Raw genomic sequence first — 72,089 nt, forward strand, 5'->3', positions numbered from 1 at the left:
CTCTTCAGTACACTTACTTATGGCAAACACCGATTCGACCTTCTCGGTCCACCGTTTCAATCCGATCAGTCCTTCGGTTCCATCAAATTCCAAAGGTTTGCAGGCAGTGAATTCTTTGTAGGTGCATCCTACACGATTTCTTGTACTGCTAGATCCAAGGTTATTGTTGGTATGTAGCGCAGCCTGTACTGCGGCTATGTTTGAAGCTAGAAAAGTACAGAATTCCTCTTCATTCATATTCACGGTGTGTCGAGTAGTCGGTGCCATTTCCTTCAAAATAGTCAAATAGAACATGTTAATCATACAGAATATTAAGAGTAGTTAATAGTATTTCGTAGCATAATATGAACTCATTTATAAAAGTTTTTTCTTCATATTAGCATTTTATAAGTTTAAATTCGGGTAGTACCTACCCGTTAAGTTCATACTTAGTAGCAAATATACAATTCAACTACTACAATTCTATATGAAAAACTGATTATAATAATATTTCGCGTTCAAACTTTTACACAATATTTTACAAACTTACAATACCGGTTATTTTACATATAGCATGAAATATAGCACACAATAAATTTGATACAAGATGGTTGTGAAGATAATTCTAGCTAGTACACAAGTTGTTCAGCAAAGGCAATAAAGACACGTAATTCATACGTCCAGAAACAAGTCATGCATTCTGGTTTTACTAGGACTACTTCCCATCCTTGGTCTTGTGGAACATAACCGTTATGGCCGTTGATAAGACAGCGTGTTGTAACGTCGTCAAAAGGATGAAGGTTACATAATGACCAACAGTCTCGTAATAACCTAAAAACCTCATTTCTTACCCCAATTACCGACTCCGTCACTTGTGGGAACGTTTTGTTTAATAGTTGTAGCCCGATGTTCTTGTTCTCAATTTGGTGAGAAGCGAACATTACTAACTCATAAGCATAACATGCTTCTTTATGTTGCATGTTAGCCGCTTTTTCTAAATCACGAAGTCCTATATTCGGATATATTGAGTCAAAATAATTTCTTAACCCGTTGCGTAAAATAGCATTTGGGTTCCCCGCAATATATGTGTCAAAGTAAACACATCGTAACTTATGGATTTCCCAATGTGATATCCCCCATCTTTCGAACGAAAGCCTTTTATAAACCAAGGCATTCTTGGAATGTTCTTCGAATGTCTTACAAACTGATCTCGCCTTAAATAGTTGTGCCGAGGAATTCTGACCGACTCTAGATAAGATTTCATCAATCATGTCTCCGGGTAGGTCTCTTAAAATATTGGGTTGTCTATTCATTTTGCGTTTTTATACTGTAAAATAGACAAGAGTTAGATTCATAAAAAAAAATACTTATTAATACAAGCAATTTTTACATATATCATAAAGCATAAGCACACTATATTACATATATTACACCACACGAATACAACTATCTTATTCCGACTCGCCCGTTTCTTCTTCTTCGGTTTTGGTTCGTTTTGCCAAGTTTCTAGGGATATATGATGTTCCCCTAATACGAGCCGTCGTTTTCCATATTGGTTTAGAAAAACCTGGTGGTTTAGAGGTTCCCGGGTTATTGTCACAACTTAAGAAATACGGGTGTTGACGATACATATAAAGTTCATCGGGTTTGGAATCAAATTTATCTATTTTTATGCCCTCTCCCTTATTGTTATCTTTTGCCTTATTAAATTGTGTTGGGGTAATTTCTATAACATCATCAGAATCCTTGTCGGGATCCGATTCATCGGAGAATTGGTAATCCTCCCAATACTTTGCTTCCTTGGCGGAAACACCATTGACCATAATTAACTTTGGTCAGTTGGTTAAGGATTTTCTTCTACTTAACCGTTTTATTATTTTCCCCACAGGTTCTATTTCTTCTTCCGGTTCTGATTCTTCTTCCGGTTCCGACTCTTCTTCCGGTTCCTCTTCGGGAACTTGTGACTCTTCAATGGGACTTGTTCTAGAGGTAGACATCTATCACATAATATCAAACACGTTAAGAGATTAATATATCACATAATATTCACATGTTAAAAATATATAGTTTCCAACAAAAAAAATTTTTAAGCAATCATTTTTCAAGTAAACACGGTCGAAGTCCAGACTCACTAATGCATCCTAAAAAACTCGATAAGACACACTAATTCAAAATTCTGGTTCTCTAAGACCAACGCTCGGATACCAACTGAAATGTCCCGTTCATATTGATTATAAACGTTCCATATTAATTGATTTCGTTGCGAGGTTTTGACCTCTATATGAGACGTTTTTCAAAGACTGCATTCATTTTTAAAATAACCATAACCTTTATTTTATCAATAAAGGTTTCAAAATCATTACGTAGATTATCAAATAATGATAATCTAAAATATACTGTTTACACACGACCATTACATAATGGTTTACAATAGAAATATATTACATCGACATATGTTTCTTGAATGCAGTTTTTACATAATATCATACAAACATGGACTCCAAATCTTGTCCTTATTTTAGTATGCAACAGCGGAAGCTCTTAATATTCACCTGAGAATAAACATGCTTTAAACGTCAACAAAAATGTTGGTGAGTTATAGGTTTAACCTATATATATCAAATCGTAACAATAGACCACAAGATTTCATATTTCAATATACATCCATACATAGAGATAAAAAATCATTCATATGGTGAACACCTGGTAACCGACATTAACAAGATGCATATATAAGAATATCCCCATCATTCCAGGACACCCTTCGGATATGATATAAATTTCGAAGTACTAAAGCATCCGGTACTTTGGATGGGGTTTATTAGGCCCAATAGATCTATCTTTAGGATTCGCGTCAATTAGAGTGTCTGTTCCCTAATTCTTAGATTACCAGACTTAATAAAAAGGGGCATATTCAATTTCGATAATTCGACCATAGAATGTAGTTTCACGTACTTGTGTCTATTTTGTAAATCATTTATAAAACCTGCATGTATTCTCATCCCAAAAATATTAGATTTTAAAAGTGGGACTATAACTCACTTTCACAGATTTTTACTTCGTCGGGAAGTAAGACTTGGCCACTAGTCGATTCACGAACCTATAACAAATATGTACATATATATCAAAGTATATTCAAAATATATTTACAACACTTTTAATACATTTTGATGTTTTAAGTTTATTAAGTCAGCTGTCCTCGTTAGTAACCTACAACTAGTTGTCCAACGTTAGATGTACAGAAAAAAAATTGATATATATTATCTTGAATCAATCCACGACCCAGTGTATACACATCTCAGGCCTGATCACAACTCAAAGTATATATATTTTTTGAATCAACCTCAACCGTGTATAGCTAACTCCCATATTACTGCATATGGAGTGTCTATGGTTGTTCCAAATAATAAATACACATGGGTCGATATGAAATATCAAAACATTTGCATACGTGTCTATGGAATCCCAAGATTACATAATATATTATAATACATGTATAATACAATATAAGTTAGCTAGGATATGATTAATATAGATTTGTTACCAATTTTCACGTTGCTATAACAAGAAAAATTATCCAATCTTGTTTTATCCATAACTTCTTCATTTTAAATCCGTTTTGAGTGAATCAAATTGCTATGGTTTTATATTGAACTCTATTTTATGAATCTAAACAGAAAAAGTATAGGTTTATAGTCGGAAATATAAGTTACAAGTTATTTTTGTATAGGTAGTCATTTCAGTCGAAAGAACGACGTCTAGATGACCATTTTAGAAAACGTACTTCCACTTTGAGTTTAACCATGATTTTTGGATATAGTTTCATGTTCATAAGAAAAAACATTTTCCCAGAAGAACAACTTTTAAATCAAAGTTTATCATAGTTTTTAATTAACTAACCCAAAACAGCCCGCGATGTTACTACGACGGCGTATGTCCGGTTTTACAGTGTTCTTCGTGTTTCCATGTTTTAAATCATTAAGTTAGCATATCATATAGATATAGAACATGTGTTTAGTTGATTTTAAAAGTCAAGTTAGAAGGATTAACTTTTGTTTGCCAACAAGTTTAGAATTAACTAAACTATGTTCTAGTGATTACAAGTTTAAACCTTCGAATAAGATAGCTTTATATGTATGAATCAAATGATGTTATGGACATCATTACTACCTCAAGTTTTCTGAATAAAGCTACTAGAAATGAGAAAAATGGATCTAGCTTCAAAGGATCCTTGGATGGCTTGAAAGTTCTTGAAGCAGAATCATGACACGAAAACAAGTTCAAGTAAGATTTCCACTCGAAATAAGATTGTTATAGTTATAGAAATTGAATCAAAGTTTGAATATGAGTATTACCTTGTATTAGAAAGATATCTTACTGTAAATAATAAAGATTTCTTGAGGTTGGATGATCACTCTACAAGATTGGAAGTAAGCTAGCAAATTTGGAAGTATTCTTGATTTTATGAAACTAGAACTTGTAGAATTTATGAAGAACACTTAGAACTTGAAGATAGAACTTGAGAGAGATTAATTAGATGAAGAAAATTGAAGAATGAAAGTGTTTGTAGGTATTTTTGGTCATTGGTATATGGATTAGATATAAAGGATGTGTAATTTTGTTTACATCTAAATAAGTCATGAATGATTACTCATATTTTTGTAATTTTATGAGATATTTCATGTTAGTTGCCAAATGATGGTTCCCACATGTGTTAGGTGACTCACATGGGCTGCTAAGAGTTGATCATTGGAGTGTATATACCAATAGTACATACATCTAAAAGCTGTGTATTGTACGAGTACGAATACGGGTGCATACGAGTAGAATTGTTGATGAAACTGAACGAGGATGTAATTGTAAGCATTTTTGTTAAGTAGAAGTATTTTGATAAGTGTCTTGAAGTCTTTCAAAAGTGTATGAATACATATTAAAACACTACGGGCCTGTTTACTTATGGATTAATAGGTCTTAATGATATACAAGGATTATTCGGTCAGATATTCAAGGTGTTTACTTGAGACTTATTTATTAATTCCAACTATATCAAGAGCTGTATAGGTCACCCAAAATATGGGTGTTGTCCCCATATTGCCGTATTATTTCCAACCATACCCCCTCCCTCTTCAATCGAATAAAGGAACTTTTCCTTCTTCAACTACACAAAAGAAATTGGACACATCAACATCTCTTTTTCTAGATGTCTACACCATCACTGTTTACCTTCGTTGTTGAATCTACTCCCGCCGTTTATGTCGGCTTCTTTTTTGCAAGTCTCGCGATAATTAGGTCAAATTAATTATTTGTTTGACTATCAATTTCAGTTATCTCCAGTAAGTTTCAAGCGACAATTTATCACCTTGATCGAAGATTTGTAAATTGATCCAGATGAATTACTCATTTGTTTGTTTTTGATAAATAGTTATGTGTTGACTCATTTGTGCCTAATATCACTTAATTATTTTTATTTTTTATTTTATACTTATGAAAAATGGGAAAGTTTATATCGTTCTGGGATTATTTTTTATTACCCAAAAAAGAGAATAAAGTGTGTTTGTAATTGTTAATGAGTCCGAAGTTAGGATTTGTGCATATTAGAGGTTTAAACGGAATGTAATTTTCACAGTTTATTTGTGATTGTAAATGTAAATATGGTGATAGATTGTTTTCTGAATTTTGTAGTTTGACATTAGTGCTTGATCGATGTGTTTGATTAGGGTAAAATAGTCATTTTTGTTATTAATCAATTTCATTCATCATAAAAAAGAAACAACATTTGTTCATTTAGAACTTACCCCATTTTACCTTCTATACTCATTTTGCCATCTATATCCATATATTGAACTTAATTAAAATAAAGTAAACAGGCCCTACATGTATATACATTTTAACTGAGTCGTTAAGTCATCGTTAATCGTTACATGTAAGTGTTGTTTTGAGACCTTTTGGTTAACGATCCTGTTAAATGTTGTTAACCCAAAGTTTATAATATCAAATGAGATTTTAAATTATTATATTATCATGATATTATGATATCTTAATATATCTTAATATGATATATACATTTAAATGTCGTTACAACGATAATCGTTACATATATGTCTCGTTTCGAAATCCTTAAGTTAGTAGTCTTGTTTTTACTTATGTAGTTCATTGTTAATACACTTAATGATATATTTAATTATCATATTATCATGTTATATATAATATAACAATGTATTAATATGATTCATATATATTTAGTAAGACGTGGTTATAACGATAATCGTTATATGTATCGTTTCGAGTTTCATACGTCAATAGTCTCCTTTTTAAGTATATAACTTATTGTTACTATTTTTAATGAGATACTTGATTATCATTATATCATGTTAAACATATATATTTATTCATTTATGTATCATCATGTCATATACAACTTATAGCGTTCGTGAATCATTGGTCAAACTGGGTAATCAGACGTTTACAAAATTTCCGTTTCAATTAACCAAGTCTTAACAAGTTTGATTGCTTAACATGTTGGAAACATTTAATCATATAAATATAGTTTTCATTAAACATATAATCATAGAAAGGTTCAGAAAAGTTCGGGTCACTACAACAAGCACCTCGGCAATGGTACTTGAAATTTGATGAGTTTATGAAGAAGGTTGATTTTGTAAAATGTGAAGCGGACCATTGTTGTTACTTGAAGAAATTCAAGTCTTCTTACATAATCTTATTGTTATACGTTGATGACATGTTGCTTGCGGGTTCGAACATGTTCAAGATCAATAAGTTGAAAGGTATGCTTTCAAAAGAGTTCGAGATGAAGGATCTTGGTAGTGCCAAGCAAATAATTGGAATGAGTATTGTGCGTGATCGTGCTAAAGGTGTTCTATACTTATCTCAATCTAAGTATATTGAGAAAGTAGTAGAAAAGTTTAATGTTGATAAAGTAAAGGCTCGTATTATGCCTTTGGGTAGTGCGATAAAGTTATCGAAGAATCAATCACCTAAAACGGAAGAAGATAAACCGGAGATGGAAAAGGTCCCGTATAGATCGGCCGTGGGAAGTATTATGTATGCCATGGTTTGTACGAGACCGGATATAGCTCATGCATTGGGAGTTGTAAGCCGTTATATGTCTAATCCGGGGAAGGAGCATTGGGAAGTGGTCAAATGGTTGCTTCGTTATTTGAAAGGTACTTCTAGTATGGGATTGTGTTTCACTAGCAATGTTGTACTTAGAGGTTATACGGATGCAAATTTGGGTGGATTTGGTGATTCGGGTAAAAGTACTACGGGATATGTGTTCATGGTTGGTAAGACGGCGGTTAGTTGGATGTCTAGACTACAAAGGAGTGTTGCTTTGTCAACCACCGAGGCCGAGTATATGGATATTGCGGAAGCTTCTAAGGAGCTTGTTTGGTTGAAGAACTTCTTGTGTGAGTTGGGTAAAAGACAAGACAATTGCGTATTATATTGTGACAACCAAAGTGCAATCAATCTTGCGAAGAATCCGGTGTTTCATAATCATACGAAACACATTGATTTGAGGTATCATTTTATTCGAGAACGTATTGGAGATGGTACTTTAATATTGGAGAAAGTCCTTGGTATGAAGAATTCCGCGGATATGTTTACTAAGGTGGTGTCAATGGACAAGTTGAAGTTTTGCATAGCTTCAACGGGTCTTCTCATGAACTAATGAGAAGGTGGTGACCGATGTAGTGACCCGAACTTTTCCATGTTTATATATATATTAAATGAAATTTTTATTTACATGATTAAGTATATCCAACATGTTAAGCAATCAAACTTGATTAATTGAAATAGGTTTCATATAGACAATTGACCACCCAAGTTGACAGGTGATTCACGAACGTTAAAACTTGTAAAAACTATACGATGACATATATATGGTTATATATATAGTTAACATGATTTTATTATAAGTATGTATCTCATTAGGTATTTTAACAATGAGTTATATACATAAAAAAATGAGACTATTAATTTAAGAAACTCGAAAACGATATATATAATGATTATCGTTATAACAACGTCTTACTAGGTACATATGAATCATATTAAGATATTGATACACTTGGTTAATTATATTAAATGATAAGTAAATATATTATTAAGTGTATTAACAATGAAATACATATGTAAAAATAAGACTACTAACTTAATGATTTCGAAACGAGACATATATGTAACGATTATCGTTGTAACGACATTTAACTGTATATACATCATACTAAGATATATTATATATCATAATATCATGATAATATAACAATTTAACATCTCATTGTTATAATAAACAATGGGTTAACAACATTCAACAAGATCGTTAACCTAAAGGTTTCAAAACAACATTTACATGTAACGACTAACGATGACTTAACGACTCAGTTAAAATGTATATACATGTAGTGTTTTAATATGTATTCATACACTTTTGAAAGACTTCAAGACACTTATCAAAATACTTCTACTTAACAAAAATGCTTACAATTACATCCTCGTTCAGTTTCATCAACAATTCTACTCGTATGCACCCGTATTCGTACTCGTACAATACACAGCTTTTAGATGTATGTACTATTGGTATATATACTCCAATGATCAGCTCTTAGCAGCCCATGTGAGTCACCTAACACATGTGGGAACCATCATTTGGCAACTAGCATGAAATATCTCATAAAATTACAAAAATATGAGTAATCATTCATGACTTATTTACATGAAAACAAAATTACATATCCTTTATATCTAATCCATACACCAACGACCAAAAATACCTACAAACACTTTCATTCTTCAATTTTCTTCATCTAATTGATCTCTCTCAAGTTCTATCTTCAAGTTCTTACGGTCATTACGAGTTTATGGTCATGCCGTTTGGTTTAACTAATGCACCAGCTGTGTTCATGGACCTTATGAACCGAGTGTGTGGACCATACCTTGACAAGTTTGTCATTGTTTTCATTGATGACATACTTATTTACTCAAAGAATGACCAAGAACACGATGAACATTTGAGAAAGGTGTTAGAAGTATTGAGGAAGGAAGAATTGTACGCTAAATTTTCAAAGTGTGCATTTTGGTTGGAAGAAGTTCAATTCCTCGGTCACATAGTGAACAAAAAAGGTATTAAGGTGGATCCGGCAAAGATAGAAACTGTTGAAAAGTGGAAAACCCCGAAAACTACGAAACACATACGCCAGTTTTTAGGACTAGCTGGTTACTACAGAAGGTTCATCCAAGACTTTTTCAGAATAGCAAAACCCTTGACTGCATTAACGCATAAAGGGAAGAAATTTGAATGGAAGGATGAACAAGAGAAAGCGTTTCAGTTATTGAAGAAAAAGCTAACTACGGCACCTATATTGTCATTGCCTGAAGGGAATGATGATTTTGTGATTTATTGTGACGCATCAAAGCAAGGTCTCGGTTGTGTATTAATGCAACGAACGAAGGTGATTGCTTATGCGTCTAGACAATTGAAGATTCACGAGCAAAATTATACGACGCATGATTTGGAATTAGGCGTGGTTGTTTTTGAATTAAAGACTTGGAGGCACTACTTATATGGGGTCAAAAGCATTATATATACCGACCACAAAAGTGTTCAACACATATTTAATCAGAAACAACTGAATATGAGGCAGCGTAGGTGGATTGAGTTGTTAAATGATTACGACTTTGAGATTCGTTACCACCCAGGGAAGGCAAATGTGGTAGCCGACGCCTTGAGCAGGAAGGACATAGAACCCATTCGAGTAAAATCTATGAATATAATGATTCACAATAACCTTACTACTCAAATAAAGGAGGCGCAACAAGGAGTTTTAAAAGAGGGAAATTTAAAGGATGAAATACCCAAAGGATCGGAGAAGCATCTTAATATTCGGGAAGACGGAACCCGGTATAGGGCTGAAAGGATTTGGGTACCAAAATTTGGAGATATGAGAGAAATGGTACTTAGAGAAGCTCATAAAACCAGATACTCAATACATCCTGGAACGGGGAAGATGTACAAGGATCTCAAGAAACATTTTTGGTGGCCGGGTATGAAAGCTGATGTTGCTAAATACATAGGAGAATGTTTGACGTGTTCTAAGGTCAAAGCTGAGCATCAGAAACCATCAGGTCTACTTCAACAACCCGAAATCCCGGAATGGAAATGGGAAAACATTACCATGGATTTCATCACTAAATTGCCAAGGACTGCAAGTGGTTTTGATACTATTTGGGTAATAGTTGATCGTCTCACCAAATCAGCACACTTCCTGCCAATAAGAGAAGATGACAAGATGGAGAAGTTAGCACGACTGTATTTGAAGGAAGTCGTCTCCAGACATGGAATACCAATCTCTGTTATCTCTGATAGGGATGGCAGATTTATTTCAAGATTCTGGCAGACATTACAGCAAGCATTAGGAACTCATCTAGACATAAGTACTGCCTATCATCCACAAACTGATGGGCAGAGCGAAAGGACGATACAAATGCTTGAAGACATGCTACGAGCATGTGTTATTGATTTCGGAAACAGTTGGATCGACATCTACCGTTAGCAGAATTTTCCTACAACAACAGCTACCATTCAAGCATTGAGATGGCGCCGTTTGAAGCACTTTATGGTAGAAAGTGCAGGTCTCCGATTTTTTGGAGTGAAGTGGGGGATAGACAGATTACGGGTTCGGAAATAATACAAGAAACTACCGAGAAGATCATTCAAATTCAACAACGGTTGAAAACCGCCCAAAGTCGACAAAAGAGCTACGCTGCATTAAAAGAAAAGATATAGAATTTGAAATTGGAGAGATGGTCATGCTTAAAGTTGCACCTTGGAAAGGCTTTGTTCGATTTGGTAAACGAAGGAAATTAAATCCAAGGTATATTGGACCATTCAAGATTATTGATCGTGTCGGACCAGTAGATTACCGACTTGAGTTACCTCAACAACTCGTGACTGTACATAACACTTTCCACGTCTCGAATTTGAAGAAATGTTTTGCTAAAGAAGATCTCACTATTCCGTTAGATGAAATCCAAATCAACGAAAAACTTCAATTTATCGAAGAACCCGTCGAAATAATGGATCGTGAGGTTAAAAGACTTAAGCAAAACAAGATACCAATTGTTAAGGTTCGATGGAATGCTCGTAGAGGACCCGAGTTCACCTGGGAACGAGAAGATCAGATGAAGAAGAAATACCCGCATTTATTTCCAGAAGATACGTCAACACCTCCAACTGCTTAAAATTTCGGGACGAAATTTATTTAACGGGTAGGTACTGTAGTGACCCGAACTTTTTCATGTTTATATATATATTAAATGAAATTGTTATTTACATGATTAAGTGTTTCCAACATGTTAAGCAATCAAACTTGTTAAGACTTGATTAATTGAAATAGGTTTCATATAGACAATTGACCACCCAAGTTGACCGGTGATTCACGAACGTTAAAACTTGTAAAAACTATACGATGACATATATATGGTTATATATATAGTTAACATGATTTTATTATAAGTATGTATCTCATTAGGTATTTTAACAATGAGTTATATACATAAAAAATGATACTATTAATTTAAGAAACTCGAAAACGATATATATAACGATTATCGTTATAACAACGTCTTACTAGGTACATATGAATCATATTAAGATATTGATACACTTGGTTAATTATGTTAAATAATAAGTAAATATATTATTAAGTGTATTAACAATGAAATACATATGTAAAAATAAGACTACTAACTTAATGATTTCGAAACGAGACATATATGTAACGATTATCGTTGTAACGACATTTAACTGTATATACATCATACTAAGATATATTATATATCATAATATCATGATAATATAACAATTTAACATCTCATTTGTTATAATAAACAATGGGTTAACAACATTCAACAAGATCGTTAACCTAAAGGTTTCAAAACAACATTTACATGTAACGACTAACGATGACTTAACGACTCAGTTAAAATGTATATACATGTAGTGTTTTAATATGTATTCATACACTTTTGAAAGACTTCAAGACACTTATCAAAATACTTCTACTTAACAAAAATGCTTGCAATTACATCCTCGTTCAGTTTCATCAATAATTCTACTCGTATGCACCCGTATTCGTACTCGTACAATACACAGCTTTTAGATGTATGTACTATTAGTATATACACTCCAATGATCAGCTCTTAGCAGCCCATGTGAGTCACCTAACACATGTGGGAACCATCATATGGCAACTAGCATGAAATGTCTCATAAAATTACAAAAATATGAGTAATCATTCATGACTTATTTACATGAAAACAAAATTACATATCCTTTATATCTAATCCATACACCAACGACCAAAAACACCTACAAACACTTTCATTCTTTAATTTTCTTCATCTGATTGATCTCTCTCAAGTTCTATCTTCAAGTTCTAAGTGTTCTTCATAAATTCCAAAAGTTCTAGTTTCATAAAATCAAGAATACTTCCAAGATTGCAAGTTTACTTCCAAGTTTTCTAAATCCATTCCAATTAATCATCCAAGATCAAGAAACCTTTGTTACTTACAGTAGGTTATCTTTCTAATACAAGGTAATAATCATATTCAAACTTTAATTCAATTTCTATAACTATAACAATCTTATTTCGAGTGGAAATCTTACTTGAAATTGTTTTCGTGTCATGATTCTGCTTCAAGAACTTTCAAGCCATCCAAGGATCCTTTGAAGCTAGATCTATTTTTCTCATTTCCAGTAGGTTTATCCAAGGAACTTGAGGTAGTAATGATGTTCATAACATCATTCGATTCATACATATAAAGCTATCTTATTCGAAGGTTTAAACTTGTAATCACTAGAACATAGTTTAGTTAATTCTAAACTTGTTCGCAAATAAAAGTTAATCCTTCTAACTTGACTTTTAAAATCAACTAAACACATGTTCTATATCTATATGATATTCTAACTTAATGATTTAAAACCTGGAAACACGAAAAACACCGTAAAACCGAATTTACGCCGTCGTAGTAACACCGCGGGCTGTTTTGGGTTAGTTAATTAAAAACTATGATAAACTTTGATTTAAAAGTTGTTATTCTTAAAAAATGATTTTTATTATGAACATGAAACTATATCCAAAAATTATGGTTAAACTCAAAGTGGAAGTATGTTTTCTAAAATGGTCATCTAGACGTCGTTCTTTCGACTGAAATGACTACCTTTACAAAAATGACTTGTAACTTATTTTTCTGACTATAAACCTATACTTTTTCTGTTTAGATTCATAAATAGAGTTCAATATGAAACCATAGCAATTTGATTCACTCAAAACGGATTTAAAATGAAGAAGTTATGGGTAAAACAAGATTGGATAATTTTTCTCATTTTAGCTACGTGAAAATTGGTAACAAATCTATTCCAACCATAACTTAATCAACTTGTATTGTATATTATGTAATCTTGAGATACCATAGACACGTATACAATGTTTCGACCTATCATGTTGACACATCTATATATATTTCGGAACAACCATAGACACTCTATATGTGAATGTTGGAGTTAGCTATACAGGGTTGAGGTTGATTCCAAAATATATATAGTTTGAGTTGTGATCAATACTGAGATACGTATACACTGGGTCGTGGATTGATTCAAGATAATATTTATCGATTTATTTCTGTACATCTAACTGTGGACAACTAGTTGTAGGTTACTAACGAGGACAGCTGACTTAATAAACTTAAAACATCAAAATATATTAAAAGTGTTGTGAATATATTTTGAACATACTTTGATATATATATATATGTATATATTGTTATAGGTTCGTGGATCAACCAGTGGCCAATTCTTACTTTCCGATGAAGTAAAAATCTGTGAAAGTGAGTTATAGTCCCACTTTTAAAATCTAATATTTTTGGGATGAGAATACATGCAGGTTTTATAAATGATTTACAAAATAGACACAAGTACGTGAAACTACATTCTATGGTTGAATTATCGAAATCGAATATGCCCCTTTTTATTAAGTCTGGTAATCTAAGAATTAGGGAACAGACACCCTAATTGACGCGAATCCTAAAGATAGATCTATTGGGCCTAACAAACCCCATCCAAAGTACCGGATGCTTTAGTACTTCGAAATTTATATCATATCCGAAGGGTGTCCCGGAATGATGGGGATATTCTTATATATGCATCTTGTTAATGTCGGTTACCAGGTGTTCACCATATGAATGATTTTTATCTCTATGTATGGGATGTGTATTGAAATATGAAATCTTGTAGTCTATTGTTACGATTTGATATATATAGGTTAAACCTATAACTCACCAACATTTTTGTTGACGTTTAAAGCATGTTTATTCTCAGGTGAATACTAAGAGCTTCCGCTGTTGCATACTAAAATAAGGACAAGATTTGGAGTCCATGTTTGTATGATATTGTGTAAAAACTGCATTCAAGAAACTGATTTCGATGTAACATATTTGTATTGTAAACCATTATGTAATGGTCGTGTGTAAATAGAATATTTTAGATTATCATTTAATCTACGTAAAGCTTTTTAAACCTTTATTTATGAAATAAAGGTTATGGTTTGTTTTAAAAATAAATGCAGTCTTTGAAAAACGTCTCATATCGCAACGAAATCAATTAATATGGAACGTTTTTAATCAATAAGAACGGGACATTTCAGTCGACTAGGGAGATAGAGAGATGATGATTCGATTCTAACAAGAAGTGTTGAAGACCTTGTATCGAAAGTCTGCTTATCCGGCATATGTGATAGGAGTGTGCGTGTCCCAAATGAAGTTTGGCGGTAAAGGGTGCTTTGGCGATCTTGGTTAGTTTGGTATGATGGGTTGACAAAATGTGAGTCATAGTTTTGACTATCTTCAAGTGGGAGATTGTTGGATGTGAAGGATATCAAAACAAAAGGATTCGGACGAACAGGGGAGGCGCGTCGCGGCCTTGGAAGGCGTGACGCGGTCTATTACATGAAACAGAGCATCAGTTTTGTAAAACGACAGTCCGGAGTTTAGCCTTGGAGGCGCGGCGCGGCCTCAAATGGCGCGGTGCGGCTTCATCTGGCGAGAAGTTTCTAAATTTATGTTTTTCTTGTTCTCCAAGGTGTTTTTGGCCTATATAATCATCCTAATGTAACCCTCAGTTTGTATCTACGAATTATATCAATAAAATCTCTCTAGTTGGTCCGTGGATTAAAGTAATCGACATTCGATTACATATAACCACGTTAAATCTCGCGTCTTTAATTCTTTAATTTTTGTTTTTTCGTTTGTCGATTGTGGAAGGGTAATTCTCTGGAATTATTCTATTGTTTGGGTCCTATAATCCTTAAAACTTATACGATGTATGAACAAAGAGTGATGACTCTTACTGTGGAACAAATCAATAATAGTAGCATATTTGGTGAACCGTTGGTACCAAGCCTTTTTTCAATCCATAAAGAGATTGTTTTATGTTCGGCCATTAGTGATCCCGAAAACGATATAATTAGTAACTTTACAATCGCTTACAATCGTTCATATCTTATATTTGGTTGGCCGATTCTCAATGTATATTTTAAGACTAGATATACATTACTGATACATTCTTTTTTTCATCTCGATTGAGTTGGTGTTCAGTGTAACACTCCGTGGGTAGGGTTAAATATAGTCTTTTCTTTTTAAAATAACCAATTTTCATTATTGCTTAACTTCGTTACAAGAGATAATATGCACAAATATAACATGACAATTATTTTATTTCCGTCAGTATTATACAAGTGGATCGAATTACTCGGTATCTTAGAACACGTGAACTTGCATTTTACCACTATGTACAATGTACCACGTAGTATGAACACAAGCCACGATGATCACAATATCGGCTAAAATGATCCGGTGATCATGTGAGGCTTTAGAAGACTTTGTTTTCACACGCTAAGGGTTCCAAAAATTATCCATTTATAATCATTTTACCAAACTAGTGGATCTTTATTGGTCCCTACACAAATTCATACAGATAATAATTACTCCGTATTACTAACTTAAAAACAAAACTGCACAGAATCATTTTATTATTTCAATATAAAACCAGGTGCTTGTTCTCATACAACACCACCAACAATGGCATTCAAAAGCCTTCAACTTTTACCATTTCTAATACTTACTGTTCTATCTGCAACCACCATCTTAGAAGATGAATTAATCGCCTTACAACATTTCAAGAACTCTATCACTGATGACCCAACTGGTGCACTCCTAAACTGGAATTCCAATTCCAGCTCCAGCTCCAGCTCCAGCTCCAGTCCCATCCATCACTGCAACTGGACTGGAATCATATGCGACGACGTTTCAAGTCGCGTGATCTCCATTTCAATTCAACAAACACAACTCAAAGGTGAAATCTCACCGTTCCTAGGTAACCTTTCTAGTCTCCAAGTTCTTGATTTATCATACAACTCATTCACAGGCAACATTCCATTCCAACTCGGACTGTGCACGCAACTTACGACCCTTTCATTTTACACGAATTCCCTATCGGGCCCCATTCCGTTCCAACTAGGAAACCTCCGAAATCTACAACTACTAGACCTAGGAAACAACTCCATTTCCGGACCCATTCCTAGTACTATTTGTAACTGCACTTCATTGCTCGAACTCAGCCTGGATGAAAACAATCTTAACGGTACAATCCCCAATAGAATCGGGGATTTAACCAATCTTCAACTTCTTGGAGCTTTTCTTAATCTTCTAGAAGGTTCCATTCCATCTTCCATTAGTCAATTAACACAACTACAAGCTCTTGATTTCAGCCAAAACCAGCTTTCAGGTATCATTCCTAAATTAGGAAACTTATCAAGTTTACAATTACTTCAGTTGCAAGAAAACTCTATTTCCGGCGAAATACCACCAGATATCGTCCGTTGCGAGAATCTAACTAGTCTTAATTTGTATAGTAACATGATTTCTGGAAGTATTCCTTTAGAAATTGGAAATTTACTCAACTTACAATATTTGAGGTTGTATGATAATCGATTGAATTCGAGTATTCCTAGCTCGTTGTACAAGTTGAAATCATTGGTGAGGTTGGAATTATCGAAGAATGATTTAACGGGAAGTATTTCTTCTGATATCGATTCGTTAAGATCTTTACGGTCGTTGACGCTTCATGAGAACAAGTTGACGGGCGAAATCCCTGAATCGATAACCAGGTTGGTGAACTTAACGTATTTAACGGTTAGTTTGAACTCGTTAACTGGATCGATTCCATCGAGCATTGGGTCGCTTCATAATTTAAGAAATTTGTCTCTTAGTAATAACAATCTTGATGGGCTTATTCCTGTTAGTATCACAAACTGCACGAATCTTCGTTGGCTCGATTTGTCTTATAACTATAAAATGACAGGAGAAGTCCCTCACGGTTTAGGAAAGTTATCGAATCTAACGTTTTTTAGCATTGGAAACAACAAATTTTCGGGAAAGGTCCCGGATGATCTGTTTGATTGTTCGAGTCTCATGATCTTCGATCTAGCACATAACAATTTTACGGGTTTGTTGAAATCGGATATAGGAAGACTTTTTCGAATTCAGATATTGCAGCTTAATTATAACTCCTTTTTCGGGCCAATCCCGGGTGAAATAGGGAACCTAACTAGTTTGATGTTGTTAAACCTTGGTGAAAATCGATTTTCGGGAACTATTCCTGTTGAAATTTCGAACATTTCGTCTCTTCAAAGTCTTTTAATTTATAACAATAATCTTGAAGGCCGAATACCTGAAGAAATCTTTAATCTTAAACAGCTGACTGAACTCTACTTAATGAATAATAAATTTGTGGGCTCTGTTTTGAACTCTGTTTCGAAACTCGAGATGCTTTCAAGTTTAAACCTTAGTGGAAACAGATTTTACGGGTCGATTCCAGACACTATGACGAAACTAAATCGATTGATCATGATAGACTTGTCACATAATCTATTTACGGGCTCGATATCAGGGCCTGTTATTGCAAGTATGAAGAACTTACAAATCTATCTCAATTTCTCGAATAATTTGTTTATCGGGATGGTCCCAAATGAGTTTGGGAAGATGGAAATGGTTGAAGCGATTGATATTTCGAACAATAATCTTTCGGGTGGTCTTCCTTTAACACTCCAAGGTTGCAGAAACCTGCAGAGTCTTGATTTATCAAGAAATCGTCTTTCTGGTAACGTTTTGGAAGAAATTTTTCCTACTCTTGATGTTCTTTCGTACGTAAATTTATCAACAAACCAGTTAAATGGAGAGATCCCAAGAAGTATGGCGAATTTGTCGAGTCTTACATCCGTTGATCTTTCACAGAACGAGTTCATAGGGACCATTCCTGAAAACTTTGGCAACATTTCATCGTTGAAACATCTCAACCTTTCGTTTAATCATCTTGAAGGGCGTGTTCCTGATACGGGTATTTTCAGAAATGTTACCGCAGTTGGATTAGTTGGGAACCCGTCTCTGTGTTTTACAAACGACACCAAATCATGTGTGTCCTCAACTCGCTCGAATAAATCACGCACGTTATCCAAAAGCGCGATACTAATTATTGCGATACTTGGATCTTTAGGTTTGATTTTGGTTTTGTTTATCGTTGTTGTATGTTATCGACGTGTTAGAAAACAAAAAGTGAAGGAAACCGAGAATCCAGAATTACCAGATTACACCCCGGGGTCGTCTGTTAAAAGATTCGAAAGAAAAGAACTTGAAGATGCTACTAACAGTTTCAGTGAAGGAAACATTCTTGGTACAAGTAGTTTAAGCACAGTGTACAAGGGTACATTAGAAGATGGAAGCATGATAGCAGTGAAGAATCTGAATTTGACACAGTTTGCATTGGAATCTGATAAAAGTTTTAATAAAGAAATGAAAACATTAGCAAAATTAAGGCATAGAAATCTAGTTAAAGTTGTTGGTTATGCATGGGAGAGTATGAAATTAAAGGCATTAGTTCTTGAATATATGGAAAATGGTAATTTGGATAGAGTTATACATGATTCGGGGATTAATCGAGCGAGATGGGATTTGTATGAGAGAGTTGAGGTTTTGGTTTCGGTTTCAAGAGGGTTGGTTTATTTGCATTCGGGTTATGATTTTCCAATTGTTCATTGCGATTTGAAGCCTTCGAACATACTTTTGGATGAAAAATGGGATGCTCATGTTAGCGATTTTGGAACGGCTAGGATTCTTGGAGTTCATCTCCAAGATGGAAGCAGCATTTCTACTGGTTCGACGTTTGAAGGCACCATCGGTTACTTGGCTCCAGGTATAATGCACTATATTTATTAATCCAGTAAGAATATCATCAAACAGTTCATTTACAATTAAGATTTTACTACCGACAGTTGTCAACATGCATAAAAGTGTTGTAAAGTTCAATAACTGTCACTTTAAAGTCAATATACAACTGCTATGTGCAACACTTTTATGTTAACGACTGTATTTACAGAAATCCTTACTTCTATTGAAGCGGGGCGGAACACAGTGTATCTCAAATGGGGTATCCGCCCACTTGGATTTCAAAAGAAAAATTTTTACCCTAAAAAATAAAATTTATTAAAAATAAGATTTTTTTTAGTTGTAGTCGGGTTAAAGTTCCGGCACTCATTATAGTTTAAGATTTCATGAATGATGTAGTCAACATAGTCATTTTGTTTTAGTCACCTAAAAGGAGAACTTAGAATGCAACTTGATTGAAAACATGAATAGACAGATAAATGTAGCTTCTTTGACTTCTAAAGTCAAACAAGACCAGAATACCAAAAGGCTGAGATCACTGATGTATTGTTTGATCAAGTCAAAAAAAAGACAGTTACCTAAAACACACGTTACTAATTTGGGAACAGAGTTGGATACATATTCATGAAAGCTTACCACAAACTTATTAATAGATATATGACAACACATGCTTTTATTTGTTGGGAATTTAGATAGTTTGACTTTTGAATTCTGAAAAGTCAACCTGATCAGAAACTAACTTCAAAGTTTTTCATTTTCTATTTCCTTTGTGTTTTGTAAAATAAAAAGTTAGTAACAGATGGTAAACTATGCTAAATATTTTGATTTAATTTTTAACAAAGTGCATATATCAGATTTTGAAGTTTAATCATGTTACCTTTGACTTTAAAAGTCAGACTAAATCCTTTCTGTTTTCCATCAGAGTTCGCATATATGCGAAAAGTGACGACCAAAGTAGACGTGTTTAGCTTTGGAATAGTAGTAATGGAATTCATCACTAGAAAAAGGCCAACTGGACTTATCGAACAGGATGGGGTCCACATGAGTTTGCCACAATTAGTAGATCAAGCTCTTGCAAATGGAACAAATGAGCTGATTAATATTGTGGATCCTGATCTTGCTTCTAGTTTTTCCGACAAGAAAGGCATTATCGAAGAGATTTTAAAATTGGCGTTGTCATGCACCAAAACGGATCCGGAAGATCGACCTGACATGGATGGAGTCTTATCGTCTCTAACAAAGATCAGCAAAAAAATCGAAATAGTGTGAGTTACTAATCGGAATACTTGAATTTGGCAACTTATATTCGTAAATCTGCTTGGTGACAATTGAGGTTCGCACACTTTTATCAACTAGAAAATTTCATTTCAAGATTATGATAGTTTTGTAGCTGTTGTGAAGACTAGTGATGTTAAAACATTTTCATGCTAAAAGCAAGTAGCATGGACAGAGTTTTAAAACACTGTATATGAATCATTATTTATATTTATATTTTGTTACATTTCTGGCTTCTGTTTAAAGAAAAATTATGATAGAAATCTTTATAAAACTTTATTATTAAGATGTCTACGCCTTTGGAAAGGGTGAACAATTAGCTAAGCAGCGCGTGTTGTTGCGAAACATATTGCAACAAAAGAGAAATCGGGCACATTAGAATTACCTTCTAAGGAGGTCTGTTTGATATCCAAAAACTGCTCAGCAACAACCGAACAAGTAGGAAACACAATCATCCGTCTACAATCACCAATAGTACATTTATTATACAGACAACACTAAAACCCAAAAAACAAGAAAAAGTTGGGACCACTTCCTCCTTCGATGAATGCAATCTTAAACTTGCACCTTTCAATACACTTTTATCTCACGTTACAAAGACTTTGCAGTAAGATTAGGCTACTGAAAGTTGTTATAAAAAACTAAATTATAACAATATTCAATAATTGTTGAGCTGTTTGTGTCCTCAAACTCATACATTTGGATTACAGTAAACCTGTTCTTTGTAGTCCATACTCTAGCAACAATTTTTTCAAACTAGAAACAAGTTGAATGCTGTACATATATTTTGGATGTTACAAGTACAACAATAGTGACCTTCCTTAATCCCATTTAAACATAAATTTCAAGTTTTATGTCACAAAAACTTCACCAAGAATGGCGGTTTCCCCTTCTAATCCTTCTCCTGAACGGCTTGCAAGCCTCAATACTCAAATCAACCGCAACCGCTAGAGCCATAAAGATCGCTGCATCTTCTATGCACGTTACGTGCCTCATCGCTAACTGAACCATCGGTTTCCCCCTTTTTCCTTCTCCTTTAACCCTACAGCTCATCACAAATCCACCCGCAGCCGGACTTAATCCCGCAAAATCGCCACTACTTTGCGGGCTCGGTATATTAGAATTAGAATTAGACGTAGCTTGACGATCCGTATCAATAAAAAATTCGCCACCTCTTTCGGCATTTAACAGTATTTCAGACATTAGTAGCTCTCCACCATCTTGCTCGTCCGATAAAAGATGAAAACGGACGAAAATGGAGTCTTTAGAGCCGCTACGTTCACGCCATGCCTCGAGTTTACCCCAAGGAAGCCAGTTTTCGGGACGCAAGGCGTCGGGACGTACAATCAGCCACGAGCCGGGATTAGATCGCGCGACCCAATCACAACCAGATGAAGGTACAAAAGGTGTGGTCATGAATGCTGCTGCCACAGCTGAACCTGATAAATCGTGTATTTTCACTTTCCACCCTTTCCTTTCTCTTCGCTCTGTTTCATGGTCCGAACCGTCACCTGTAGTTGACCAGTATTTGTTAAGTGGGTCCACCTGTGTGACCCTGCAGAGTTCACAACCAAAGTTCAGAACTTGGCTAAAAACAACTAAAGGAGCATTTAGAGTTTGCAAAATATACAGGTCGAATAACTGATAAGACGTATAACTTTTTGTACAGGTTGGGTTGGGTTAGGCTCGGTTGGTTTTTGTTCAAAGTTTTAAGAATAAGATGACATGAGTTTTTTGGGTAACGGGTCAGGGTCAAAATGGGCAACTTTGTACCGAAATAGGTTTATTTAGGTAGGTATAACACTTTTCATTGTCCATGATTTGTTAAGTTTTGTAATAAATCAGTGTCATATATGCTTACAAGAATGACTAAAAGTATACTTTTGTGAAAATATGACCCATTTGAACACATAAACATAAATTGACCCCTTTAAAAATAATTCTAAATTTCCATCTCTAAATTGAGCATTACTTAACCTGTCTTGACTAAACTTGCAACTGAAAATTGGCTGCTTAATGTTTCCTTGAATCTGAACAATCTGAGGACTCAATTTTGCTTCATCTTCAAATCGAAAAACATATCTTGGGTCAGGATCCAATTTAACCCGTATATGAAGCTCAGCTAAAGACTTACCCGTCTCACGTTTTATCTTCCCGATACCTATCCACCCACTGAAAAGAATAACGGGTTTACCTTCGCCCCATTCGTGTCCCACATCCAATTTAAACGTGCCAACTTGTTGTCGTTTAACCCCAACTCCACAGTGGGACCCTTTACGACCCGTGAACACGACAACTTCCAGACATGCTTGGGGAGTATAGAAACAACCAGGCGTAAGTAACGCCTGTAAGTCAGATTTTTCAAGGTAAAAACTTGAGGCAATGTTATGTAAATCGGGTGTAGATTCGGGTGATGACATCAGCGGGATTGGTGCGATTTGAAATGGGAAACCTCGAAGACGAATTTCACATGTACATGGAGAAGAGAAAGCGTGGATTCCTGGTTTTTCGGGATATCGTAATCCGAGTGAACTTATTGATAACCTTATAAAAGCTTGCGGATCCATTGTTGTTACAAATATTTCCCCATTTGAGATCTTGACAGATTAAAAGGTCAAAACCTGCAACATAATGGTGTAAGATTATTACAATCTCTTATCATTTTCTATTATTGATTCTTGCTATTCGAGAATAACTAGGTGTTTACATGTGCGGTTGTGCACTTGAACTGATTGTTATGACTTGAAACAGTTTTAAGGTATGGGGGAGCGTTACGTAGAACTTACGTGCAATAAACACATGAATTAGAATTAGAACTTGGGGGGTGAAGTGTACTTATCTAAAACAACTTACTCTAGACTTAATCTTAATTTAGTGGTTAGGGTCCTGATAACCTTGCTAAAAGTCTCATATTCAAACTTCACTAGCAGTATATATGCTGTGAATGAAAAATGGTCGGAAACGATCACCGGATACAAATATAAGGCTGTGTACATGTAAGTAAAGATACTCCACTATTTCGGGTTGCTAAATAGGTAAAACCTTATCCGTTTACTCTAAACAGATAAAATTTTCGCTACACCCCATTTGTTGTGTATCTAATTAAGGTGTTTAAAGAGACTTTATTATCAAAACAATAGAATGATTACTAAACTTAATAATGACAATAATCTCATCAAGCTAAAACTTTGGAGTATTAAAACTAAAACCTAAAAACAATGATATGATTTGTTATGATATTGCATACTCATATCAAGCATCACAAATCGATCACTTAAAACTCAGGCTACCATTTTAGCATAAAAAGGAACATGAGTTGAACTTTAAACAGTTTTTTTTTTTTTCTTTCTTTGTTAAAAAGCTAATGAATATAAATTCATTAATTATGGATAAAAACTTTTAGGTAACAGAATTATATAATCAGGTTAGAAAATCTACCATCAGTGCATTACTTAAACATCAAGAAACAGTATCTGCATTTGGGCATTGAGTTGCAGTCTCATAAACACTAATTAACACCCATTAAACACTCCTCTGTTTTAAATTTTATTTTTTCTTCTATTTCATAACACTGATAAAGTTATAACTTACTCAGAGATAACACTATGTAAATAGTAACAAAGTCAAACACCCAATAACAAGCAGTTACCTTTTCTGCAAGAATTTGGTCAACTATTGAACACACACACACATACAATACATACACTAATAAATATTGTTGATTTTTGACAATCATGAACTACTCATAACAATTGTAACACAAAATGAGTTTTGATTAAAACTAAAATGAGTATTCACTGAAAATAAAAATAAAAAGAATCAAACTGAAAAGGAGTGCAATTATGTGTGATACATAAAAAAGAGAGCATAATTTACTGAAAAAGACACACCTTTTTTACACTAATTCCACATTTAAAGCACTGCAATTATGTGTGGTACACTAAATCCTCTCTGTCTTCACAAAAGACCCAAAAAGCAAGGAAAAACAACAGCAGCTTTTAAACCTGCAATTTAGACCAACCCTCACTCTTGAAATAACTTCATTCCATATATAATTACATGAAGCATTATTATTGCTATATTAAATAAATACAATCTTTTTCTTAAAAAGATCAAAGTTTTATAATGTAAAAAATCGATCTTGGAAGATGGGTGTGATCAATAATTGAAGTAAACACTAAACCCACCAAGAAAGTCACTTGGACTTTTCACAGATCACAAGATAACCTTATAAAGAAAATTATGGAGTACTATTTATGGGTGTGTAAAATTGAGTATAAGTGCAGATATACATGAATAATATAAATATTTGAATTTGGATACGGATATATGTCTGGATGAATGTATCTGTGAATTTTATATTTTGTAAAGATGGAACATGTGATAAAAGAAAAGAGAAGAGGGTTTTGATGAATTAGTTTGAGACGAAAATAGACGGAGGAACTGAGAAATTAAATTACATTTTAATTTTAAATAAAATTATTTAATCTGTGTTTTCTTTTTATACTAAACGTAGACTCTCTACTTGAGAAAAAGAGAAACGGGAAGAAATAGAAATTTATAAAAATTGTCTTGGACTTTATATCTCATTTTGGTTTAGTCCCTTCGCTAGATCTTTTTATGGTAAGGTTAGCGTAGTTTACGATATATCTCTTATCCATGTGTTTAGTACTTACAGATATATTATAGTTTTTGACCTAGATTGAAGACAAAGATCAATTAAATGTGGTTAATTTGTACAATGTTTGTTGTTGATTAAAGATATACAGTATATAAATATAATGTTGGTGATTTTAGTGTGATTCAACGAATTGTTTTTGTGGAATTGGATTTGCAAAATAGAAAGTGGTCATGATCCGTTGATACTCTAGAATGAATTCGGTGAAGTATGGAGTATACGTTCGTAAAGAGTTAGATGAATTGTGAGAGCTGGAAATGTATTGGTTAATTTATATGCTGTGTTGTGCTTAAAATAATCTACCTGAACTTGAAGCACATCTGCGCGTCGCGCAGATTGGTGGCGCCGCGCCATAGAGCGAGTTTAGGAGATCGAAGTCACTTGTTCAGGAAACTGGATCACCCTGTAGATCTGCGCGTCGCGCAGTATTGCGGGCTGTGCTGAAAGAATGGCAATCTTTGACTGAAAAGATGCAATGGTTCACCAAAAGTTGTACATGTTTCCTGGAAGTTAAGACACAGTTTTAACATGATTTCAAGCATATTTTAACACAATTTCAAGGGAGCTAAATGCCAAGAGTTGCGTCATATCCTTATGGGCATTTTCAAAAGTTGCAACACTTTGGTTGCACCTTTTGACCAATTATAAATAAGAACTTCATAAGAACTCCATGTTCTGGAGAAGGGTTCCAGATATTGAACAATCTAACGCACTTTCTACTATTAACATTCTGATTATACTCTCTATAATACTCTGGATTTATTATCTTTTAACCAAGACGATAAATCATCGTTATTTTATCTCAATCAAGACTTCGTGTAACCCGTTGTTAAGTGTGGTTAAAATACTTGATTAAGAAAGTGTTCACACGATTCAAAGAACAATACGATCATCATATTCTTAGCCCTACACATTTTGTATAACATATAAATGGCTGAATTTTGAGTTGATTTATAATAAATTGGTGATGAATAGTTGTGACATAAAATTGCAGACCTTGAACATAGTACATGCATATATATTTGGGAAGTATAATCGATAATATTGCAAAAATGCTCGATCTTAGTTGCATGAACTTCTTAAGAGTCAGGATGGATTGGTGGTTAATGTGGTGGTTTGTCACCCGTTTTGGTTTTCAATGATGTTAGTCTAGTTATTTCTCACGGAGTCTTTCTTGAGTTGTGTTTGTTGCGTCCTTACCTTGACGGTCATAAATCTATTTCAATCTTAATTTATGTTTTTGTCAAAAGAAGAAGTAAATTAATGAAGCTTGAACTTCTTGAGCATCAACTAAATTAAAGATAGTTTACATGGATAAAAAAAATCAAAAAAAATAATAATAATTAAAAAACGACTTTATTTTTGAAGATTGATTTCGTCAAAGCATATGATAGTGTTTCCTATCAGTTTTTATTAGAAATCCATATAAATTTGGGATTCGGCTCAAAGTTAATCTCGTGGATTAGGACTTGTATCTCCAATGTCAAATTTTTGGTACTTTTGAATGAGTTTCCTTCTAAGGAAGGTCATATGAAGCCGGGTTTATGATAAAGGATCCTCTTTCTTCTTTCTATTGATCCTAGTATGGAAGTATTGTTTAAATTATTATCCATTGATTGGCAAAGTGACGTTCTAAATGGTATACAAATAGGCCCAAATTCTAACATTAATCATTCCCAATTGAAACAACTCAAATCCGTTTATCCGAAAACGATAACATTTTTTTAAATAAAGCTAAATACATCAAAATGCACGATCTGTTTAACACTAGTTTTAACGTGCCCAATATACAATAAACCCACGTTTAACATATGACCAAGTCCAGAACGTTTAATTCGACACCTTTCGACCCGTTACACAACAAGTGGGTAATTACGACCCATTTACACTACAAACCGGGTTAAGACTCAATAACCCAACCCGATACCAAGAGCATAATCTCGGGGATTTACCAAGTCCCCAATTCACGTCCGAATATCCAGAAGCTACTCCGTCATAAGCTCAAGCAACACTAAAGCGTCTAGTCTAACAACTAGAATCCTTCGTCAAGTCAAACGGAACCTATAAAAAGGTAAACAACGAGAAGGGTAAGCATACGCTTAGTGAATGCAACAATTATACATATACATATATAATCTACTTACCTGAAAACACCTACATAATTACCGCATACGAGCTAGCAATCCAATTAGCATACAATCACAATGTATAATGCTAAATACTCACAATTCGCAACAAGCTATCATCACCAATAACATATATCCATCACAATATAACATGCTAATACAAAAAGCACACAACCAAGGTTAACCATAAGCACAAGGGAGTGGTACTCGCGAATGACCATCGGTGTTCCCAACAACCATTAGTGTACATACGCCTTGTATCACCAACCCCTGGGTGGTATCGAGCGCCCGAACTTTAAACCCACCCGTCACGTAAAATATCGTATTGAACGCCCGAAATTTAAACACACACTTCACGCTCACGCACACATGATGATATGGTATCGAACGCCCGAACTTTAAACCCATATCACATGCCAACACATGATGATGAGGTATCGACGCCCGAACTTTAAACCCTCACCGCATGCCAACACGATGTGGTATCGACGCCCGAACTTTAAACCCACATCGCATCCCACACAAGTAAATAAACCATATACATACACGTATATTTATTCCACTCACCTTGAAATGCCCGCACAAATCACGTAATACGATTTCCGTCCACACATCCGAGTAAGTAGTTACCTATATCACAGATGGGCACAATATTCACATAAATATATATTCTCAAAAAGAGAATCCGACACAATTATATCTTAGTCGAGAGATCACACCTTGCTCGCGAAAACCCGCCTATTTAACACTTAATGGACACAATCCAATTACCACTTCGTGTGGTAATTCAAACTCACACTCTAAAGTACAATTTAACCCAAATTATACTTGACACCAAATTAACCAACCTAGATCCCGACACTAGATTATTACTTAGGTAGTGATCATGTTAAAATGTCACTTACACCAAAACTACAACACGTGCAATATTGACGTACCCATTTTGACCAACAAACATGTTCTTATGAACATCACAATCACCAATACACTTGCAATTTAGTGATTAACACTCAAATCCATGACAAATATAACCAAATTCGTCATCAAACCCTAAACCCACAATAATTGGGTTTACTTACACAACACACACATCAAAACCTTCAATTTCATAGGAAATGGGATTTATAACCCAACACTAACACAAACCCTAACTCAAATCAAGAATCAAACACTTAAATTCGGATATAGGGTTTACCTTAGCAACAAAACGAGTCCTAGTAGCTAGAATCATCAAGATGCACCAAGATCTACTCAAATTTGGGCAAGAATCATTATCTTCTTCACCATTTAAAGCCACCTCTCTCTAGAACTCTCCCCCCCCTCTCTCTCTCTCTCTCTCTCTCTCTCTCTAGAGTTTGGTTGGTGAAAATGAGGATAAGGTTGAGATTAGGATCTGATCTCAAGCCATATAGACGTTTATATGTGAAAAGACCATTTTGCCCCTCTTCACAACCCAAAAACAAGTTCCAAAAAGTTGCTGCCAGACACGCGTCGCGACCGCGATGGGTCTGGTCGAGACCGCGATCCACCAAGCCCTAAAAACCTGGTCACCTGCCAATATATCGCGACCGCGATAATGCTGGTCGTGGCTGCGATGACCAGCAGTTTCAGCAATTTCGCCTTTTGATCAATTTTAGGTCAAAAGTGGCCAATTTTATATTCTTAAAGATCGCTTACATACTTCGTAACCCGAACGACGTCCAAAATAACATGTATCTGAAAAACGGGGTGTTAAAACTCTCCCCCACTTAGGCTGGATCACGTCGCCGTGATCCTCGTCATTTATCAAGAGGTAAGTGCTTCCATGCCTTCACACTTGCTTAGATACAACTAGGAACCACGCCTTACGATCCTACGAAACACAACCAAGCCCAACGTCCGTAATACTCTTCATTAATCTGAAGATCTCACCACACACTAGTATTCACAAGCGTGCATCACCGCAACAATACACTCAATGTGCATAATGCTCACTTAGGACATACAGAAAACACAATATATCCCTTCAAGTTCTCTCGAGCTACAACCCGAAACAAGCCACACCCATAACTGAATCACCCAACGCGATCTACTAGTTCCACTACGACATGACCCACGTCATAGCTTAATCCAAATCGAGAAAGGTTCATGTCACGATAATACTCCGTACTTCAACGGCTCATAAACGCACCACTCAACCGATCGCGCATCCGCTTATGCGCAAGCATTGGCTTCCCACCCCATAAAACCGATAATTCTCAATTAGGCAAGTCGATGCCAACAGGGTAGTCGATACACTCCTCTGAGGAGCACTTCTTACGGTGGCGCTCCAACACTTAGTGCAAGGCTATTATTGTAATGAAATTCCACTAATGGAAATAAGCCATACTAACACCGGTCAATCATGAATGTTTTCTAGTTAAAGAACCAACTTACCCCGTCACCACAACCGGATTATTCCTTAAACGAAGAAATTTTGGTATCACCAAATAATCACACTAGGAACACAAACTTTCCCATAAATCAATCCGCACATGACCATCTGTCTCTAGATTAATCTAGGATGACAACAGTACACCACGTGCTAGATAATACATAAGCACTTGCCACAGGGTTTCTCCTCTACCACACAACCACACAACCACACAACCACACAAGATGACTTCCTAGTACTAGCATGGAAACTATTCGTATACTTGAATCCCGTCAACAAAGAATTATCATCACAACAATTTCGCGATCTGCCACACGCCCACAAAAAATATCTACCAACGCCAGGTGAATCCTCTTTCCTAGACCGTCCGTTAAGGATGGCCTCGACATTTCAATGCAACCAACGGGTCGCATCACTAGGTAACACACCCAGTAAACAAACAACATCTGCGTTTCTTGATGTGAGACAATCGGAACCGGCACTCCTCGCCTCTCAATCGTCCGTAGAGTGGAATAATCCACTGACGTTTTCTAGGATCACATTTCTCGACAGGGAAAATATAGTATCCACCACACGATCAAACTCGTACCCACTCAATAGTACTATCCGAGTTTCACATCAACCCTGATTTACATTAGGAGAGCACCCGCAACGACAACTTCATTCTCTCACTCTGGGATCTTAAGTTTCACATATGGTCTCATACCGCAATTTGGTACTACACGACCACTTTACTTAAGAAGACTTACACTTCACTCGATTCCATCATCACAAACTCTACACCTAATATTCTGGAATCGTAACTCATAATCGTAATGCACGATCTAGAGTCGACATCAACAACCCATCACCCTTCCTCGTTAGGAACTCCGAATCCCTATTGAGGCCTAGCACGGTACACTCCGACACTTCACTAGATTAATACCACCGGAGCTTCCTCAGGCGGCAGTAAAAACTACCCCACTTAGGATTTAAACTCCACATTCTCACCGCCAAGATTATAACATCTTGCGGAATTATCATTCCACGACACACATTGTAGTGACCCGAAGTTTTCCATGTTTATATATATATTAAATGAAATTGTTATTTACATGATTAAGTGTTTCCAACATGTTAAGCAATCAAACTTGTTAAGACTTGATTAATTGAAATAGGTTTCATATAGACAATTGACCACCCAAGTTGACCGGTGATTCACGAACGTTAAAACTTGTAAAAACTATACGATGACATATATATGGTTATATATATAGTTAACATGATTTTATTATAATTATGTATCTCATTAGGTATTTTAACAATGACTTATATACATAAAAATGAGACTATTAATTTAAGAAACTCGAAAACGATATATATAACGATTATCGTTATAACAACGTCTTACTAGGTACATATGAATCATATTAAGATATTGATACACTTGGTTAATTATGTTAAATGATAAGTAAATATATTATTAAGTGTATTAACAATGAAATACATATGTAAAAATAAGACTACTAACTTAATGATTTCGAAACGAGACATATATGTAACGATTATCGTTGTAACGACATTTAACTGTATATATATCATACTAAGATATATTATATATCATAATATCATGATAATATAACAATTTAACATCTCATTTGTTATAATAAACAATGGGTTAACAACATTCAACAAGATTGTTAACCTAAAGGTTTCAAAACAACATTTACATGTAATGACTAATGATGACTTAACGACTCAGTTAAAATGTATATACATGTAGTGTTTTAATATGTATTCATACACTTTTGAAAGACTTCAAGACACTTATCAAAATACTTCTACTTAACAAAAATGCTTACAATTACATCCTCGTTCAGTTTCATCAATAATTCTACTCGTATGCACCCGTATTCGTACTCGTACAATACACAGCTTTTAGATGTATGTACTATAGGTATATACACTCCAATGATCAGCTCTTAGCAGCCCATGTGAGTCACCTAACACATGTGGGAACCATCATTTGGCAACTAGCATGAAATATCTCATAAAATTACAAAAATATGAGTAATCATTCATGACTTCTTTACATGAAAACAAAATTACATATCCTTTATATCTAATCCATACACCAACGACCAAAAACACCTACAAACACTTTCATTCTTCAATTTTCTTCATCTAATTGATCTCTCTCAAGTTCTATCTTAAAGTTCTAAGTGTTCTTCATAAATTCCAAAAGTTCTAGTTTCATAAAATCAAGAATACTTCCAAGATTGCAAGTTTACTTCCAAGTTTTCTAAATCCATTCCAAGTAATCATCCAAGATCAAGAAACCTTTGTTACTTACAGTAGGTTATCTTTCTAATACAAGGTAATAATCATATTCAAACTTTAATTCAATTTCTATAACTATAACAATCTTATTTCGAGTGGAAATCTTACTTGAAATTGTTTTCGTGTCATGATTCTGCTTCAAGAACTTTCAAGCCATCCAAGGATCCTTTGAAGCTAGATCTATTTTTCTCATTTCCAGTAGGTTTATCCAAGGAACTTGAGGTAGTAATGATGTTCATAACATCATTCGATTCATACATATAAAGCTATCTTATTCGAAGGTTTAAACTTGTAATCACTAGAACATAGTTTAGTTAATTCTAAACTTGTTCGCAAATAAAAGTTAATCCTTCTAACTTGACTTTTAAAATCAACTAAACACATGTTCTATATCTATATGATATACTAACTTAATGATTTAAAACCTGGAAACATGAAAAACACCGTAAAACCGGATTTACGCCGTCGTAGTAACACCGTGGGCTGTTTTGGGTTAGTTAATTAAAAACTATGATAAACTTTGATTTAAAAGTTGTTATTCTGGGAAAATGATTTTTATTATGAACATGAAACTATATCCAAAAATTATGGTTAAACTCAAAGTGGAAGTATGTTTTCTAAAATGGTCATCTAGACGTCGTTCTTTCGACTGAAATGACTACCTTTACAAAAACGACTTGTAACTTATTTTTCCGACTATATACCTATACTTTTTCTGTTAAGATTCATAAAATAGAGTTCAATATGAAACCATAGCAATTTGATTCACTCAAAACGGATTTAAAATGAAGAAGTTATGGGTAAAACAAGATTGGATAATTTTTCTCATTTTAGCTACGTGAAAATTGGTAACAAATCTATTCCAAACATAACTTAATCAACTTGTATTGTATATTATGTAATCTTGAGATACCATAGACACGTATACAATGTTTCGACCTATCATGTCGACACATCTATATATATTTCGGAACAACCATAGACACTCTATATGTGAATGTTGGAGTTAGCTATACAGGGTTGAGGTTGGTTCCAAAATATATATAGTTTGAGTTGTGATAAATACTGAGATACGTATACACTGGGTCGTGGATTGATTCAAGATAATATTTATCGATTTATTTCTGTACATCTAACTGTGGACAACTAGTTGTAGGTTACTAACGAGGACAGCTGACTTAATAAACTTAAAACATCAAAATATATTAAAAGTGTTGTAAATATATTTTGAACATACTTTGATATATATGTATATATTGTTATAGGTTCGTGAATCAACCAGTGGCCAAGTCTTACTTCCCGACGAAGTAAAAATCTGTGAAAGTGAGTTATAGTCCCACTTTTAAAATCTAATATTTTTGGGATGAGAATACATGCAGGTTTTATAAATGATTTATAAAATAGACACAAGTACGTGAAACTACATTCTATGGTTGAATTATCGAAATCTAATATGCCCCTTTTTATTAAGTCTGGTAATCTAAGAATTAGGGAACAGACACCCTAATTGACGCGAATCCTAAAGATAGATCTATTGGGCCTAACAAACCCCATCCAAAGTACCGGATGCTTTAGTACTTCGAAATTTATATCATATCCGAAGGGTGTCCCGGAATGATGGGGATATTCTTATATATGCATCTTGTTAATGTCGGTTACCAGGTGTTCACCATATGAATGATTTTTATCTCTATGTATGGGATGTGTATTGAAATATGAAATCTTGTGGTCTATTGTTACGATTTGATATATATAGGTTAAACCTATAACTCACCAATATTTTTGTTGACGTTTAAAGCATGTTTATTCTCAGGTGAATACTAAGAGCTTCCGCTGTTGCATACTAAAATAAGGACAAGATTTGGAGTCCATGTTTGTATGATATTGTGTAAAAACTGCATTCAAGAAACTGATTTTGATGTAACATATTTGTATTGTAAACCATTACGTAATGGTCGTGTGTAAACATGATATTTTAGATTATCATTATTTGATAATCTATGTAAAGCTTTTTAAACCTTTATTTATGAAATAAAGGTTATGGTTTGTTTTAAAAATGAATACAGTCTTTGAAAAACGTCTCATATAGAGGTCAAAACCTCGCAACGAAATCAATTAATATGGAACGTTTTTAATCAATAAGAACGGGACATTTCAGTTGGTATCCGAGCGTTGGTCTTAGAGAACCAGAAAATTTGCATTAGTGTGTCTTATCGAGTTTGTTAGGATGCATTAGTGAGTCTGGACTTCGACCGTGTTTTCTTTAAAAATGATTGCTTAACATTTTTGTTGGAAACTATATATTATTAACATGTATATATTATGTGATATATTAATCTCTTAACATGTTTGATATTGTGTGATAGATGTCTACCTCTAGTACAAATCCCATTGACTCACCTAATAATAACGAAGAGTCGAATATATATTGTACTGATTCACAAGTTCCCGAAGAGGAACCGGAAGAAGAATCAAAACCGGAAGAAGAATCAGAACCGGAAGAGGAGGAACCGGAGGAGGAAATAGAACCGGTGGGGGAAATAATAAAACGGTTAAGTAAAAGAAAATCCTCAACTAACCGACCAAGGTTAATTATGGTCAATGGTGTTTCTTCCAAGGAAGAAAAATATTGGGAGGATTACCAATTCTCCGATGAATCGGATTCCGACGAGAATTCCGATGATGTTATAGAAATTACCCCAATTGAATTTAAAAAGGCAAAAGAAAATAATAAGGGAAAGGGCATAAAAATAGAGAAATCTAATTCCAACCCGATGAACTTTATATGTATCGTCAACCCCCGAAGTCCTTAAGTTGTAACAATGACCCGGGAATCTCTAAACCACCAGGTTTTTCTAAACCGTTGTGGAAAACGACAGCTAGTATTAGGGGAACATCATATATCCCTAGAAACTTGGCAAAACGAACCAAAATCGAAGAAGAAAAAACGAGCGAGTCGGAATAAGATAGTTGTATTCGTGTGGTGTAATATATATAATATAGTGTGCTTATGCTTTATGATATATGTAAAAATTGCTTGTATTAATAAGTATTTTTTATGAATCTAACTCTTGTCTATTTTACAGTATAAAAACACAAAATGGATAGACAACCCAATATTTTAAGAGACCTACCCGGAGACATGATTGATGAAATCTTGTCTAGAGTCGGTCAGAATTCTTCGGCACAACTATTTACGGCGAAATCAGTTTGTAAGACATTCGAAGAACGTTCCAAGAATGTCTTGGTTTATAAGAGACTTTCGTTTGAAAGATGGGGGATATCACATTGGGAAACCCATAAGTTACGATGTGTTTACTTTGACGCATATATTGCGGGGAACCCAAATGCTATTTTACGCAACGGGTTAAGAAATTATTTTGACTCAATGTATCCGAATATAGGACTTCATGATTTAGAAAAAGCGGTTAACATGCAACATAAAGAAGCATGCTATGCTTACGGGTTAGTAATGTTCGCTTCTTACCAAAGTGAGAAAAAGAACATCGGGCTACAACTATTAAACAAAACGTTCCCACAAGTGACGGAGTCGGTAATTGGGGTAAGAAATGAGGTTTTTAGGTTATTACGAGACTGTTGGTCATTACGTAACCCTCGTCCCTTTGACGACGTTACAACACGCTGTCTTATCAACGGTCATAACGGTTATGTTCCACAAGACCAAGGATGGGAAGTAGTCCTAGTAAAACCAGAATGCATGACTTGTTTCTGGACGTATGAATTACGTGTCTTTATTGCCTTTGCTGAACGACTTGTGTACTAGCTAGAATTATCTTCACAACTATCTTGTATCAAAGTTATTGTGTGCTATATTTCATGCTTTATGTAAAATAAGCGGTATTGTAAGTTTGTAAAATATTGTATAAAAGTTTGAACGCGAAATATTATTATAATCAGTTTTTCATATAGAATTGTAGTAGTTGAATTGTATATTAGCTACTAAGTATGAACTTAACGGGTAGGTACTACCCAAATTTAAACTTATAAAATGCTAATATGAAGAAAAAGCTTTTATAAATGAGTTCATATTATGCTACGAAATACTATTAACTACTCTTAATATTCTGTATGATTAACTTGTTCCATTTGACTATTTTGAAGGAAATGGCACCGACTACTCGACACACCGTGAATATAAATGAAGAGGAATTCCGTACTTTTCTAGCTTCAAACATAGCCGCAGTACAGGCTGCGCTACATACCAATAATAACCTTGGATCTAGCAGTACAGGAAATCGTGTAGGATGCACCTACAAAGAATTCACTGCCTGCAAACCTTTGGAATTTGATGGAACCGAAGGACCGATCGGATTGAAACGGTGGACCGAGAAGGTCGAATCGGTGTTTGCCATAAGTAAGTGTACTGAAGAGGACAAAGTGAAGTACGCTACGCATACCTTCACAGGTTCTGCGTTAACATGGTGGAATACCTATCTAGAGCAAGTGGGACAAGTTGATGCGTACGCACTACCGTGGTCAGCATTCAAGCACTTGATGAACGAGAAGTACCGTCCCAGAACCGAGGTCAATAAGCTCAAGACAGAACTTACAGGGTTACGAACCCAAGGATTTGATATTACCACGTACGAAAGACGATTTACAGAATTGTGCCTATTGTGTCCGGGAGCGTTCGAAGATGAGGAAGAGAAGATCGACGCGTTTGTGAAAGGATTACCGGAAAGAATCCAAGAAGATATAAGTTCACACGAGCCCGCCTCCATACAACAGGCATGTAGAATGGCTCACAAACTAGTGAACCAGATTGAGGAAAGAATTAAAGAACAGACGGCTGAAGAGGCCAATGTGAAGCAAGTCAAAAGAAAGTGGGAGGAAAACGGTGATAAGAATCACCAATACAACAACAACAGCAATTACAATAATAATCGCAACAATTATCCCAACAATCGCAACATCAATCGCAACTACAACAAACGGCCTAACAACAACAACAACAACAACAACAACAACAACAACAACAACAACAACAACAACAACAACAACAACAACAACAATAACAACAACAACAAAAACAACTACAACAATCATCCCAACAATAATAACAACTGCAACAACAACAACAATCAGAAGCAGCTATGCCAAAGGTGTGAAAAGCATCACTCGGGGTTCTGCACCAAATTTTGCAACAAGTGTAAAAGAAATGGTCATAACGCGGCGAAGTGTGAGGTCTACGGACCAGGGGTTAACAGAATGAAAGGAACAAATGGTGTCGGAACGAGTAATGGCAGAGCAAGTAGTGTCGGAGCAAGTTATGCCAATGTAGTTTGTTATAAATGTGGAAAACCTGGCCACATTATTAGAAATTGCCCGAACCAGGAGAACACGAATGGACAAGGCCGCGGAAGAGTTTTCAATATTAATGCGGTAGAGGCACAGGAAGACCCAGAGCTTGTTACGGGTACGTTTCTTATTGACAATAAATCTGCTTACGTTTTATTTGATTCGGGTGCGGATAGAAGCTATATGAGTAGAGATTTTTGTGCTAAATTAAGTTGTCCATTGACGCTGTTGGATAGTAAATTTTTACTCGAATTAGCAAACGGTAAATTAATTTCAGCAGATAATATATGCCGAAATCGAGAAATTAAACTGGGTAGCGAAATATTTAAGATTGACTTGAAACCAGTAGAGTTAGGGAGTTTTGATGTGATAATCGGTATGGACTGGTTGAAAGAAGTGAAAGCAGAGATCGTTAGTTACAAAAATGCAATTCGCATTATACGAGAAAAAGGAAAACCCTTAATGGTGTACGGAGAAAAGGGCAACATGAAGCTACATCTTATTATTAATTTGAAGGCACAAAAACTAATAAGAAAAGGTTGCTATGCTGTTCTAGCACACGTCGAGAAAGTACAAACTGAAGAAAAGAGCATCAATGATGTTCCCGTCGCAAAAGAATTTCCCGATGTATTTCCGAAAGAATTACCGGGACTACCTCCACATCGATCTGTTGAATTTCAAATAGATCTTGTACCAGGAGCTGCACCAATAGCTCGTGCTCTTTATAGACTCGCACCCAGCGAGATGAAAGAACTGCAAAGCCAACTGCAAGAACTATTAGAACATGGTTTCATTCGACCAAGCACATCACCATGGGGAGCTCCTGTTTTGTTTGTCAAGAAGAAGGATGATACATTTAGGTTGTGTATTGACTACAGAGAGTTGAACAAACTTACCATAAAAAACCGTTATCCACTGCCGAGAATTGACGACTTATTTGATCAACTACAAGGCTCGTCGGTTTATTCGAAGATCGATTTACGTTCTGGATATCATCCAATGTGAATAAAGGAGGATGATATTCCAAAAACTGCTTTTAGGACGCGTTATGGTCATTACGAGTTTATGGTTATGCAGTTTGGATTGACTAATGCACCAGCTGTGTTCATGGACCTTATGAACCGAGTGTGTGGGCCATATCTTGACAATTTTGTCATTGTTTTCATCGATGACATACTTATTTACTCAAAGAATGATCAAGAGCACGAAGAACATTTGAGAAAAGTGCTAGAAGTATTGAGGAAAGAAAAACTGTACGCTAAGTTTTCAAAGTGTGCATTTTGGTTGGAAGAAGTTCAATTCCTCGGTCACATAGTGAACAAAGAAGGTATCCAGGTGGACCCGGCAAAGATCGAAACCGTTGAAAAGTGGGAAACCCCAAAAACTCCAAAGCATATACGTCAATTTTTAGGATTGGCTGGTTACTACAAAAGATTCATCCAAGATTTCTCCAAAATAGCAAAACCCTTGACTGCATTAACGCATAAAGGGAAGAAATTTGAATGGAAGGATGAATAAGAGAAGGCGTTTTAATTATTGAAGAAAAAGCTAACTACGGCACCTATATTGTCATTGCCTGAAGGGAATGATGATTTTGTGATTTATTGTGATGCATTAAAGCAAGGTCTCGGTTGTGTATTAATGCAACGGACGAAGGTGATTGCTTATGCGTCTAGACAATTGAAGATTCACGAGCAAAATTATACGACGCATGATTTGGAATTAGGCGCGGTTGTTTTTGCATTAAAGACTTGGAGGCACTACTTATATGGGGTCAAAAGTATTATATATACCGACCACAAAAGTCTTCAACACATATTTAATCAGAAACAACTGAATATGAGGCAGCGTAGGTGGATTGAATTGTTGAATGATTACGACTTTGAGATTCGTTACCACCCGGGGAAGGCAAATGTGGTAGCCGACGCCTTGAGCAGAAAGGACAGAGAACCCATTCGAGTAAAATCTATGAATATAATGATTCACACTAACCTTACTACTCAAATAAAGGAGGCGCAACAAGGAGTTTTAAAAGAGGGAAATTTAAAGGATGAAATACCCAAAGGATCGGAGAAGCATCTTAATATTCGGGAAGACGGAACCCGGTATAGGGCTGAAAGAATTTGGGTACTAAAATTTGGAGATATGAGAGAAATGGTACTTAGAGAAGCTCATAAAACCAGATACTCAATACATCCTGGAACGGGGAAGATGTACAAGGATCTCAAGAAACATTTTTGGTGGCCGGGTATGAAAGCCGATGTTGCTAAATACGTAGGAGAATGTTTGACGTGTTCTAAGGTCAAAGCTGAGCATCAGAAACCATCAGGTCTACTTCAACAACCCGAAATCCCGGAATGGAAATGGGAAAACATTACCATGGATTTCATCACTAAATTGCCAAGGACTGCAAGTGGTTTTGATACTATTTGGGTAATAGTTGATCGTCTCACCAAATCAGCACACTTCCTACCAATAAGAGAAGATGACAAGATGGAGAAGTTAGCACGACTGTATTTGAAGGAAGTCGTCTCCAGACATGGAATACCAATCTCTATTATCTCTGATAGGGATGGCAGATTTATTTCAAGATTCTGGCAGACATTACAGCAAGCATTAGGAACTCGTCTAGACATGAGTACTGCCTATCATCCACAAACTGATGGGCAGAGCGAAAGGACAATACAAACGCTTGAAGACATGCTACGAGCATGTGTTATTGATTTCAGAAACAGTTGGGATCTACATCTACCGTTAGTAGAATTTTCCTACAACAACAGCTACCATTCAAGCATTGAGATGGCGCCGTTTGAAGCACTTTATGGTAGAAAGTGCAGGTCTCTGATTTGTTGGAGTGAAGTGGGGGATAGACAGATTACGGGTCCGGAGATAATACAAGAAACTACCGAGAAGATCATCCAAATTCAACAACGGCTGAAAACCGCCCAAAGTCGACAAAAGAGCTACGCTGACATGAAAAGAAAAGATATAGAATTTGAAATTGGAGAGATGGTCATGCTTAGAGTTGCACCTTGGAAAGGCGTTGTTCGATTTGGTAAACGAGGGAAACTAAATCCAAGGTACATTGGACCATTCAAGATTATAGATCGTGTCGGACCAGTTGCTTACCAACTGGAGCTACCTCAACAACTCGCGGCTGTACATAACACTTTCCACGTCTCAAATTTGAAGAAATGTTTTGCTAAAGAAGATCTCACTATTCCATTGGACGAAATCCAAATCAATGAAAAACTTCAATTCATTGAAGAACCCGTCGAAATAATGGATCGTGAGGTTAAGAGACTTAAACAAAACAAGATACCGATTGTTAAGGTTCAATGGAATGCTCGTAGAGGACCCGAGTTCACCTGGGAGTGTGAAGATCAGATGAAGAAGAAATACCCGCATTTATTTCCAGAAGATACGTCAACACCTCCAACTGCTTAAAATTTCGGGACGAAATTTATTTAACGGGTAGGTACTGTAGTGACCCGAACTTTTCCATGTTTATATATATATTAAATGAAATTGTTATTTACATGATTAAGTTTTTCCAACATGTTAAGCAATCAAACTTGTTAAAACTTGATTAATTGAAATAGGTTTCATATAGACAATTGACCACCCAAGTTGACCGGTGATTCACGAACGTTAAAACTTGTAAAAACTATACGATGACATATATATGGTTATATATATAGTTAACATGATTTTATTATAATTATGTATCTCATTAGGTATTTTAACAATGAGTTATATACATAAAAATGAGACTATTAATTTAAGAAACTCGAAAACGATATATATAACGATTATCGTTATAACAACGTCTTACTAGGTACATATGAATCATATTAAGATATTGATACACTTGGTTAATTATGTTAAATGATAAGTAAATATATTATTAAGTGTATTAACAATGAAATACATATGTAAAAATAAGACTACTAACTTAATGATTTCGAAATGAGACATATATGTAACGATTATCGTTGTAACGACATTTAACTGTATATATATCATACTAAGATATATTATATATCATAATATCATGATAATATAACAATTTAACATCTCATTTGTTATAATAAACAAGGGGTTAACAACATTCAACAAGATCGTTAACCTAAAGGTTTCAAAACAACATTTACATGTAACGACTAACGATGACTTAACGACTCAGTTAAAATGTATATACATGTAGTGTTTTAATATGTATTCATACACTTTTGAAAGACTTCAACACACTTATCAAAATACTTCTACTTAACAAAAATGCTTACAATTACATCCTCGTTCAGTTTCATCAACAATTCTACTCGTATGCACCCGTATTCGTACTCGTACAATACACAGCTTTTAGATGTATGTATTATTGGTATATACACTCCAATGATCAGCTCTTAGCAGCCCATGTGAGTCACCTAACACATGTGGGAACCATCATTTGGCAACTAGCATGAAATATCTCATAAAATTACAAAAATATGAGTAATCATTCATGACTTATTTACATGAAAACAAAATTACATATCCTTTATATCTAATCCATACACCAACGACCAAAAACACCTACAAACACTTTCATTCTTCAATTTTATTCATCTAATTGATCTCTCTCAAGTTCTATCTTCAAGTTCTAAGTGTTCTTCATAAATTCCAAAAGTTATAGTTTCATAAAATCAAGAATACTTCCAAGTTTTCTAAATCCATTCCAAGTAATCATCCAAGATCAAGAAACCTTTGTTACTTACAGTAGGTTATCTTTCTAATACAAGGTAATAATCATATTCAAACTTTAATTCAATTTCTATAACTATAACGATCTTATTTCGAGTGGAAATCTTACTTGAAATTGTTTTCGTGTCATGATTCTGCTTCAAGAACTTTCAAGCCATCCAAGGATCCTTTGAAGCTAGATCTATTTTTCTCATTTCCAGTAGGTTTATCCAAGGAACTTGAGGTAGTAATGATGTTCATAACATCATTCGATTCATAAATATAAAGCTATCTTATTCGAAGGTTTAAACTTGTAATCACTAGAACATAGTTTAGTTAATTCTAAACTTGTTCGCAAATAAAATTTAATCCTTCTAACTTGACTTTTAAAATCAACTAAACACATGTTCTATATCTATATGATATGCTAACTTAATGATTTAAAACCTGAAAACATGAAAAACACCGTAAAACCGGATTTACGCCGTCGTAGTAACACCACGGGCTGTTTTGGGTTAGTTAATTAAAAACTATGATAAACTTTGATTTAAAAGTTGTTATTCTGGGAAAATGATTTTTATTATGAACATGAAACTATATCCAAAAATTATGGTTAAACTCAAAGTGGAAGTATGTTTTCTAAAATGGTCATCTAGACGTCGTTCTTTCGACTGAAATGACTACCTTTACAAAAACGACTTGTAACTTATTTTTCCGACTATAAACCTATACTTTTTCTATTTAGATTCATAAAATAGAGTTCAATATGAAACCATATCAATTAGATTCACTCAAAACGGATTTAAAATGAAGAAGTTATGGGTAAAACAAGATTGGATAATTTTTCTCATTTTAGCTACGTGAAAATTGGTAACAAATCTATTCCAACCATAACTTAATCAACTTGTATTGTATATTATGTAATCTTGAGATACCATAGACACGTATACAATGTTTTGACCTATCATGTCGACACATCTATATATATTTCGGAACAACTATAGACACTCTATATGTGAATGTTGGAGTTAGCTATACAGGGTTGAGGTTGATTCCAAAATATATATAGTTTGAGTTGTGATCAATACTGAGATACGTATACACTGGGTCGTGGATTGATTCAAGATAATATTTATCGATTTATTTCTGTACATCTAACTGTGGACAACTAGTTGTAGGTTACTAACGAGGACAGCTGACTTAATAAACTTAAAACATCAAAATATATTAAAAGTGTTGTAAATATATTTTGAACATACTTTGATATATATGTATATATTGTTATAGGTTCGTGAATCAACCAGTGGCCAAGTCTTACTTCCCGACGAAGTAAAAATCTGTGAAAGTGAGTTATAGTCCCACTTTTAAAATCTAATATTTTTGAGATGAGAATACATGCAGGTTTTATAAATGATTCACAAAATAGACAAAGTACGTGAAACTACATTCTATGGTTGAATTATCGAAATCGAATATGCCCCTTTTTATTAAGTCTGGTAATCTAAGAATTAGGGAACAGACACCCTAATTGACGCGAATCCTAAAGATAGATCTATTGGGCCTAACAAACCCCATCCAAAGTACCGGATGCTTTAGTACTTCGAAATTTATATCATATCCGAAGGGTGTCCCGGAATGATGGGGATATTCTTATATATTCATCTTGTTAATGTCGGTTACCAGGTGTTCACCATATGAATGATTTTTATCTCTATGTATGGGATGTGTATTGAAATATGAAATCTTGTGGTCTATTGTTACGATTTGATATATATAGGTTAAACCTATAACTCACCAACATTTTTGTTGACGTTTAAAGCATGTTTATTCTCAGGTGAATACTAAGAGCTTCCGCTGTTGCATACTAAAATAAGGACAAGATTTGGAGTCCATGTTTGTATGATATTGTGTAAAAACTGCATTCAAGAAACTGATTTCGATTTAACATATTTGTATTGTAAACCATTATGTAATGGTCGTGTGTAAACAGGATATTTTAGATTATCATTATTTGATAATCTACGCAAAGCTTTTTAAACCTTTATTTATGAAATAAAGGTTATGGTTTGTTTTAAATATGAATGCAGTCTTTGAAAAACGTCTCATATAGAGGTCAAAACCTCGCAACGAAATCAATTAATATGGAACGTTTTTAATCAATAAGAACGGGACATTTCACACATGATCAATCTCATCATTGGTCATAAACACCAAGTCACTGTGAATTCACTTCAGGCTCTCAGAGCCGACATACACAATTACTTGAGATGTCGTACACGCAACGACATCGCGCCGTCATACCACAAATCACAAGTAACAGCCCTTCATCGTTCGCAAATCGAACTCCACCAAAGTCCTACATACGCCTCTGAGCCTAGGCATATGCCACTCCGCTAAATCAGTCGTGCTTCTCAGTCGAGATCACCCGACCTTCCACTCAACGAACATTTATCCACAATTGCTCACTTTCATGGAGAAGAGTGACCAATCCGACACAATAATTGCTTTGACCGCAATATTCAACACTTCATCATAACTGTGATGCCCCGTACAAAAACATCGTGTACGAATCATCAACAACAGGATCATTTCAAGGTTAAGTACTATATACTGTAATAAAAGAAGTTGCATTCACGATAAAAAAGATGACGTCATACCGACGTCAATTATTTTACACCAACAGTATGCTTCTACGAATAGCAAGCACGAATAAATGTATGTGACCCTTAGGTCATTACAAAACATAGTTCAAAAGTATTAAAGTTTGAATGCAAGTTGAACAGTTCATGCGGTGATAACACTAGAGCAGCGGGTGTCTACGGCAAGACTAGCACGACAGCGGAAGCAAATAACCTTAAGCACCTGAGAAAAACATGCTTAAAACATCAACACAAAGGTTGGTGAGCTATAGTTTAAGTATCACAGTAAATAAGGTAGGCCACGAGATTTCAGTGCTACAAAGAGCGTTTCAAAACAGTATGATAAAGTATATGTTAACCGTGGGCACTTGGTAACTAACTTAACGTTTATACCCCCAGAAAGTACACTTGGCAAGTGCGTATGTCTACGAAGTATTAAACACTCGTTAAATGCTAGCGCTACTAGCCCGAGTGGGCATGTCAAACCCTATGGATCCATATTTAAGATTCGCGTTCACCGTTCAAAAACCAATGATTAAACGTTACCAAGCTAAAGGGAATGTTTCTGCCGTTATATAACCCACACATATATAAGTTTAAGTACTCGTGCCTAGTATGTAAAACATAAAATCCGCATGTATTCTCAGTTCCCAAAATAAGTTAAAGTAAAAAGGGAATGCTATAACTCACAATGATAAAGTAGTCGTAAAGTCGAGTCGGGAAAAGTGTGCAAGTAATCGGTCCGAAAGTCCTCAACCTAAGTCAAATAGTACTAAGTCAGTAAATCATCTGAATAGGTTTAAAAGTATGTAAATAAGGTCTTAAAGGTCATCATCATTCATCATCAAACAAAAGGCGTAAAGTAAGTTTCGTTCATGAAAGTAGTTTAAAACAAAGGCTGAGTTCGGTCAGTCACCACTTCCTCTATACCTACTTAAATAAGGTGAGACCAGTGGAAATGGCTCCGTATATGAGTCCTTTAAATGTGGTAAAATTTACAGAAGCAAACTCGTCTTCATTTGACCGTGGCGACGGTCTAAGTGCGAGTAGGTCAGAAATTTCTGCACAATGTTAAAAGGACATAGTGACGATCGGAGGGCCATAAATCCTAAACCGTAACTTGGATTAAGTCGAGTCCTATATGAAAAGTTATCTACTCAAAAAGATATATTTGAAAATCATAATCACAACAGCCCAGGTCTTACTGATCAGACCCAGAATACAGAAAACAGACAGGTCAGTAGGTTCCGGTGGTTCTTGGTGTTCGATGCTTATCACGGTTCTCATCCTTGATGCATGTAGCTTCAAGTGTACAACTCATTGATGTGTTTGCATCATTTTCACTAAGGTTTGACCATCATAACCCAAGTTCAAGTCTAAGACATGAAGCACAACTCACTTAAGTGTTGCAAGTGTTTTGATGAACCAAAGTTACATCAAAGTCTTAGATCTAACACTTACATGAACTTTAAAAGTAAAAACAAGTTACAAACTTGAAGTAAACTTATGAAATCAAGATATTAAGTAGTAGAACATAGTTCTTAGTTAGATCTTGAAGATCCAAGACTCAAAATCCTAGATCAAGCATAAGTGTATAAAGTTGTAGTTAAAGAAAGCTTATTTATGTGTTCTGGAACTTTCAAGTTAACTTTTAGTTCAAGACTAATGAGATCAAGTCTAACTTGTAGTACTTGACCATTTAAACTAACTACATGAAATTAAAGTGCATGATGTAAGGAAATAAACTAAGTAAAACAACTAGTTCATGGGTTGTTCATACTTTAAAGATTCAAACCAAAGTTTGATCTTTAAGAAAGTAAACTTTAAAGTTTACTAACATGAATTACAAGTATGAGTTTTATAACCATGAACTCACAAACTTTTGAAACAATAAATGAAGAACATAAGCTAGAACTTTATGTTCTTGTATGCCTTGTAAGAACAAGTTAGATGAAGAATCAAACTAATAAGTTTGCTTCTTGAAAGCTAGTAAGTAAGTAACAACAACTAGTAACTACAAGTAATCAAACATTAAACAAGAACAAGTAGCAACAACAAATGATGATGATGATATAAAGGGGTGTTTGTATTCTTTTTTCATCAAGAAAAAAAAAGGAAGAACAAGTTGTTCAAAACACTTACAAGAAAGAGAGAAAAGTGAGAGAGAATGAAATGCAAGTAGTGTGTGTTTTGGAGAATGAGGGAATACAAGTGAACTAGTAATGAGAAAATGAAAATAAAACTCCCCTAATACACCCTAAGGCCGACGGTTTGAGTGGGTCAAGGGGGGAGGAGATAGTTCAATGGTTACTAGCTTGTAAAGTCTTACAAAAGTTGGATAATTAGTGTTAGTTCATGGGGATTGTAAGGTAACTAGATTCCAAGTGCATAAACTAACTAGTTACACATGAAAGTAATACTTACACATAAAAATGGGCTTAATAATCCATGTAAGAAGTAGGGTGGGCTCTCATAAGTCTATATCATGAGTCCATAATACTAACAAGGCCCAAGTTCAAGTATTTAACAAATAAATCCAATTAAAGCCCAAGTAACTAACTAATAACCTTAGTTAATTAAAATGATTAATAAACTTAATCATGAATGTAAATAATACTTGAAAATATTATTCGTGAGGTTTCGTGTGTCACAAAGACGTTTTGGGCATTCAAAAGTTAATCGCGATAACAAGTAAATGTATATAAACAACACATTCATTAAACCAAGTATGATTAATCATGGTAACAAGTAAATGTAATACATACATTCGTTAAATCACAAGTATTAATAATAACAATTATTAATAAATAAACGTTGGAAAATTCAGGGTCGTTACAATAACCTTCGGCCTAACCGACCATTAAGTCCATCACCGGCTCGCCCGTCATCTTTACCCGTCAATCACTTAAGAGCAGTAATGTTCGCTCATCCCGTAAGCTCATCAAACACGCGAAATTCATCACAGCTTTGGATTGCACGTAACAAGGATGATGAAAGTTCATTCGTCATCCGTCACTTCATAAGAAGTATTTACCGCAATGCTCTTAAACTTTGACTTTCACAACCGTCGAATTACTATCACCCTTCGATCACTATTGTAATCTCCGCTGCTTCCAAGGGTATCTTTCGGGAACCCTAAGCACAAAGTGATCACACCACTACCGGAGTTGAACATTACACTAGCAAGTATAAGAAGGCACCTGACGCAGTGTTATGCTGACTCCCACCACAATCTACCAAGATTTAGGAACCCTATCTTTAGGTTCCATTCACCCGGGTTCCATTCACCCGATGTCACCCATCTCTCCACAATAATGACCCGAAGTCATACCTACCCGATAAACCTTACAGTTTATTGTCTTATCAAAAGTTCCTAGCGATCACACGCTACCCGCAATCCCACAAGACCAAACGATATAGCCTAACGAAACCTTTCATCTAACACTAAGGAGATGCTCGGGAACAACAAGTCTTACACCCTTCCAGACATCGATACAACCATTACTACAAGGGATATTCCGTTAGGAATGTTACCCTATAATCCACAACACACTAACACACTAACGCAATCATCATCAAACGGGTCTCACTCCCATGAGTTTAACGACCCGAAGACAACTCGATTCGCCAATTCCTAGGCGACTCACAACTATAATATTTACACGATTCTCTAACCACACACTCTAACGAGTGTAACCCAATACTACATTCATTAGACTTGTTGCATCCTATTACGGAACTCAAGTCCTCGTCGCACACACAAGCACACATAATCGGTCATCCTAGTTTCGATGGGTAACTACAACCAATGACAATCTCAAAAGTGCACCCACTACTTATGGTGACTACGTACGCACCAAACTCGTGAGTGTTTTTACTCATCTTAGCTAATCAAATCCACTGTAACACTTCCCAACTTACAATGAACCAGATGTGACCACTAGTACATTACCGAAGACCACTATATCCTAGGAACCAAAACACGATTCCTAATTCGTCGCAATTCTACCCCAACCATGCCACGTTTCTTCCATTTGGTACTCGTCATTTCATGCTTGGTGTCAAGATACACGTTTGTAATAATGGTGATATATTACAATTGTGTATCTTACCATTTTCACATAGTCATGCAAAGTACTTTACCCGGACTGACGCAACATTCACACAATATAAAACACAATACCACTAGTTCCTTCGAACAATCAAAGCCCCGTCATTAGACTGGACTATCCAAACTTCCCGAGTACCTGAGCCCCACCACTGGACTCATCACTAAGACACCGTACACTATATATAGTATAATAATATATACATATACGTATAACGCAACAACAAGTCAACCTAATCCCTAGGCGACTAGCAGTAAAACAACGTCCAAGTCTGCCTACTTACGTTAGGCACTAGCTATCTAATGCACCAATTTACACAAGAAATAAGGCACCACATAATCACACTTTGGATAAACACAAGTCCTAGTTAGTTCACCTATACATTAAGGCACTAACTGTTCCAAGTCCAACCCGTATTCCAACAAGTCCCTCATACAATATGTCCATAATTCAGTCTAAGTCTAGGCATCTATCTCAAAGTCACCTAGATCTCTTAGACCATGCTCTAATACAAACTTGAAACAACCCAAATCCGTTTATCCAAAAACGATAATATTTTTTTTATAAACAAAGTTAAGTACATCAACATGCACGATACGTTTAACACAATTTTTAACGTTCCCAATATACAATAAACCCATGTTTAACATATGACCAAGTCCAGAACATTTAATTTAACACCTTTTAATCCGTTAGACAACAAGTGGGTAATTACGACCCATTTACACTACAAACCGGGTTAAGACTCAATAATCCAACCCGATACCAAGAGTATAATCTCAAGGATTTACCAAGTCCTCAATCTACGTCCAAATATCCGGAAGCTACCCCGTCATAAGCTCAAGCAACACTAAAGCATCTAGTCTAACAACTAGAATCCTTCACTAAGTCAAACGACACATATAAAAAGATAAACAACAATAGGGGTAAGCTTACGCTTAGTGAATGCAAGAATAATACATATACATATATAATCTACTTACTTGCAAACACTTACACAATTACCGCATACGAGATAGCAATACAATTAGCATACAATCACAATGTATAATGCTAAATACTCACAATTCACAACAATCTAGCATCACCAATAACATATATGTAACATCCCGTCTTTTTCTGTTTACTTTCCGTTTAATTATTCTAAAGTCCGTTATGTAATTATAACATCTTCCGTTAATACGCATTTTAAAAATATTTCGTTTAGGTAATTCACGCAACCGTTCCCAAAGTCGAGAGACTAATGTTGTCATTTGGGCAAAAAGGTGACTAGGTCAAAGGGTCAACACCATCTCCTCCATTCATTTCATCCTTCACTTTTCCAATACTTCCATCTTTTTCTCTTAACACCCAAATCAAAGAATCATCATCCATTTTCGATCTAGAAAGTGTTCATCAAAACAAATTACATATTCGGAATCTTTGCATCTTCCTCTTCGAATCCATGCCAACTTTATTTCATTTGGGTAAGTTTCTAAAAACACTAGATTTTATGTTCTTGATGTTTTTGACTTATAAAAGTGTTAGTTAGTGTCTATGGCTCGAGTCTAACATGAATATATGATTTATATGCTCGAACTCGTTGTTGTGACGACCCAGAAATTTCCGAACAAATTTAAACTTGATCTTTATATGTTTCTGACACGATAAACAAAGTTTGTTAAGTTACGACACGATAAACAAAGTTTGTTAAGTTACATCTCAAGAATTTTAAACTATGTTCATACATTCATTCAACCTCGACCAAGTTCTAACGATTCACGAACCATTATCTAATTGAATATGAATATGTATAAGTGTATATATATATATATATATATATATATATATATATATATATATATATATATATATATATATATATATATATATATATATATATATATGTGTGTGTGTGTGTGTGTGTGTGTGTGTGTGTGTGTGTGTGTGTACATATTATAATTTAAAAACGTTAACAAAGTATTAAACGAACATATTTGTTTCAATATGACTATCTATGGAATTGAAAGATAATATCAAATGATTGATTTATCAGATACATTGTATGATTACAAGTCTCTGTTGTAAGGTCCACTTTGATTCAGAAAATCCTTTCATTTTTTACGATATTCTGAATAAATGATAAAGTCATTTATAGGTAAAAACAAATGTGTCAATTATTGTGGGTTAGACAAAAGTTAGTGGAAAACTGGTTTTCATAATGATCGACTAATCTATTTTCAAATATCTGAAAATGATTTCAAAAACTGAATTAATGTAATCTATTATAAAGGTAAATTGATTATATAATATTAGAAGAAATTAATTAAAGCTTTATATTATAAATTTATATATATAGTGTTTCAAAAACATAAACGTAATACGATATAGTAAATTCCATTATATATAATAATCTTTGAAATATGATTATTTTGGAAAAACTAAAAATCTTATTATTAGATAAATATTTCAAACATATATATTATATATGAATTATTCTAAATGAAAATATAAATATATTTTAATTTACTCATAAAACGTCCTGATTTAAAATAATATATTTTGACAAACAACGAGCCACTGATTTATAGAAGCAAAGGACCACAATGCTCAATTTTATAAGTTACCTTTATTATAAGATAATTTGTTGGTGAGTAAGTCAAATTATTAATAAGGGTACACGTCGCGTAACGTAAAAGGCTAGTTTTCTAAACGTACGTAAGTGCGTTCAAGAAACCGGAAAAGACACATGAGTCGAGTGACAACGTTCGAGTCATTTGAGTAAAAATTACATTTTTACCATGAATGTAAATATAATATAATATATAAGTAATTATATAAATTAAATATAATATATATATATAATAATAATTAAAATAAGTGTCAGCAGCCTTCATTAGTCGAACATGAGCTGTAAATGGCCCTCATGTGATCGCATGAGGACTACCTCACAACCCCATGCGATCGTATGGCTGAAAGAGAGAGGTCAGGTCTTTAAAAATTGATCGAATTCATTTTTGTACACACTTCTGTCCATCTATCTCTCGTACTACTCTCTCTATATATAAATTGTAATTATTATTATTATTATTATTATTAATATTACTAATATTAATTATTATTATTATTATTATTAGTATTATTATTAGAAATATTATTATTAGTATTTATACATAAAATACTACGACGGAGTGCTGCTCGAGTGATCTAAAACGGGTTTTCAAAAATGGATTTTATGAGTAGGATAGGGCTAAGGAAATTATGGGTAATAGCTATAGAGGTGATGGGTATGGTTCATGGGTATGCTCGTAAGGTCGATCTAGTGTTCATCATCTCCGTTGCGTCTACGTACCTTTCCTGCAATATTGAATCTCTATTGATACGTGAGCACTCATAACTTAATTTTTACATATTATTAGTGTATCCCTGACTAGTGCTCGAGTAGATATGATTATGTATGCATGTATGTTTAATTTAGTCATTGAATAGTTTTGATGAATCATAAGTTTGATACATATGCGGTTGAGATAAGGTATAAGATATGCATGTCGTTGGAAAGATAACAAAAATTTAGAACTTTTCATTTAGATATCGAATGGTTTCGATGAACGGATTAGAAGTTATAGTCAATTGAATTTTTGTATTATTATTAAAAATGATTATTATTATCATCGTTATTATCGTCGTTCTAGTTATTATCTAATTATTATTATTATTATTATTATTGTTATTATTATTATTATTATTATTGTTATTATTTTTATTATTATTATGATTATTATCATTATCATTATCCATAAAAAGTATTATCATTAAAAATTGTTATTTTTATTGTTATTACTATCGTTATTATTATTAGTATTATCATAATAATTATTATCATTATTATTATTATAATTAAAAATTAATATTAGTAACACCTAATTATTATGATTATTATTATTATCATTAAAATGAATGCGATATAAAAGATGATTAAAAGCTATTAAACGAATCGATTAGGAAATAATGAGTATGAGTATCATGATGAAATTAAAATATTGTAAGATATTGATCTAGATAAAATTATCGTTCTTATTTTTATTATTACTATTATTATTAAAAGTATCGTTAGTATTAAAAATTATCATTTTAACGAAAATTATCATTTTAATAGAAATGTCATTGTTATTATAAAATATCATTATTATTATTATTATTTTAAATAGAGTTATTATTTTAATGTTAATATTAAAAAGTATCATAAATATTAAAGTTATCATAATCAGAATATTCGTTTTATCAGAATATCATTTTTAGTAAATATAAATATTGATATTTTTATTAATAGAATAATAATAATTATTTTTACAAAATAATACAACTTTTACTTATTATTATTATCAATGTTATTTTATCAAATAAATATGTAATACAAATAATATAATTACCTTAATAAAACCTATCATAATATTTTTATGATATTAAATGAACTTTATAAATTTTATTACTTAAGTTATATAAAAGTATATTTTTATATAAAATTTTATTTATTAATAAATGAATTATATTATTTACTCTAATAAATCTTTTAAAATATTTAAAAATATCAAAAGATGATATTTAAACTATATAATAATCATGTATAAATTTTGGAAATCATTTTGAGTCAAATTGACTTTTGTTGACTTTTGCATCTTAGACTCGAGCATTAGGATTGTGGTACACTATGACTTAACCTAAATTGTTAGACAAATATTGACCAACATATAAATATACATAATTAATTTAGGCTCGTGAATCCGAGGCCAACTTTGCACATGTTCAATGCCATCATATGCTTAATTACTACGAAATACAATATGTGAGTTCATTTGATTCCCTTTTACTCTTTACATTTTTGGGACTGAGAATACATGCGCTGTTTTTATAACTGTTTCCTAAATGCTTTTGAGATATATTTTTGAATTGAGAATACATGAACTGCTTTTATAAATGATTGACGAAATAGACACAAATATTCAAAACTACATTCTATGATAGAATTATTTAGATTCAGAGGTTCGATTTAGTAGTTAACGGAGAGATGATTTTGCATTGCGTACGCATTAGCTCCCGTTTTAACTACCATTGGCGGGATGATTTTGCATTGCACGCACGCACTAGCCCCCGATAGTATTGTATTGTATTATAGTCAACTTTGTAGTTGGTAACGGAGGGATGATTTTGCATTGCGTACGCATTAGCCCCCGTTTCAGCTACCCTCGGAGGGATGATTTTGCATTGCATATGCATTAGCCCCCGTTGTAAGAATTATATTGTATTAACTACCACAGTGAGATGATTTCGTCATTACACTACGCGTTAGCTACCGTTGGTTAGTTGTTTGAAAGGTTCCGGTGTTTTTCATATGAATGATTTTTACAGCAGTGAGCAGACCTGCACAGATTGTTTTCTAAATATGAATATCTTGTGGTCTATTATACTATCGAAAATGATTATTTATGATAAATTAATGAACTCACCAACCTTTTGGTTGACATTTTAAAGCATGTTTATTCTCAGGTATTAAAGAAATCTTCCGCTGTGCATTTGCTCTTTTTAAAGATATTACTTGGAGTCATTCATGGGATATATTTCGAAAGACGTTGCATTCGAGTCTTTAAGTTCATCAAAATTATTATTAAGTCAATTATAGTTGGATAGTAGATATTATGAAATGGTATGCATGCCTGTCAATTTTCGATGTAAAGAAAGTTTATCTTTTAAAAACGAATGCAATTTTTGTAAAATGTATCATATAGAGGTCAAGTACCTCGCGATGTAATCAACTATTGTGAATCATTTATAATGTATATGAACGGGTCCTTTCAGTTGGTATCAGAGCGGTGGTCTTAGCGAACCAGGTCTGTATATGAACCAGGTCCTTTCAGTTGTTTTAATGTAACTAGCATGAACTTGAAAATTGTGTGTTTAATCTTTAGTTTTGGATGATTAAATGTTGTTGTTATGATAAAGTTCAAGTATTATATGTGTTACTAGCATCACTAGCTTCACTTTGATGTGTAGATTGATTAAGAAAACTTCACTAACATGATTAAGGATTTATTGATTGTTAGTTAGGGTTTGGTAGCCTTGAATGTGATTTTTGATGCATTAAAAGCCTTGAAATGTTATTGGTAAGTGTTTAGTTGTATTGTATGCGTAATTACCTACGAAACGGCGTATTATATATGTGCATTTAATTCCCGAATCATCTATGTGCATTTATGATCTTGAATGCAATAAATGATGAATATTTAATGCGAATTTGGTTGTTATAAATGTTGAATTGATTGATGGAATGTGTTTAGTTGTTTTCCTCGTCAAAATACCTTTCCGATGATATAAGATACATGTTTTAAATGTTTGCGGATCATAAATTGTGTTTGTTTGAGTTTTGGTTCGAGACTTGTGAAATTTCAGCAACTCAAACTGTCCAGGTGTTTGGACGCCTTCTAACCCTTTGGATACCATCCAGCCCTTCACATTTGGATGTCGTTCAGCCAATCTGGATGCCGTCCAAATGAACTGCCAGATTCTGCTTTGCTTGGTCATTTTTCGTTTAATTACAACTATGTTACGTACCTCCGATTAACATGTAACTTGTTCTAACATTCTCATATATGATTATAAAACTCAGGAAAATTGTCCGAGACCTGACTCGAATGTGTTGACTTTTTCGTTGACTTTGACTTGACCAAAGTTTACTTTTGTTCAAACTTTACCAAATATTTATGCAATCGTTCTAACGTGCTTTTATACTTGTGTCTTGCATGAAACTTGACAATTTGACTCACATGCTATATTAATCAAGTCGTAACGAGCCATAGGACTAATTGAACACTTTAACCGACCGTGTTTACCGATATTTATACAACCTATTGTTTAGGTCGAGACTAGCATTCTTTCTTGCACACGTTTACTTTGTTAAGTACATTTACCTTCGTGCACTCAAGGTGAGATCATAGTCCCACTTTTACTCTTTTAAAATTACATTTGGGATGAGAAAACATAAACGTTTCATTTTACAAAGTGAACACAAGCACGGAAACAAACATTCTACGTACGAGTTAAAACAAAAATCCTCAATTCGATTATCATTAATTACACTTGCCGGGTGTAAGCGAGAGCTTATGTTATATGGCCATATGGGTTTGACAAACCCTCATTTGGACGGTTCGCTACCGTTATTCGGATGAAATATATTTCGAGAAACAGTGTAGGTTCTGACACTATGTGTATGGGGTTCTTGGAAAGTTAAGCCTTGATAATTGGGTGCTCGTGATAACAATTTTTAGAATGGTTTACTATTATCTCAACGTTATAAATCTTGTGGTTTATTTGTACATACTCACTTACTTACTTAAACCTATGATTTCACCAATGTTTTCGTTGACAGATTTCTATGTTTTTCTCAGGTCCTTGAACAATAGGTGTTACATGCTTCCGCTCACTATTTTTGATACTTGCTTGGATGTCGAGTATACATGCATACATGGAGCATCTTTTGACTTACTTTTAAATCGTGTCGCATAGGTTTCATTTATACGTTAAACTTTGTAATTTAACTATTCGTTGAACTACTTCTGTAAACTTGAAACATCTTTACATTTGAAATGAATGCGACATATTTTGGTCAAACGTCATTTTAAAGACTTATTACCACGTAACGGGACCTAAGTAGACGGCGCCGTCAATGACAATTTTGTCGGGTCGCTACAGATGGTATCAGAGCGTTGGTTGTAGGAATTTAGAGTTCGTTGGTGTCAACCCCGAGTCATAGGGTACATTAGTGAGTCTAGACTACAACCGGCATATAGACTTGAAGTAGGAATTACTTGACTACTTGTGCATTTATACTCAAACTCTTCTATTCATATCTAACTCTTATTCTATCTTAATCTCACGTTGTTTAATTTGATTGACACACCACCTTGACTTTATGAGGTAATGTCAAATGCACATATGAATTAGGGTAATATAATTTCCGGAATTATATTACGGTGACTCATGTGGACGTTCCGACATTATGACATAAAGTATTTAACGCGGGTCAAGGAAAATTTTCTCTCTATCTTTATTCCATGTCACGATTAGTATTATTTAGAATACTAATCAATGGTATTCTTGTGTCTTGAAGGAATAATGCCTCCTCGCCGAGTCCCACGCAATGAAACTCCCGAACAAGCTCTTCAACGAATGATAGCCACCGCCGTAGATGCGGCCATGGCCGGTCACTCATCCAACAACAACAACAATAACAACAACAACAACAACAACAAAAACAACAATGGAGCCGATAACTCAAACGAAGGATGCACCTACAAAGCTTTCATGGGGTGCAAACCTCACACTTTCGATGGGACCGGAGGACCGGTTGCTCTCACTCGATGGTTTAAGCAAACGGAAGCTATTTTTAGCATAAGCGATTGTCGGGACCAAGACATGGTCAAATACTCCACCTACACTTTTGCCGGTATCGCTCTCACGTGGTGGAACACGTATGTACAATCGGTGGGTACCGATGAATCCCACGCTCTCTTGGCCCTATTTAAAAGAAAAGATGATCACTGAATACTTTCCCCGTGAAGAGACTCGAAGGCTCGAAAGCGAGCTAAGAGGTTTGAAAGCGGTCGGAAACGACCTCAACGCTTATAATCAACGGTTTGCCGAGCTAGCTCTAATGTGTCCAAACCTTGTAAATCTCGAGCCTCTACGAGTTAAACTTTACATGGATGGCCTTCCTAAGAGCATCAAACATAGGGTAATGCCATCCAAACTCGCTAACCTACAAGAAGCTGTGAAGATGGATCGCCAATTGATAGAAACGGTGGACGAAATCATAGTACCAGCACCTAAGGCCAAGGATAAATCGGGTGGCAACAAAAGAAAGTGGGAAGCCCCCCAATCAAGCAACAACAACAACAACTTCGCCAAGAAGCCTTTCACCTCCGACGGCAAGAAGGGTTATGCCGGAAACCTACCTCTTTGCAACAAATGCCACAAGCATCACTTTGGTGAATGTGGTAAACTAATATACCACCGGTACCAAGGAAGTGGCCATAAGTCCAACGATTGTAAAAGTGCCGCCCCCATCGCTCGAAAGGGGCCCAATGTACCAAAGAAGGTCACTTGTTACGAATGTGGCCAAACGGGTCATTATAGAAATGCATGCCCAAAGAAGAAAGATAACCCCAATACGTGCGGCCGAGCTTTCAACATTAACACTGAGGAAGCTCGAGATGACAATGAACTAGTCACGGGTACGTTTCTTCTCAACAATTCTTATGTCTCTTGCTTATTCGATTCAGGTGCCGATAAGAGTTTTGTATCCAAGACTTCGACTCATTCTTTTAGCACTCCACCACTCCTACTAGATACTACTTATACCATTGAAGTGGCCAACGGGAAACTATTGAGTGCCGACAAATTTTATCGGGGGTGTACGTTAAACTTAATGGGTAAAGAGTTTGAAATTGACTTGATACCTACAGAACTAGGGAGCTTCGATGTAATCATTGGTATGGATTGGTTAGCCAAAACAAAATCTCACATCCTTTGCGATCTTAAAGCGATTCAAATTCCGATCGAGAATGGTAAACCCTTGATTGTCTATGGCAATAAGAGTTGCACCGGACTCAACCTCGTCTCGTGCCTTAAAGTTGAAAAATACCTTCGTAATGGTTGTTTCGCAATTCTAGCCCATGTTAAGAAAGTCGAGATCGACGAGAAGCATATCGATGATGTGCCAATTGTTAGTGACTTTTCCGATATTTTTCCCAACGAATTGCCGGGCCTTCCACCTCATCGACCGGTAGAATTCCAAATCAATCTTATTTCGGGAGCCGCAACCGTAGCACGTGCACCGTATAGACTTGCTCCATCCGAAATGCAAGAATTGCAAAGTCAAATCCAAGAACTACTTGACCGTGGTTTTATCCAACCTAGCCATTCACCATGGGGTGCTCCGATTTTATTCGTTAAGAAGAAAGATGGATCCCTACGAATGTGCATCGATTATCGTCAACTAAACAAATTGACGGTTAAGAACCGATATCCTCTTCCGCGCATCGACGACCTCTTTGATCAACTACAAGGGTCTTGTGTATATTCAAAAATCAATCTCCGGTCGGGTTATCATCAACTAAGGGTTAAGGGGGGAGATGTCTCCAAAACCGCTTTTCGGACTCGCTATGGTAGTTACGAATTCCTTGTCATGCCATTTGGTCTAACTAACGCACCGGCGATGTTCATGGATCTTATGAACCGTGTGTGCAAACCGTATCTCGACAAGTTCGTTATTGTATTCATCGATGATATCTTGGTCTATTCTAAAAGCGAAGAAGAGCACGAACAACACCTTCGACTTGTGCTCGAACTCTTGAGATAAGAACGACTCTATGCCAAATTCTCCAAGTGTGAATTTTGGTTGAAGGAAGTTCAATTTCTCGGTCATGTCATAAGCGACCAAGGCATTAAGGTCGATCCCGCAAAAATCGAAGCCATTAGCAAATGGGAAACCCCTACTACTCCTACTTACATTCGACAATTCTTGGGTCTCGCCGGATACTATCGTAGATGCATCAAGGATTTCTCTTTGGTTGCTCGTCCTCTAACCGTATTAACTCACAAGGGAAAGAAATTCATTTGGGCAACTGAACAAGAGTCCGCGTTTCAAATCTTGAAGACAAAGCTAATCACCGCTCCTATCTTGTCACTTCCCGAAGGCAATGATGATTTTGTTGTATATTGCGATGCCTCGAAACATGGTTTTGGGTGTGTATTGATGCAACGAAAGAAAGTCATTGCTTATGCCTCTCGACAACTAAAAATTCATGAACGGAACTACACGACACATGATCTCGAACTCGGAGCCGTTGTCTTTGCACTCAAAATGTGGAGACATTATCTCTATGAGACTAAAAGTACCATCTTCACCGATCATAAAAGCCTTCAACACATCTTCGATCAAAAACAACTAAACATGAGACAACGACGGTGGATTAAAACTCTGAACAATTACGAATGTGAGATTCGTTACCATCCCGAGAAGGTAAATGTAGTAGTCGTTGCCTTAAGTCGAAAGGAAGAGCGGTGCCTCTTCGTGTCCGAGCTTTAAACATCACCATCCACACCAATCTCAATAATCAAATTCGTGTAGCCCAAGACGAGGCTCTCAAGGATGAAAACATCTCTCTCGAACGCTTGAACGTCCTCTCCTCTCGATTCGAAGTTAAGGAGACCGGACTCCGACATTTCGTCGAAAGAATTTGGGTGCCTAGTTATGGGGACTTGCGAAGCCTTATTCTAGACGAAGCCTATAAGTCAAGGTATTCCATTCACCCCGGTACCAATAAGATGTACCACGACCTCAAGGAACAATATTGGTGGCCGAACATTAAAAGGGACGTTGCTACTTATGTTGGAAAGTGCCTAACTTGCTCCAAAGTCAAATACGAACAACAAAGACCGTCCGGACTACTTCAACAACCCGTAATCCCACAATAGAAGTGGGAGAGAATAACTATGGATTTTATCACAAAACTATCAAGAACGGCGAGCGGTTATGATTCTATTTGGGTTATTGTAGACCGTCTCACCAAATCCGCCCATTTCCTAGCCATGAAGGAAACCGACAAAATGGAGAAACTTGCACAACTTTACATTAAAGAGATCGTAGCCCATCACGGTGTACCATTATCAATTATTTCTGACCGAGATGGCCGTTTTGTTTCTAGATTTTGGCGTACTTTACAAGAAGCGTTGGGAACAAGATTGGACATGAGCATCGCATACCATCCACAAAATGACGGGCAAAGCGAACGCATAATTCAAATCTTGGAAAACATGCTACGAGCTTGCGTTATCGATTTCGGAAAAGCTTGGGACAAGCACTTGCCTTTTGCCGAATTCTCCTACAACAATAATTATCATGCTAGTATTAACGCCTCACCATTCGAAGCATTATATGGCCGTAAATGTCGTTCACCTCTTTGTTGGGCCGAAGTAGGAGACACCAATCACCGGACCCGAACTCATTCATGAAACAACCGAGAAGATCGTTCAAATCCGAAATAGGCTTAGGATGACCCGTAGTCGTCAAAAGAGCTATATCGACATTAGATGCAATGACCTCGAATTCCAAGTCGGTGATCGCGTAATGTTAAAGTCGCACCTTGGAAAGGTGTAATCTATTTTGGGAAACGCGGGAAGTTAAATCCGCGGTATATTGGTCCTTTCAAAATCTTGGAGCGTGTTGGAACCGTTGCTTATCGTTTAGATCTTTCGCCTCAACTGAGCTCCGTTCATCCTACTTTCCATGTATCAAATTTGAAGAAGTGTCTATCAAATTTGAAGAAGTGTCTCGCCGAACCCGAACTCTTCATCCCTCTCAAGGAGCTTACTATTGACGACAAACTACATTTTATAGAAGAACCGGTTGAAATTGTAGATCACTCCGTCAAAACGCTAAAACAGAGCTGAATTCCGATTGTCAAAGTCCATTGGAATACCAAAAGAGGACCCGATTTTACTTGGAAAAGACAAGATCAAATGCAAAGGAAATACCCTCATTTATTCATAGATTTGGAAACACAAGATCCCGAGGAAGAAACAACGACCACTACGCCTACTTAAATTTCAGGACGAAATTTCTTTTAAGGAGTAGGTAATGTAACATCCCATCTTTTTCCGTTGACTTTCCATTTAATTATTCTAAAGTCCGTTATGTAATTATAACTTCTTCCGTTAATACGCGTTTTAAAAATATTTTGTTTAGGTAATTCACGAAATTGTTCTCAAAGTTGAGGGACTAATGTTGTCATTTGGGCAAAAAGGTGACTAGGTCAAAGGGTCAACACCATCTCCTCCATTCATTTCATCCTTCACTTTTCCAATACTTCCACCTTTTTCTCTCAATACCCAAATCAAAGAATCATCATCCATTTTCGATCTAGAAAGTGTTCATCAAAACAAATTACATATTCGGAATCCTTGCATCTTCCTTTTCGAATCCATGCCAACTTTATTTCATTTGGGTAAGTTTCTAAAAACACTAGATTTTATGTTCTTGATGTTTTTGACTTATAAAAGTGTTAGTTAGTGTCTATGGCTCGAGTCTAACATGAATATTTGATTTGTATGCTCGAACTCGTTGTTTTAGTGTAACTAGCATGAACTTGAAAATTGTGTGTTTAATCTTGAGTTTTGGATGATTAAATGTTGTTGTTATGATAAAGTTCAAGTATTATATGTGTTACTAGCATCACTAGCTTCACTTTGATGTGTAGGTTGATTAAGAAAACTTCACTAACATGATTAAGGATTTATTGATTGTTAGTTAGGGTTTGGTAGCCTTGAATGTGATTTTTGATGCATTAAAAGCCTTGAAATGTTATTGGTAAGTGTTTAGTTGTATTGTATGCGTAATTACCTACGAAACGGCGTATTATATATGTGCATTTAATTCCCGAATCATCAATGTGCATTAATGATCTTGAATGCAATACATGATGAATATTTAATACGAATTTGGTTGTTGTAACTGTTGAATTGATTGATGAAATGTGTTTAGTTGTTTTCCTTGTCAAAAACCCTCATCCGATGATATAAGATACATGTTTTAAATGTTTGCGGATCATAAATTGTGTTTGTTTGAGTTTTGGTTCGAGACTTGTGAAATTTCAGCAACTCAAACTGTCCAGGTGTTTGGACGCCGTTCATCCATTTGGATGCTGTCCAGCCCTTCACATTTGGACGCCGTCCAGCCAATCTGGATGCCGTCCAAATGAACTGCCAGATTCTGCTTTGCTTGGTCATTTTTCGTTTAATTCCAACTATGCTACGCACCTCCAATTAACATGTAACTTGTTCTAACATGCTCATATATGATTATAAAACTCAGGAAAATTGTCTGAGACCCGACCCGAATGTGTTGACTTTTTCGTTGACTTTGACTTGACCAAAGTTGACTTTTGTTCAAACTTAACCAAATATTTATGCAATCGTTCTAACGTGCTTTTATACTTGTGTCTTGCATGAAACTTGACAATTTGACTCACATGCTATATTAATTGAACACTTTAACCGCCCGTGTTTACCGATATTTATACAACCTATTGTTTAGGTTGAGACTAGCATTCTTTCTTGCACACGTTTACTTTGTTAAGTACATTTACCTTCGTGCACTCAAGGTGAGATCATAGTCCCACTTTTACTCTTTTAAAATTACATTTGGGATGAGAAAACATAAACGTTTCATTTTACAAAGTGAACACAAGCACGGAAACAAACATTCTACGTACGAGTTAGAACAAAAATCCTCAATTCGATTATCATTAATTACACTTGCCGGGTGTAAGCGAGAGCTTATGTTGTATGGCCATATGGGTTTGACAAACCCTCATTTGGATGGTTCGCTATCGTTATTCGGATGAAATATATTTTCGAGAAACAGTGTAGGTTCTGACACTATGTGTATGGGGTTCATGGAAAGTTAAGCCTTGATAATCGGGTGCTCGTGATAATAATTTTTAGAATGGTTTACTATTATCTCAACATTATAAATCTTGTGGTTCATTTGTACTTACTCACTTACTTATTTAAACCTATAATTTCACCAACGTTTTCGTTGACATATTTCTATGTTTTTCTCAGGTCCTTGAACAATAGGTGTTACATGCTTCCGCTAACTATTTTTGATACTTGCTTGGATGTCGAGTATACATGCATACATGGAGCATCTTTTGACTTACTTTTAAATCGTGTCACATAGGTTTCATTTGTACGTTAAACATTGTAATGTAACTAGTCGCTACAATATATTCATCACAATATAATATGCTAATACAAAAATCACACAACCATGGTTAACCATAAGCACAAGGGAATGGTACTCGGGAATGACCATATGTGTTCCCAACAACCATTAGTGTACATATGTCTTGTATCACTAACCCCCTGGGTAGTATCGAACGCCCGGTATTTACACCTACCCATCACGTAAAATGTGGTATCGAACGCCCGAACTTTAAACCCACACTTCACGCCCCACACATGATGATATGGTATCGAACGGCCGAACTTTAAACCCATATCACATGCTAACACATGATGATGAGGTATCGACGCTCGAACTTTAAACCCTCACCGCATGCCAACACGATGTGGTATCGACGCCCGAACTTTAAACCAACATTGCATCCCACACAAGTAAATACACCATATACATACATGTATAATTATTCTACTCACCTTGGAATACCCGCACAAGTCATGTAATACGATTTCCGTCCACACATCCGAGCAAGTATTTACTTATATCACACATAGGCACAATATTCACATAAATATACATTCTCTAAAAAAGAATCCGACACAATCATCCCTTAGTTGAGGGATCACACCTAGCCCGCCAAAACCCGCCCATTTAACACTTAATAGACACAATCCAATTATCACTTCGGGTGGTAATTCAAATCTACACTCTAAAGTACAATTTAACCCAAATTATACTTGACACCAAATTGACCAACATAGGTCCCGACACTAGATTACTACTTAGGTAGTGATCATGTTGAAATGTCATTTACACCAAAACTACGACACGTGCAATATTGACCCATTTTGACCAACAAACATGTTCTTATGAACATCACAATCACCAATACACTTGAAATATAGTAATTAACACTCAAATCCATGACAAATATAACCAAATTCATTAACAAACCCTAAACCTACAATAATTGGGTTTACTTACACACCATACACAACAAAACCCTCAATTTCATAAGAAATGGGGTTTATAACCCAACACTAACTCAAACCCTAACTCAAATCAAGAATGAAACACTAAAATTCGGATATAAGGTTTACCTTAGCACCAAAACAAGTCCTAGTAGCTAGAATAGTCAAGATGCACCAAGATCCACTCGAATTTGGGCAAGAATTATCATCTTCTTCACCATTTGAAGCTTCCTCTCTCTAGAACTTTCCTCTCTCTCTAGAGTTTGGTTGGTGAAAATGAGGATAAGGTTGAGATTTGGATATGATCTTAAGCCATATAGATGTTTACATGTCAAAAGACCATGTTACCCCTCTTTAATACCCAAAAACAAGTTCCAAAAAGTTGCTGCCAGATACGCGTCACGACCGCGATGGGTCTGGTCGCGACTGTGATCTACTAAGCCCCAAAAACTTGGTCACCTGCTAACATTTAGCAATCGCGATAATGCTGGTCGCGATCGCGATGACCAGCAATTTAAGCAATTTTGCCTTTTGATCAATTTTAGGTCAAACATGGTCAATTTTATTTTCTTATGGATCACTTACATACCTTGTAACCCGAACAACGTCCAAAATAACATGTATCTGAAAAACTGGGTGTTACACCAATATGCCGATGATAGCATCATTTTTGCACATTTGTTAATGCAAGAGTTGCTTCAGATTAAACGAATCCTACATTTCTTCACTATTTCGGGTACACAAATGAACCCATCCCTGACGATTATTTATGGCATTTACATATCTACTATTAAGTATCATTTGTTATCTAAAGTCATCAAATCGTACCTATGACATTCTACTCCCAAGTTTGTGGCATTCCTACATTTATCTTGGATTGAATTTCCTAGACTTTGCAGTTGATCTAATAATTCTTGAGTTGTCTTTTCTGAGGTATTCAGTGAGTAAGACATTGAAGAAGGTTTAAGAATCAAAGTTGGGATGAGAAGGGAATTAACCAAAACTAAACTAGTCCTAAATTCAATTTCTTGAAAACTTAATTAATCTAAACATGGTCCAAATTGTACTACCGTTCCATGGTAATGGTGTCAAAAACTTTCCTTGATACGTTTCGCTTAGTCAAGTTTTTACCTGTCATTAATCGTAAAGACAATCTATGGCATATCAGGTACGGTTTTAATATTTATAGTGATGGGTCTAAATGTCTTTCCGTATTAACCCTAAGGTTAATAGTGGAAAGTATGACTTAGGATCATTTTATGAACGGTCGAATTTAAACAGAGTTTATTCAGATATTTTAGAGTTCAAGATATTTAAGTTTACACAATTTATTTCCCAGCGTCACTGGCCATGTAGATCTAGTTGAGAGGCATGATCTTTTCGGAATATAACCTTTCAAAAAATCCAAAAACCAAGTCCAGATAGAAATTTTCTAGACACCAGCTATTTGGTTTTTAAATTGTAGAATAGTTGGTTTGGTTGATTTTTAATATAATTTAAATTATGAAATAACAAAGTTAATTAAACTTATACTAACTGGCATGCAAGCAACAACTAAGGATAAAGAGGACGAGATTTACCATGGTTTTCGATAATGAAGAGACGCTTAGATTGATTAGATAGACATTGGTGTAAAATTTAGAACCCTACCAGTTTAGCGCACTTTATAAAATGATATGTCACTAGGAACTAGGTTATCGTGATTCTGATTACATCAACTATGCCCAGCTCTCGACACTACCCTTAACTGCCGTGAAGTATGGTAGTGGCCTTTGTTAGGTCGACATGTATACCTTAACCGGGATGTATTGTGGACCTTAGACACTCGAATAGAGTAGCATAACCAATATAGGAATACAAGATTTCTTACTAAAGCTAACCGTTCTTAACACCTTAATATATCTTTTTAAGTATGTAAGTGAGTGGCCGGTTTATAAGAATTAAATTCTCCTTTACAATACAATTATACATCCCCAGATCATATGACAATATCTTAAGATATGCTTCTGACGCGGACCATGTTATTCCGTAAGTTATAGTACTAGCACTGAGTCTTACGTCAACCATAACTTTAAGTCGGACTAATCCTTATTATGGTCTTTAACACATAAAACTACTTATCCTTATTAGTATTTGTTAAGTCCTAATGATGGGTTATAGCCACAAGTATAACTGGAAAGGGTATTAGTGAATTAAATCTAATTTCATACAAACAATTAGACAAAACATAACAAAATATTATCTAAATAATAATTATCTAAGTCATGGAAAGCATACAAACAATTGCCAGCAATTAAGTATTCTTAGTAGTAGCATATTCCAAACATAAAATAAATGATAGATAATACCGAATAATGCGGGCATACTAAACATTTGTATTTCCTTAGAATAACCAAAGCGTTACATCGCCAAGGTAGCTACTAATAAATATCTCTTAAGTCCCATATGATATTGCTCAAAATATACATATTTATCTTCACAATATCTCCCTACTTTCGTGGCATTTCGATACGGGTTGTGATGATTAGTGAGCGATTTGTGGTATTTAGTCGTTTCGGGACAAAAGTGGTCTAAAAGTTCATATCTATGCTAAGGAATCAACCCTTGGGCCAAAGGAATGAACCAAGTGAAGTTTTGGAGTGCAAATGAAGTTCCAGGGTCAAAAGCGGCGCTCCTAAGATCAAAAGTGGCGCTCCTAAGATCAAAAGTGGCGCTCATATGTGCTAAAACGAGAGTTAAAATGATCACTAGCCAAAAGCGCCGCTCCTGTCCAAAAGTGCTATGTCATAAAAGCGCCGCTCCTGGCCAAAAGCGTCGCTCCTGATGCTGATTCAGCCAAAAAATTCAGCCGACCTATAAAAACATATTTGGGTTTTTTTAGGTGAGAGAGCTGCAATTGGGGTCCGAAATGGAACACTAAAAGGGTCCATTTCATGATTCCATCAAGATCAAAGCATAATTTCATGTCCCAAGTTAAAGATTAGTGAAGTTAGAAGCTAGATCTTCATCATCCATCTCCATTTTTGCAATCTCTTTCCTTTTTAACACTAGTTCTTCTCCATTTTAGTTGTAATGATGAATGCTTCAGTTTTAATTGATTTTGTTCTTGTTTATCTTATGATGTTAGCTTAAATTTGGTTGTGTTCACTTGATTTGTAAACTTGATGCTTGGATTTTGCCCTAATCTATGAATTGGGTGTTTGAATGAGTTGATGATTATTGTGCTTGATTGATGATCCATTGCTATGCATTTTTTTAGGCTTTACTTTGATTACATAGATTGTGTAGCTCTCTTAGTGATTTAAGAAGTGAATCAATTTGTGCTTCAACACTTATAGTGATCTATACAACTAGATTAAGGATTTATAAAAGGATGCATCACTAATTTCCTTTTACATATTAATTTATATTTATATAAAACTAGTTGGGCGACCTAGCTTTGCGCCGATTCTTCACCCTTGATTAACATTAATTAAATAGCTAATTATTGAGAAAGTAATTGTTTATCATTTTTTTGTTTTATTTTTATTTTTGTTGAGGAATGACCCAAAATAGTTATGTGATTGATAGGTAATAAACGTGAAAGGAATTATTTATTGTTTTAGTTTTCGTCTTATCGAGAGAAAAGACCCAAATACTCAATTAATAAAGCGAGACGTACATCAACGATTGGTACAAACCTTGGCCGGTTTTATGTAGCGGCAAGGGGGGCGCCCGCCCTCAGTGAATTTGCAATTTTCAGTGTAAAAATTTCGAATTTTTCGACTTTGCCCCCAGTGAATTTTTTTGCCCCAAAACTTACATATTTTGCCGCAAAAATGTTCAAATGTTGTACAAAAACATCCAAATTTTGCTAAAAACCTTCAAATTTTGCCCAAAAAACTCCATATTTTGCCCAAAAATGTACCATTTTTGGCCAAAAAATTGCTACGTGTTAAAAAAAAATTATCGCCCCCAGTGAAATTTTTTTTTTTGCTTCCGCCACTGGTAAAAATTATTTAATAAAATACGAAAAACTATTTATATAATATATATATATATATATATATATATATATATATATATATATATATATATATATATATATATATATATATATATATATATATATATATATATATATATATATATATATATAACAGTTGTTAAAAAATGAGTTATGTGGTTAATTTGTAATAAAAAAGTTAAACAATAATAAAATGAAAAACTATGTGATTGATTTAATAATAATAATAATAATAATAATAATAATAATAATAATAATAATAATAATAATAATAATAATAATAACAATAATAATAACAATAACAATAACAATAACAATAACAATAACAATAACAATAACAATAATAATAATAATAATAATAATAATAATAATAATAATAATAATAATAATAATAATAATAATAATAATAATAACAACAACAATAACAACAATAACAATAACAATAACAATAACAATAACAATAACAATAACAATAACAATAACAATAACAATAACAATAACAACAATAATAATAATAATAATAATAATAATAATAATAATAATAATAATAATAATAATAATAATAGTTATTAGATAGTAAAAATTGTGTGGTAGGTTTATATTGATTGAGAAGTTTTATGGTTAGATTATAAAATGTAAAAAATTTGGGGTAAATGATTAAACATAGAATAATCGGGTCGAGTTCGGTCCATGCTCGACATCGAAGAGAGGGGATTTAAGGGTCAATTGAGTTTAACTCTCCGGTCTGGAGTACCGTGAATAACCCCTTACGAGATGTGATCTCAGCAGGGGTGGTTAAACATAGAGCCACCATCAACGAGTCATCCAGCTAATGATGGCTCACGCTGGGTTATAATATTTATGTTTATGGAACTTTACCTCTATATTAAGAGCGTCTAGTGGAGTGCTATATGTCCAGTAACGCGGGTGTAATTGCGCTATGTAGATAGCGCAGCTAGTTTGTACCTTGGTACCTAAAATAGTATATGTATGGATGTAGAGTGAGTGTTCAGTCCCCCTTTTTGCTGTGGATTGAATCCGTTATTTATATGGTAATCCTTTTTGTCTTCTATTGCCACATAATATGGCTAAAAGAATCGTGGCCTGTCAATAGTACATCCTTGAGTGAGCTGACTCGACAAAAGTAAAAAAGTATTTTTTTGGACCTGACTTTTTTATGCCAGGTGCCCTCTGCCAGATACAACATCGCCTGACATGTATACGTCACCTTGGCGCTCGCATGGGATCTGCGCCAGGTCTGCAGCTTGAGCGCTTATTCCTTCAGCGCGCGACATGCATGGTTCATATGGAGATGCTGTTTGATGCGCTACACGAGCTGATCGGGTATGCGTATCATTAGTAAGTTTATAAGAAACTATAAAGTTAAGTATTATAAAGGGTGTGGTTGACTTGTAAGAAATAAAAAGTATGGTGTAAATTTGTAAAGTTTGTAAACCTCACTATTCATTTGCCCTATGTCTTTTAGATATATAGATTAATATCATTTCATTGATTGTCACCGTGATTTGTGATAGTAAGTAGGATGCAACCACAATCTATCAAGTTTACATGGATATAAATTTATTAAAATTTAAATTAAATTAGTAATTGGTGGAGAAGTATTTTCACCATTTATTATAGTGTGAATATATTCTCACATGATTATATATATATATATATATATATATATATATATATATATATATATATATATATATATATATATATATATAGTAGAGAGATCAAATGAGAATTTTTTGGTGTGAGAACTGTGAGAACTCAAAAATACCACAAAATACACTGAAATTCGAGTAAAAAGGGACATTGACGAGCAAAAAAGGGGATATTAGAGCAAAAAACGGGAAATTCGAACAAAAAAAAAATGGCCGAACAAAAAGGAGCAATTCGAACAAAAAACATGATATTCGAACAAAAAAAGGCGGCCGAACAATTTTGTGTTCTATATTTTGGATAGTCGAACCAAAAAATGTAGAACACATTTATAGTCGAAAAAAATGCGATATTCGAACCAAAATGTGTTCTACATTTTGGTATTCGGAAAACAAACTTTTTTTTGTTCGTCCGTGTTTTTAATTTTTGCTCGAATTCCCTTTTTTTCTTCTTCTCGAATTCCCCTTTTTTGCTCAAATTTCAGTGTATTTGGGTGTATTTTTAAGTTTCTAGAGTTCTCACATTAAAAAAATTCTCACTGGATCCTCTCCATATATATATATATATATATATATATATATATATATATATATATATATATATATATATATATATAATATGAAGGATTTGTCTAAAGATAACTCTAAAGGCTATCCTTAAGAAATTATTACATGCAACATCTATTTGTACTTTATTGATAACTACTCATTTTCTAGAAAAAATCACCATAAGTTAACCAAATGAACGCTATATTTATACATAGTTTTTCTCTTAGGTATAGACCTTAGGGCTATAAATAAAAAAAATTCTGATATTAATTATAATATAATTCCATTTTGTTTTTTTGTGTCTTTTCTTTCAAATTTACAAATTACTCCCCTCGCATTTTGATACTGATTTGTAATTTCAGGGGTATAAAAGATGAATTCACTATTTAATATAGACCTATCAACGAAATCCACCCAAATTTTTGAACAGATTTATCTTTCTGTTTGCCTCGAGTTAGGTTTCACCGTCATCACCGTTCAAAGCTCCTATTCCCACCGTACGATACATCAGTGTAATACATCTTCAAATGATGCATGAACCAATGTCAGTATGACATGATGTTGATTAGGAATCATCCTACAATTTGGGTTTTTAAATACCCTACAAGACTTTGCTTCCTTATTACGCACACACGCTTACGCAAAAGAAAATACAAAATGCCAAAATCGTTGAGGTACATGCACAATTTAACTCACAATAGTGATAACATTTACGCAATAAAAAAACTACACTTGGCTTTTAAACGAGTCAATTTTTTTTTTAAAAATTCTCAATTTTCAACAATTTAGTAAAAAATAAGACTCCAAGCCAAGTGTACTATATCCACGAGACTTTATATCTCTCCCCCTATATTTAAGATCATGTAATGCCCTCATTTACATGAAATCAGATAAATCAAATATAAATTCGAGAGGACAATAGAGTGAATGGGAAAAACATAACCATATGTAGAGCAAAATAATTGCAAAACTGAGTGACAGACGGCTCTGCACTGACGGTCATTCCTCAATTATCATCACATTATGTAGTAAATGCAATGATTAAACAAGAACAAAACACAAAACAAAAAATATTTTTGGATTTTTGGGTTTTTCATATGTTTAGGGTTTTTAGTTTTAAAACACACTCACTAGTCACTATACACATTATACAAGGATATACATTGTGCAAGTTTATTAACGAGGCTTGCACTAGACTCCACCTCCTTCTCAACTGATTCCCTAATGGAGTCGGCTTGCCCTATG

The 72,089-nt window shown here is 34.7% G+C and overlaps 2 protein-coding genes across 2 annotated transcripts; one reads left to right on the forward strand and one right to left on the reverse strand.

Moving 5' to 3' along the window:
* The first annotated feature begins 16,131 nt into the window (after positions 1-16,131).
* Positions 16,132-20,774, forward strand: LOC139886588 (uncharacterized). Its single transcript, XM_071870441.1, has 2 exons — positions 16,132-19,300; positions 20,195-20,774. Exons 1-2 carry the CDS (start codon positions 16,132-16,134, stop codon positions 20,539-20,541), a joined length of 3,516 nt encoding a protein of 1,171 aa, XP_071726542.1. The 3' UTR covers positions 20,542-20,774.
* LOC139886589 (uncharacterized) lies at positions 20,376-24,889 on the reverse strand. Its single transcript, XM_071870442.1, has 4 exons — positions 24,438-24,889; positions 22,525-23,168; positions 20,933-22,102; positions 20,376-20,505 (listed from the first exon to the last, which is right to left on the reverse strand). The coding sequence occupies exons 2-3, from the start codon at positions 23,112-23,114 to the stop codon at positions 21,415-21,417; spliced, it is 1,278 nt and encodes a 425-aa protein (XP_071726543.1). The 5' UTR covers positions 23,115-23,168; positions 24,438-24,889; the 3' UTR covers positions 20,376-20,505; positions 20,933-21,414.
* Positions 24,890-72,089: the final 47,200 nt, after the last annotated feature.

The sequence above is a fragment of the Rutidosis leptorrhynchoides genome, chromosome 1, assembly GCF_046630445.1.
Source record: "Rutidosis leptorrhynchoides isolate AG116_Rl617_1_P2 chromosome 1, CSIRO_AGI_Rlap_v1, whole genome shotgun sequence".
NCBI lineage: Eukaryota > Viridiplantae > Streptophyta > Magnoliopsida > Asterales > Asteraceae > Rutidosis > Rutidosis leptorrhynchoides.

Excerpts from the sequence above, each read along its gene's own strand:
- LOC139886588 (XM_071870441.1), top strand. The coding sequence starts at position 16,132 with ATGGCATTCAAAAGCCTTCAACTTTTACCATTTCTAATACTTACTGTT. Across the intron at positions 19,301-20,194 it reads CATCGGTTACTTGGCTCCAG|AGTTCGCATATATGCGAAAA; the intron begins GTATAATGCACT and ends GTTTTCCATCAG.
- LOC139886589 (XM_071870442.1), bottom strand. The coding sequence starts at position 23,114 with ATGGATCCGCAAGCTTTTATAAGGTTATCAATAAGTTCACTCGGATTA. Across the intron at positions 22,103-22,524 it reads TGCAAGTTTAGTCAAGACAG|GGTCACACAGGTGGACCCAC; the intron begins GTTAAGTAATGC and ends TGAACTCTGCAG.